At 47.3% G+C, this 69910-nt stretch overlaps 5 protein-coding genes across 7 annotated transcripts in view; 2 read left to right on the forward strand and 3 right to left on the reverse strand.

Moving 5' to 3' along the window:
• Nucleotides 1–2113: 2113 nt before the first annotated feature.
• On the reverse strand, nucleotides 2114–5052 carry JAGN1 (jagunal vesicle mediated transporter 1). Its single transcript, XM_024764708.1, has 2 exons — nucleotides 4815–5052; nucleotides 2114–3057 (listed from the first exon to the last, which is right to left on the reverse strand). Exons 1-2 carry the CDS (start codon nucleotides 4901–4903, stop codon nucleotides 2595–2597), a joined length of 552 nt encoding a protein of 183 aa, XP_024620476.1. The 5' UTR covers nucleotides 4904–5052; the 3' UTR covers nucleotides 2114–2594.
• A 5450-nt stretch (nucleotides 5053–10502) lies between these two features.
• On the forward strand, nucleotides 10503–19045 carry CIDEC (cell death inducing DFFA like effector c). Of its 2 annotated transcripts, none has more exons than XM_024764604.1 (6): nucleotides 10503–10767; nucleotides 11021–11098; nucleotides 12233–12386; nucleotides 15272–15430; nucleotides 15515–15702; nucleotides 18478–19045. In XM_024764604.1, the coding sequence occupies exons 1-6, from the start codon at nucleotides 10763–10765 to the stop codon at nucleotides 18638–18640; spliced, it is 747 nt and encodes a 248-aa protein (XP_024620372.1). In that variant the 5' UTR covers nucleotides 10503–10762; the 3' UTR covers nucleotides 18641–19045. The 2 variants fall into 2 exon arrangements, with proteins under 2 accessions (XP_024620372.1, XP_024620373.1); XM_024764605.1 differs by having other exon boundaries at nucleotides 10747–10767; nucleotides 11021–11175.
• A 5467-nt stretch (nucleotides 19046–24512) lies between these two features.
• Nucleotides 24513–31598, forward strand: RPUSD3 (RNA pseudouridine synthase D3). 2 transcript variants are annotated; one of them, XM_024764602.1, is made up of 9 exons: nucleotides 24516–24925; nucleotides 25236–25375; nucleotides 26249–26293; nucleotides 26426–26525; nucleotides 27376–27483; nucleotides 27567–27651; nucleotides 27872–27995; nucleotides 30095–30234; nucleotides 31002–31598. In XM_024764602.1, the coding sequence occupies exons 1-9, from the start codon at nucleotides 24801–24803 to the stop codon at nucleotides 31191–31193; spliced, it is 1059 nt and encodes a 352-aa protein (XP_024620370.1). In that variant the 5' UTR covers nucleotides 24516–24800; the 3' UTR covers nucleotides 31194–31598. The 2 variants fall into 2 exon arrangements, with proteins under 2 accessions (XP_024620371.1, XP_024620370.1); XM_024764603.1 differs by lacking the exon at nucleotides 30095–30234 and having other exon boundaries at nucleotides 24513–24925; nucleotides 31002–31140.
• A 1160-nt stretch (nucleotides 31599–32758) lies between these two features.
• Nucleotides 32759–59724, reverse strand: TTLL3 (tubulin tyrosine ligase like 3). The gene is given in 14 exon segments (XM_024764608.1): nucleotides 32759–33622; nucleotides 33625–33736; nucleotides 33918–34158; nucleotides 35118–35262; nucleotides 44179–44614; nucleotides 45623–45866; nucleotides 49010–49158; nucleotides 52314–52509; nucleotides 53739–53837; nucleotides 54671–54785; nucleotides 55847–55975; nucleotides 57035–57132; nucleotides 57268–57421; nucleotides 59242–59724. Coding segments are annotated over 14 exon segments (2808 nt in total). The 5' UTR covers nucleotides 59716–59724; the 3' UTR covers nucleotides 32759–33406.
• Nucleotides 59725–62847: 3123 nt separating this feature from the next.
• ARPC4 (actin related protein 2/3 complex subunit 4) overlaps nucleotides 62848–69910 on the reverse strand; it is a 10512-nt gene continuing 3449 nt past the window's right edge. Inside the window, exons 3-6 of the mRNA XM_024764606.1 lie at nucleotides 69599–69710; nucleotides 67051–67146; nucleotides 65889–66059; nucleotides 62848–63753 (exon numbers count right to left, since the gene is read on the reverse strand). Coding sequence (XP_024620374.1) covers nucleotides 63748–63753; nucleotides 65889–66059; nucleotides 67051–67146; nucleotides 69599–69710 — 385 coding nt within the window. The 3' untranslated portion in view covers nucleotides 62848–63747. The remainder of the gene's footprint in view (nucleotides 63754–65888; nucleotides 66060–67050; nucleotides 67147–69598; nucleotides 69711–69910) is intronic.

Here is a 69910-nt window from a genome sequence, read left to right on the forward strand (position 1 = left end):
ATAAAATTAAAATGCCACGTGAATTCAAAGAAAGAACCCTCACTCCTTGAAGTGAAGTAGCCAGAAGGCTCCAGAATTACCGTATAAAACTAGGTCTTGAAAGATAAGTAATAGGGGCTTCCCTGGTGGCGCAGTGGTTGAGAGTCCGCCTGCCGATGCAGGGGACACGGGTTCGTGCCCCAGTCCAGGAGGATCCCACATGCCGCGGAGCGGTTGGGCCCGTGAGCCATGGCTGCTGGGCCTGCGCATCCGGAGCCTGTGAGAGGCCACAACAGTGAGAGGCCCACGTACCGCCAAAAAAAAAGATAAGTAATAAAGAAGTATAAAAGCAGAAAAGGAAAATTTTTAAGGAAACTGGGAAAACATGGAACCAATATGGGGATTCATGAGGTTTTCCTGACTGAGACAGACAGTGTGTGAGTGACGGTGTCAGGAGATAAATCAAGAGTGATGCACTGGAACCACACTTTGGAAATGTCTGAAAAGAATTAAGGAATTTTGGTTGTTCAAAAAATAATGGCACATTGGGCTTCCCTGGTGGCACAGTGGTTAAGAATCCGCCTGCCAATGCAGGGAGCAGGGGTTTGAGCCCTGGTCCAGGAAGATTCCACATGCCAAGAAGCAACTAAGCCCATGCGCCACAACTACTGAGCCTGTGCTCTAAAGCCCACAAGCCGCAACTACTGAGCCCACATGCTACAACTACTGAAGCCGGCACACCTGCAGCCTGTGCTCCGCCAACAAGAGAAGCCACCGCAACGAGAAGCCCGTGCACCACAACAAAGAGCAGCCCCCGCTCGCCGCAACTAGAGAAAGCCTGCGCACAGCAACAAAGACCCAACGCAGCCAAAAATAAAGTAAGAAAAGAAAAAAATAATGGCACATAGTAGGGACTTGATGATCCAGAGCTGTATTCTTGGTATACTCACTTGCACACAGGGATGCAGGAAGAGGAATGAATATGAGGCAGAAGGCAAAGAGTTAAGTTTAGGACACACTGAGTTTGAAATGATAATCAGGACATCTAAAGGTTGTGTACCTAGAAGTACTGCCAGTACCTAATAGAGACTGAGTACACACCTAATGTTTTTGTTTTTATTTATTTTTGTTTGTGTTGGGTCTTCGTTGCTGCACACGGGCTTTTCTCTAGTTGCGGCAAGCGGGGGCTACTCTTTGTTGCGGTGTGCGGGCTTCTCATTGCAGTGGCTTCTCTTGTTGTGGAGCATGAGGTCTAGGCTCGCAGGCTTCAGTAGTTGTAGCGCACGCACTTAGTTGCTCCGTGGCATGTGGGATCTTCTCGGACCAGGGCTCCAATCCATGTCCCCTGCATTGGCAGGGGGATTCTTAACCACTGCGCCACCAGGGAAGCCCCACACTCATCTTTTTTACAATAAATATGTACCGTGTCAGACTTTTATGTGTGAAAGGGCCTTTAGTTCACAGATCTTTCCCTTTTTTTTTTTTTTTTTGCGGTATGCGGGTCTCTCACTGTTGTGGCCTCTCCCGTTGCGGAGCACAGGCTCCAGACGCACAGGCTCAGCGGCCATGGCTCACGGTCCCAGCCACTCCGCGGCATGTGGGATCTTCCCGGACATGGGCACGAACCCATGTCCCCTGCATTGGCAGGCGGACTCTCAACCACTGCGCCACCAGGGAAGCCCCCCACTTCTATTTTTAACTTCTCTGATCCACACCAGACATACCGTGTTCATTAGTTGTTTCACATGGATATTACGTTTCACCTAGATTGCAAATTTTTTATCTGCAGGATACTTTAAAATTATTTTGGATACCATAAAACAGTATTAGACACATAACACTGTTAACACTGAATGATAAACATGAATATCCAACCAAAAGACGAACCCATAACCCAAGCTGGATAAATGAGAACGGACCGTTTGAGAGGTGGAGGTTAAATGTATGGCCCACAGTAGTTCCTGCCAATCAGCTGCAGGGTTGCAACTATGACTTAAGTTCCCTATGTCCAGTTCACTTCCCCACCGCCACTGTCAGGTTTCTCGGGGAGCCTCTACGTACCTCCTAGTGACTAAGGCCACTCAAACAACACACTTTTCACACTCTATCAGATGCCGAACACAAAGCACAGGGGGGACAAGGCAGTTGTAACTTTATTGAGGTTCTTTTTAATTAAAACGCTTCACAGTAGAGACCACAGCCTGCAAGGGGAGCAGCCTCTCAAATGTTTCCTGCCCCATGACTCATAGATTGAAGGAGAATGTGATTTATTCCCTATCTCCTCCAGTCTCGGTGGCTAAGGGGTGATGGATGGAAGCGGAGAGAAAGAGGCAAGGATGAAAAACTCAGAAGGATCTGAACTTCAACCAGCTGAAATTTGTTTCACAGCTGCTGATCACCCAGTTCCACCAACCAAGAGTAAATTAAATATAGTTTTGCTACCAGCTGATGGCAACAGAAGGGGCTTTGCAGAACTTGGACCTAGTTTGCACTAGTTGCCAACATCGCAGCCGCCAAAATCACCGAAGGAGGTTTTAGAACAGCTCCTCTACCCTCTCACTCCACTGGATGGGAGGCCCAGGCTTCACCTCACACAGTAGTTCATCAAGCAGGCTTCATTTACGCTTCTTCTCCTGTGTGCTGGTGAACCAAGAGTCTAGGAGCTTCTTGCTGTAGTATAACTGCCAGGCGTGCACTTGGACCACCAGCACCAACACCAGATACATGACAGAGACGGCAGAAAAACCAAAGAGGAAGCGGTAGGCCTTGCCATGGCGGTAGAGCTGCTGTGCAGCAGGGAACATCTCCATGCTGCCATATATGAGGGGAGCGATGGAAAAGAGCCCCATGCTGATCATGGAGAGCACCAGGTAGCTAATGTTGTTGCGGGGGAAGGAGAGGAGGCCCAAGAGGGAGGGCACAATGCTCAGCAAATAGGGGTACTCCCACTGATAGGGCATGGCCACCTGATCATGCGACAAGAGCCTCAGGTGCCCCACGCTCATCTTGGCAACCAGCAGCAGCCATATGACCAGATGCACGTAGATCAGCTTCTTGATTTCATACTTGAGGGTCACGCTGTGGGGCAGAGCAGAGGGAGAAGTACCTTTCATTCAAAATTTTCTGACCACCAACTCTATGTCAGGCAACTATACGGGACACTGGGAAACAGACGTGAATAAGGTATAGTTCCTGCCTGGAGGCTGGGAACAAGGGACACAGGAAGAAAAAAGCAATTAGAAAACAAACTGGAAAAACTCTAGTAAATCTATGTTGCAAAATATATGGAATCACAGGAAGGAATAATGAATTCTGATTGAGATGAGTTGACTGAGAAGGCTGTCTGGACAAGGGTGTTATCTGAGCTAGGCTCTGAGACGTGGGTGGAGATGGACATTCCAAGCAGAGGTAACAGCATGCAGGCAAAAAGGCATAAGCATTTGTGTTCCAGGAGAGCAAATGGTTGGGTGTGGAAGGACGACAATGTGGTGGAGAGGGGAGTGGCAGGATATGAAGTTGCAAAGACTATCACTGAGTCACTTTAAAGACAGAAGAGTAACTCAGGGCTGTGTTTACAAAGAGAACTCTGGGGAATTCCCTGGCGGTCCAGTGGTTAGAAATCTGGCTTTTCACTGCCAAGGCCACAGGTTCAATCCCTGGTCGGGCAACTAAGGTCCTGCAAGCCCCATGGCATGGCCAAAAAAAAAAATGAAAGAGAACTCTGACTGTGGTATAGGAGGATCGCCTATGGAAGGAGGTATTGGCAGCAAGGAAACCAACGCAGGCTGCCCGTACTTCTCCAGCTAGAGTACATTTTTCATCTAAAGTAAGGATATTTTCTCCTATTCTTTGAATTCTCTCAGGTCCTAAATGTATCCCCTTCATACCTTCATAGAGCAGAGTTTCTGCTCTAGACAGGCATGAAAACACTGGCTTGAGTTGTGAGGTGCCCTTTAGACAAGGGTCTAAGGATAAGAATAAAGTGAGGTTTCAAAGAGCTTGTCATTCTTTAAAACTGTGGAGAAAAGGACGTGGAAAAGATTCAGGGAAACTTCAATGGATTTAAGTAAAGAAAATCTCTAAAAAATTTTTATTTTTAAAAATATTCATTATAGAAAGCGCAGAAAGGTGGGGCGGGAGGGGAATCAGTCATTTGTAGACTTCAAGCTCCATGAAGGCAGGGACCAGTTTTGTTTGTCGATAGACTTTTTTATTGAAGGTATAACATGAATACAAAGACCAGGGCTGCTTTCGCTATTCTATCCTCAGGGCCTAGCACAATGCCTGATGGGTAGAAGCTCAATAAATATTTGTTGAACGAATAAACGAATGTAGAAATATCCCTTACGTGGGGGGTTTCATAAAACTCATTTGAGGCAGAGTAAGTCCGGACTTCAAGGTCCAAATCCCCAAAACAACCCAGAATATAACAGCTACCGCGTACTGGACAGACTTATGTGCTAGATCTTATGCTACGCTCTTTATGCGATTATTGGCTCACTAATTCATCACCAAGACCGAAAAGGTAGATTAATTTTCCCTTGCCAGATAAGCACACTGAGGCTCAATTAGAAATCAGGTTCCCGAGATCAGACAGAGGGGCCAGCATCGCCGAGACACCGGAGCCCAAGCGGGGCCGGACCCCTCAAGGCACAGCGGGATCAATGGGTGGAACTCACAGGAGCGACAGGGCTTCCCGGGATTGGGGGCCGGCCCCGGGCCGTCGCAGGAGGAGGGGACTTGGCAGGTGCGCGTGAGCGGGCTGGGGAACAAGACCCTGAGGCCGGGCCGGCGTCGCGTCCCAGGCCCTGCGAGCTCCTCGCCTCACTTCATACCTCATCTGGTAGTGCGTGGCGACGCGCTCCCGGTGCTGAAAGTCGCTGCCGTCGGTGCCGGCCGCTCGCGGGCCTGCCCGAGACGCCATCTTCCCTGCCCAGAGCCCTGGAGCCCCTCACGCCGACCAGCTGCAGCGACTAGAGCGCCAACATGCCTGCCAACCCTAAGCGCGCCGCCTCAGCTCCGCCCACCCAACAGCCGAGCGGTTCTGTGAGGACAACTTCCGGCCTCTCTGTCTCCGGAGGACCGACTCTGTAGTCACGTCCCTGCGCACGCGCACACATACGCACACGCTTTTCTTCCAGGCCCCGCCCTGTCCCTCTCTCCCCAGCATTTGGAGCGCGCAGAAAATTAAACCCTAGCGCGTGTTTCTTTTTGCCAAGGTCGGGAGCTGATACTCCAGCCTCTCGAGCACTTACACTTTCTTTAACTCTAATTCGATTTTAAGACGTCTGTGTTCCCACTTCACAGATGGAGAAACTGATGCCTGGAAGGGATCTGTGACTTTCCCAAGAGCGTGCATCTTTCACACTCAAAGTCTCAAAATATCTCCCCACAGATTAATGTTTGCAAGAAGAAACGGTAACTTTACAGTGGAGAAACCTGGCACTCACCCCCTTAACTAAGTAATCAAGTTAACTTGCCCAGGAGTGAGACAAACTGACTCCTTATGCCTCCTGCTAATCTTGAGGACACAGCATCACTGAGGTGATATTCTTGCCCAAAATACTTAACCTGAATCTAATCATGAAGAGGTGACAAACTCAAATTGAGGGACAGTCTACAAAATAACTGGACTATACTTTTAAGAAATGTCAAGGCCATGAAAGAAAAAGAAATTAGGCAGAGGCAGAAAGCAGAGTAGTGGTTGCCAAGGAACGTGGTGATGATGGTTGTGCAACCGTATGAATATACTTCATGCCACTGAACTGTATACTTAAAAATCGTTAATTTTATGTTATGTACACTTTACCACAATAAAAAAATACATAAAACAAGAATTTCAAAGTTGTTATCTGAAAAAACTGAAGTATCTTTTTATGTTTGAGTCATTTGTATTTCATTTCCCTGAACTGTGTTCATATCCTTTGTCTATTTTTCTACTGCATTGTTGGTCTTGTTAATTTATATACACATGGCAGAGAGAGAGAGAGATGACCTCTTGTCTATAATTTTAGTTGCCATATATTTTTCCTATTTATTGTATGTCTTTTGACTTTACTCATGGTGTCACAATTTTAACATGCAGAATAGTTTTTTCATAAGGTTGAATATATAGTCTTTTCTTTTTTGGCTTCTCAATTTTGCTTCATAACTAGAGTCCTTCTCTATTCCAAGATGCTCAAATGATTTTATGCATTTCAGCCTTTGGGAACCACGCTGACATCTGCCTCCCAGACTAGAGGTGAGCGCCTCAAAGAGAGGGATAAGAACCGCGTCATCAGGACTTCTCTGGTGGCGCGGTGGTTAAGAATCCGCCTGCAGGTGACACGGGTTCGATCCCTGGTCCGGGAAGACCCCACATGCTGTGGAGCAAATAAGCGCGTGCGCCACAACTACGGAACCTGCGCTCTAGAGCCCGTGAGCCACAACTACTGAGTCTGTGTGCCACAACTACTAAGCCCGCGTGCCTAGAGCCCGTGCTCCGCAACATGAGAAGCCACCGCAATGAGAAGTCCGTGCACCGCAACGAAGAGTAGCCCCTGCTCGCCGCAACTAGAGAAAGCACGTGCACAGCAACGAAGACCCAACGCAGCCATAAATAAATAAATAAATAAGTAAGTAAAAAAGAAATGCTTGCTGAATACATAACTTATGAATGAGCCAAAACCATCCTCTTCTCCTAAGCACTGTGAAGAATCCTCAGGTTCACCAAGCATTCCTCCAACCCCACAGACACTCTCTGGCTTTAGCTTGTGCTTATCTTTTTCTTTTCTGTGTGTGATTTCCATGATGTTCATCAGGGCTTCTGAGTCAGACTACTTCTGAGTCATCCATTGGCTTATCATGAGACACTAGGCACATGTTGGATGTTCAATAAATATTTGAGGCATGAATGTCCAAGGGAGGGGGCCCAACCCTTTCCCAAGAATTTCCTCCCTGAAGTGTTGGTACTTCTCTTCTGGCCCTGGGTCTGTCTTGAAGTTTAGTGATTTGTGTTCCCGTCTCCTCACCCTGCTCATTCTCTTCTCAAATCCTTTGCACTGATGTTTCCTTTGCCTTGAATGCCCCCAGCCCACCTCCAGGACTTCAAAAGACGATTCCAGTCCCGGGTGGAACACTATAGACTGAATGTTTGTGTCCCCCACCCTTGCCTCCATTTGTATGTTGAAACCTAATCCCCAATGTGATGGTATTTGGAGGTGGAATTTGGGGGTGGTGGGATTAGTGTACTTATCAAAGAGACTCCCTTGCTCCTTCTACCAGGTGAGGACACAGAGAGAGGACAGCTCTCTGTGAACCAGGAAGACGGTCTTCACTAGAGACCAGAACTACCAGCACCTTGATCTTGGACTTCTCAGCCTCCAGAACTATGAGAAATAAGTTTCTTATTAGCCACCAGTTTATGGTATTCTGTATAGCAGCCCAAACAGATCAAGACACTCCAGGTCTTGAAAAGACTGACTTCTCATCAGTCAGGATTTAGCTGAAAGCTCACCTCTGAGGCCTTTCTTTCTTTTTTTAAGTTTATTTATTTATTTATTTATTTATGGCTGCTTTGGGTCTTTGTTGCTGCGTGCGGGCTTTCTCTAGTTGCGGTGAGCGGGGGCTACTCTTTGTTGCGGTGTGCAGGCTTCTCACTGCGCTGGCTTTTCTCGTTGCGGAGCATGGGCTCTAGGTGCGCAGGCTTCAGTAGTTGTGGCTCGCGGGCTTAGCTGCTCCGCGGCATGTGGGATCTTCCCGGACCAGGGCTCGAACCCGTGTCCCCTTCGCTGGCAGGCAGATTCTTAACCACTGCGCCACCAGGGAAGCCTTGAGGCCTTTCTTAAGCCTACAGGCCAATCTAGCTCTCCAGCCATTTGCTATCATATCACCTTGTGTTGTTTTCTTCCCAGAACATCATTATGTGAAATTATCTTGATTATTTGCCTATTTGTTCACGGTCTGAGTTCCCCCTTCCTCCAGGAATGTCAGCTCCTTGAAGTGTGGGACAAGGCTGTGTTGTTTCCTGCTGTATTCTCAGACCCTAGGAGGGCTGGCACAAGGTAAGTACCTGATAGGTATTTGTTGAGTGAGTGAATGATGGTTGCCTGAAAGCTTTTATGGGGAAGGATTTAGATATAAGTAATAGGATGATGATGATGATGATGATTATAGCTATTTATTGAGCCTGAAGGGTGCACTAAACTTTACATCAAGTACTTTTCACGATTATCTCATTTAATCTTCATGACAACCCAGTGGGGTAGGAACCATTTTTAATCCCCATTTGTTAGATCCAACTGAAGCTTAGATGAGTTACATCACACAGCTAGTGCTAGACTGCTGGTTTTCAAAATAGGGTCCCTACGTAACCACAGTGTCAGCATCACCTCGGAAACTCTTAGAAATACACTTTCTTAGGCCCCACCCCAGACATACTGAGTCAGAAACTCTGCGGTGGAGCCCAGCAATCACAAGTCTTCCATGTGATTCTGATGCACTAGTGTGAAAAACCCAACTCTAAAAGAAAGGTGAGGTTGAACTCTTTTTTTTAAAACAGCTTTATGGAGATCTAATCCATATACCATACACACTTAGGTGTACCATACACACTTAGGTTTTAGTATATTTGCAGGGTTGTACAACCTCCAAATAGATTTAGCACAATCATCAAAGTAGATTGTGTTCAGATTACTAGATTAGAACTTCTTTTTGGCTCCCCTGAAAGAAACCCCATGCCCACTAGCAGTTCCTATTCCCCTTCCACTCCCCAGCCCCTCTAAACAACCACTAATTAATTTTTTGTCTTTATAGTTTTGTCTATTCCGGACATTTCATACAAGTGGAATGATACAAGTATGTATGTGATCTCTTGTGACTGGCTTTGCATAATAAATCCCTTGTGATTTCACTTTGCATAATGTTTTCAGCGTTTGTCCATGTACTGTAGTAGCATATATCCTTTCGACTGACAAATAATATTCCATTTATGGATATACCACTGTTTTTTATCCATTCATCAATTGACGAACATTTGGGTTGTTTCTACATTTTGCCTGTTATGAATAACACTATGAACTTTCTCGTGTACGAGTTTTTGTGTGGGCATAGATTTTCATTTCCCTTGGAGATATATATATAACTCCAAATATTAGGTATATGTAGAACTTCTGGGTCATAGATCTTACACTCTTAACCACTACACATTTCAGCTAGTCTTTATTATTATTATTAAATTATCTGCTATTATTAAGTAATTATATTATCAATAACACCAATATTTGTTTCTATCTATTAAGTATCTCTGTTGCAAAGCCCTTTACTTTCATTATTACAAATCCTTACCTCGGTCAGGATCATTAAGACAGGAATCATTATCTCTGTTGAAGAGGTGAGCGAAACTGGGACTCAGGAGGTTAAGGGAACTTGTCTACACTCCAACAGCTAACATGGGTAGAGCTGGGACCACCATGCACACCTGCCTGTTTCCTGTGCCCTGTGTGCCCAATACCATGTCCTGGGCCATACCCTGCCCCAAATCTTTCGAAACATGCCTCCACCCCTCCTTTCTGGCTTTTTCTGGAAGTGAGGCTGGCTTGACATCCCAAGGGTGAGAGCTGCACACTCAGTGCCTGTGCTCTTTTCCAGCTGGGGCTGGAGGCCAGGGGAGGGGCTGCCCTGGGAGCTGGAAATAAAATGGAGGGAGGGCTGGGCTGAGAAGGGCAGTATTGGAAGGTTAGGAGGCTGGGAAGTGGGAGGTAAGGAGTTTCTTACTCTGGGTTTTTTGTTTTGGTTTGGTTCTGGCTCCTAGAGAACCGGTGAGGTGGGGCTGGGTAGAGTTTTGTGATTGGGAGTGAGGAGGGAGGCTGAAGCAAGCTGATGTGGGTAGTGCTAAGTGGGGGAGAGGGCTTTCTCAGACAGGCTGGCCTGGGGCGTCCCCTGCATTGTCAGAAGGAAAGACTGGGGAGGGGGCTGCATTCCATGCACTCCTTGAGCCCCTGGCTCTGAGGCAGGCCCTGTCTGCAGGGGGGCTGGGAAAGGGAGAACGTCTCAGGGCGAGGCACCCAAGGAGCGGGGCTGCTATGGCAGAAAGCAGACACTGAGGCCCACTTGGCTAGGAAGAACGAAGGGCAAGGATGAAGGGGAAATTCTGTGAGCCATCTAAGAAGGCTTTCCGAGAAATGGAAAACAGTGAAACTCAGGCTTCAGGGCTGCAAACGTTTAGCCCTGGGCCAAGGGAGGCATTACAGGTGGAGGAACTGCCTGCAGGAGGGCTTGGAGCCTGCAGGAGCTAGATCGAGCAGGCTCAGGAGAGAAGGGCTGGCAGGTCAGCCCAGGGCCGTCGGCTAGTGCCCAGAATGGCGGCCAGCAGCCTTGAGCCACAGTGGCTGTGTACATTTAAGTTAGTTAACATTCAATAAAAATAAAAATCCAGCTCCTCAGTTGTACGGCCACACTTCAACGGCTCAGTTGCCATGTGGGGCTAGCAGCTCCAGTATTGGAGAGAAAGGATGTAGAACAGTTCCATCGTGGTAGAAAGTCTCTGGCCAGCAGGAACCCTCAGGAGGGGTTCGGATTGCTCAAGGACCCACTGGAGAGAGCAGGCTTAGACTGGGTTGCCTGGCCTGGGAGGTCTCTGAACAACAGGTGAGGGAAGGTCCCCAGCAGTGCAAGGTGGTGTGACTCGCCTCCTGCCAGCGTAAAGTAGACTCTGCCCCCAGGGACAGGAACTAACCAGGCAGGGCCTCTTCAGTCCCGACTTGTGAACCCTGATCAGTGTGACCAGAGCCAGGGTCAGAGAAACATGGAGTGAGTGGTGCCGGGGAGGGAGGAGCGGCTGCTGAGGGGGGCTGAGCCTGGGCACTAAGGGGGTCTCCAGTTTGCTCACGGTGGCGTACATGGGTGGGACAGGGGAAGGGCTGGGGGAGGTGTGTGTGTGAGTTGCTAGGGGAGACCAGAGCAGAGGCTTGCTGGATGGAGGTGGGGTTGCTCTGTGTCAAAAGACAAGAGAGAGGGAACCCTCCCATCCCCACCTAAAGAGCTGTCTCTGCTTCCTTCCCAGGCCCAACACTGTCCAGCTGACGAGGATGGGATACGCCACGAAGTCCCTCAGCCTTCTCTACCCCAGGTCCCTCTCCAGGTGAGGAGAGCCAAGCATGGAAGGGAAGGGGAGCTACTGTGAGCTGTGGGCAGACCTTCTTGAACTTCGATGGGCACGTAAGTCACCTGGGTGTCTTATTCAAATGCAGGTGCTGATTCAGGAGGTCTGGAGTGGGACCCAAGATTTGCCCCTCCCACAAGCCCCCAGGAGACATTAATGCTGCTGTCTCTCCCCCCACAGTCCCCCATATCACACATTGAGTAGAAAGAGGTAGATACTGCTTGATGCTTTCATTATTGATCTCATTTAAACCTCACCACAACTTTGGGAAGTGGGGATTATTATGCCAAATTAACAGATGGGGAAACCGAGGCACAGGGTGGGCTCTCTCAGTCACCTAGCAAATGGGTAGTGGAGTCAGGATTCGAACTTGGGTCTGCCTGACTCCAAAATCTAGGTTCACTGCACACCTTTTGTTCTACATCGTGTATCTGAGTTCAAAACTGTCTTATATTGACCTCAGCTTTGCCACTTCGTCTCACATTACAGGTGAGAAGAATGAGGCTAAGAGAGGAAAGTGGTAATTGGGCAAATGTGGGGTAGTCTTCTATGACTGGCTACTTGTCATGGTCTGAAACCCAGCAGTGTCAATATCACTTGGGAACTCATTACATACATAAAATCTCAGAACCTACCCAGACCTACTGAATCAGAACCTGCATTTTAACAAGATCACCAGGGGAGTGACGTGTCCACTAAAGTTTAAGATGCACTGATCCAGGGACTTCCCTGGTGGCCCAGTGGGTAACACTCCGCACTCCCGATGCAGGGGGCACGGGTTCGATACCTGGTCGGGGAACTAGATGCCACATACATGCCCAAACTAAGAAGTCCGCATGCTGCAACTAAAGATCCCGCATGCCACTACGAAGATCCCGCGTGCCGCAACTAAGACCTGGCACAGCCAAAATAAATAAATAATTAAAAAAAAAAAAAAGATGCACCAATCCAGCAGGCTTTTGAGGAAGACTCTCTAGAGCAGGTTTGGTGGGTGGTAGGGGAGGAGGAATAGGATGAGCTCAGCCTAGAGGATTGGGAGGTAAGTTACCCTGCTGTGCGTTGAGGGCTGGGAGGCGTCAGACAGCTCATTCTGATGCTCCATATGGCCTCCAGGTACGTGGCAGTCAGCACCTCGGTGGTGACCCAGAAGCTGCTGTCACAGCCCAGCCCGGAGGCCCCCAGGGCCCGGCCCTGCAGAGTAAGCAATGCTGACCGGAGTGTGCGGAAGGGCATCATGACACACAGCCTTGAGGACCTCCGCCTCAAGGTAGGAATGGGCCTGCCTCTGCACAGCCCACCACGGGGACCTTGGCAGGGAGCTGGCCCCAACAGCTGCCTCCGTATCATGAGCTAGGAGTTCAGCAGGGATGGAGTTCATGGCTTAGATGGTGAAAAGATTTCCTTTCTAATGGCAGCTCCAGTGGGCTTGTAGTGCCCACCTGGAATCCTGTCTGTCTGTTGACAGGGGGAGGGCAGTACATTACCATCTGATACTAACAATAGGTCAGTGGTATTTTTGGAGTCTATTTTTCTTACTGGAGGGACACTTAGGTTCCCTTTTCCAGTAGTACTTAAACTTGTAGAATTGCCCAGAAGTTGGAGTATTGAGTAAGATTTTAGAGATTCCCTTCCCTATCTCCTTCCCTTACCTTCATGCAGGGCAAGTCTCCTTCAATCTGTCTCCTACATTGGCCTTCCATGCAAAGCTTTGTTAACAGCTGTGGAAGATTTTCTTCAAACTATTGATTAGATGGGACTTCCCTGGTGGTCCAGTGGTTAAGACTTCCTGCTCCAATGCAGGAGGCACAGGTTCAATCCCTGGTTAGGGAACTAAGGTCCCGCGTGTCCCTCGGCACAGTCAAAAAAAAAAAAAAGTAAAAACTATTGATCAGGTAAGCTTTCAGAGAAGAAACCAAGGACACGCAGCTCTTGTGGGTGGTAGTAACATTGGGCAAGAATGACACCCTTCCCCATTTCCATGCTCCCCCTACACTTCCTTGGGAGTAACTTGTCCTAATCCTTCCTTCTTATAAAGACACCTTTCCTTCTTACAAGTCATAGTGGATTATGGCCCACTCTAATGCCCTAATTTTAATGTAATTACTTTTTTAAAGACTCTATCTCCAAATATAGTCACACTCTGAGGTACTGGGATTAGGACTTCAACATATGAATTTGGGGGGGATACCATTCAGCCCATAATACATACAAATCAACTGAATAGAACTGAGAGTCCAAAAATAAATCCACGTATCTGTGGTCAATTGATTTTTAACAGGATGCCAAGACTATTCAATGGAGAAAGAATAGTCTTTTCAACAAATATTCCTGAGACAATGGGCTATCCAAATGCAAAAGAATGAAGTTGGATCACTCCCTCATACTACATATAAAATTAATTCAAAGTAGATCAAAGACCTAAATGTAGAGCTAAAACTATAAAACTCTTAGAAGAAAACAGAGGTATAAGTGTTTATAACCTTGGTTTCTTAGATATGGCACCACAGCACAAGTAACCAAAGGGAAAAAAGTTGGACTTTATCAACATTAAAAACTTCTGTGCATCAAGGGACACGATCAAAAAAAATGAAAAGATAACCCACAGAATGGGAGAAAATATTTGCAAGTCACATATCTGATAAGGGTCTAGTATCAAGAATATATAAAGAACTCTTAAAACTCAGTAAAAAGATGATCCTTTTGAAAATGGGCAAAGAATCTGAGTAGATATTTCTCCAAAGAAGACGTACAAATGGCTGATAACACATGAAAAGATGCTCACCACCCTTAGTCATTAGGGAAATGCAAATCAAAAACACTTCATACCGCTAGAATGGCTAAAATAAAAGACAGACTAAAACAAGTGTTGGTGAGGATGTGGAGAAATTGCTGTTGGGAATGTAAAATCATGCAACAGCTTCAGAAAACAGTTTGGTATTTCCTTAAGAAGAGTAAACAGCGTTATTATATGACTCAGCAATTCCAATCCTAGGTATATAGCCAGGAAAATTGAAAAGACATGTCACACAAAAATTTGTACATGAATGTGCATAGCAGCATTATTCATAATACTCAAAAAATAGAAACAACCCACATGTCCATCAATTGAAGAATGGATTTAAAATGTGGTATATCTATTTAGTAGAATATTATTCAGCCATAAAAAAGTAAAGAATCATGCTGCAACATAGAAGAACCTTGAAAACATGTTACGTGAAAGAAGCCAGTCTAAAAAGACCACACATTGTATGATTCCACTTATATGAAATGTCCAGCATAGACAGATCCACAGAGATGGACAGAAGAGGAGAGGTTGCCAAGGGCTAGGAAATGAGGAGTGACAGCTAATGGGGCTAGGTTTCTCTTTGGGGTAAAAATGGGGTTGAAAATGTTTTCAAATTATACAGTGGTGGTAGTTGCACAGCTTTGTGAATATGCTAAAAACCACTGGATTGTAGACTTTAAAAGAGTGAATTTTATGGCATGCAAATTATATCACAATTAAAAGTTACATGTGTGACTCCCGTTATAATTTTTTAAGATTTATTTATTTTTTATTTTTATTTATGCATTTATTTTGGCTGTGTCGGGTCTTAGTTGTGGCCCATGGGATCTTCGTTGAGGCATAAAGGATCTTTCGTCATGGTGCGTGGGCTTCTCTCTAGTTGTGGCATGCGGGTTTTCTCTTATCTAGTTGTGGCGTGCGGGCTCCAGGGTGTGTGGGCTCTACAGTATGCAGCACGCGGGCTCTAGTTGAGGTGCACAAGCTCAGTAGTTGTGGCACGCCGGCTTAGTTGCCCCGTGGCATGTGGGATCTTAGTTCCCTGACCAGGGATCGAACCTGCTTCCCCTGCATTGCAAGGCAGATTCTTTACCACTGGACCACCAGGGAAGTCCCTCCCATTATATTTTTACTGGACAGCACTATTCTAGAATATTAACCATGAAGTCAGATACCAAGGGATACCATAATATAGGTTCTTTGGATGGTGATCCCACAGCAAGAGCCCTGGGTTCCAGTCCCATCCTATAAGTCCCGGCCCACTCGCGTGTGTCTGAGGTGTGCCAGCTGAGGTGTGTGATGTGGGTCTTCCCCATACCAGCTCTGTGGCTACATGTGATGGCAGAAGCATCACTTACCTTATTCTCCAGGTCCAGGATACCCTGATGCTGGCAGACAAGCCTTTCTTCCTGGTGCTGGAGGAAGATGGCACAACTGTAGAGACAGAAGAGTATTTCCAATCCCTGACAGATGACACCGTGCTCATGGTCCTCCATAAGGGGCAGAAATGGCAGCCCCCATCAGAGCAGGTGACGTCCCACCTGTCAGGGAGAGTACTGGGAGCTTAGAAGAAATCCTTGAGGGGTGCCAACCACACGCTTGTCTTGATGCAGGGCACTAGGTACCAACTCTCCCTCTCCCGTAAGCCTGCCAAGAAGATTGATGTGGCCCAAGTAACCTTCGACCTGTACAAGGTGAACCCACAGGACTTCATTGGTTGCCTGAACGTGAAGGCGACTCTCTATGGCACATACTCCCTTTCCTATGATCTGCGCTGCTACGGCGCCAGGCGCGTCATGAAGTGAGTGAATTGGGGTTAGCTGGGGACAGGCTGGGTACACTGCAATGGGAGAGGCGCTATCTTCTCCCATGCACCTCAGGCTTCTCGGAGCCTGGGCCTGGTGTTGATGCTGACAAAGTATGACAATTAGCATTTGTCTAGGACTTTATGGCTGAATTCGTGTTTTAGTTTATTGTAGTATATGCCAAAGGGATACATATACTCCTGCTGGTGGAACCTGGATACATTTAGCTTTTCTAATTACCTTCCACTATAACAACAAATTATTTTTCACCTAAAGTAGTAAGTTTTCCTAAGTAGTCTTCTAATCTTTTGAAAAATGAACATGTGTCAGAAATTTTATTGAACTCAACTAGTGAGAGAACCAGCAAGAAGTTACAATCAGTTCAAAATCCCACCCATATATAGATCCAACAAGAATGCTGAGCTATTTATAAATACAAAATTGGATTTTTCCATGGGGGTGGGAGGGATGAAATAACTGTCCTTCCATAGAACGGAATTAATTTGTATGTCTGTGGACAATAGTCATTTGTATCATCTAATGAACTTTCAAAGAAACTTTTTACTTTACTTTTGAAAGTCTAATCAAGTAACACAGGAAGCATGGGAATATGTTTAATCATAAGACAAGTACTGTTATGGTAGTGGTTTCCAAATTCAGCTATTCCAGTGGTGCTCTAGAGAATTCTTACCTCATTAGGCAGATGTAGCCACTGAGGCAGAGACATCCAAGTAGTCGAAAACCACAAAGCTGACCTCTTGCCAGTTACTTCTGACAGATGCTACTCCTCCCCAGTTGCTTCATTTAGTGTTTTCTGAGCACTCTCTGTGTCCTGGCCCTATGCTATGAGCTAGAGACACAGAGATAAATAAGATGTCAGAACAAGCTCCATGAGGGCAAGAATTGCTGTTGCCTCCAATACCTTGGTGAATGCTGGTACATAGCAATAATTCAAATAATTGTACAATGAATGAAGATACATATGATCCTCATTCTCAGGGGTTTCTGAGACATTCTACTCCTTCCAGAGTTCTGCCAGAACGTATGTAGCTAGAGCATACCAGACCTTCTTGGCTTTCCGAGTTTATTCTCTGCATTCCCAGTCTGCAGATGAGGGACCTGAGGCCGCGTGGTTCTGCCTGCCACAGACAACACTCAGTGGCAGGCTTGAGCCTCGTTCTATGGCAAGAAGTTCCCTTTTCCTCTTATACCAGATCATATACCCCTCTTGATCTGGGCTTGCTGCCAGCAGTTTGCAGATTGCAAAATCTAGAGCAAGAAGTTTCAGCCTTTAAACTGAGTCCGTCTAGGGGGAGTGTGACCCTCAGACCTAAACACAGTAGGCATATTGGTCCCAAAAGAAAAACAAAAAACAACAGCAAGCTGGAATCAGTGGAATGACTTAGTGGCGTCAGCAAGTGTTTTTTCTTTAATGGTGGTAAAATACACATACCATAAAATTTACCATTTTAACCACTTTTTTTTAAAGTATAAAATTCAGTGACGTTAAGTACATTCACAGTGTTGTGCAACAGTTACTTGTGCATCTATTTCCAGAACTTTTTCATCATCCCAAACTGTAACTCTGTACCCATTAAACACTAACTCTCCACACCCCCTTCCCCCAGCCCTGCTAACCTCTGTCCTACTTCCTGTCTCCATTAATTTTCCTATTCTAGGTAACTCATGTAAGTATAATCATACAATACTTGCCCTTTTGTGTCTGGCTTATTTTACTTAGCAAAATGTTTTCAAAGTTCATCCATATTGTAGCATGTGTCAGAATTTCATTCCTATTTATGTCCAGACAGCTGGTTTGAAGCCTCAGTTCTCTAGTTTGAGAAATGGGTATACTTCTCAGGCTTCACCTTTAAATTTTTTAAGTATTTTCATGTATAGACGTTTATGATTCTAATTGTCTTCCTGTCCCCCTCCACCTCAGCCATAACATAAGTTCATTTACTGAATGAAGGTTAATAGAAGACAAGTTTTAATATCAGCCAGAAAGAATTGATTTTCCTTTTGTTTTCTTCTCCCCGATCCCTCCTAGGACTAGACACCCCTAGTGACCCTCACCTATCTTTTTCAAACAGATCTGGATAAGAATTTGGTTAAAGTAGTCAAACATTCAACCAGCTAGTCTTCACGCTACGTTTCCCCTTCTCTTCTATACATCAGGTCCTGTGTTAAGTGATTTATGTTATTTCATCCTCCTAACCCTGTGTGGGATCAAAATGGTATGATCTCACTTTACAGATGAGGGTGCCGAAGCTCAGAGCTATAGAAGTTTGCCAAGGTTGCCACAGCTAATGAAACTGAATTAGAACTCAGGCCTGTCTGACTGGAGTTCTGTCCTCAGTACACTGCAACACCAGACATGGAGATCTTCACGTCCAGCACTCTGAAAATTAGCTAGACTACAAATGACTTGGAAACACTTCTGTCTAGAACAGAGGTTGTGAAGGGCAGAGTCATGTGACAGAGATCAGCCTGGCTGGCCCAAAGTAGCATTAGAAAAATAAAAGGCCATGTTAAATGAGCTTGAATTTTGCACGAGAAGAGGGAGGTTGTGGACGTCTCAGTTAAGGTACGATTGCAGGTAACACTGTAGACCTTGTCCCATTTGCTGAGGGAGGGCAGCATCTGTTCTGTTTGCACATCACTCTACAGTTTATGAAGTTATGAACGCAGCATGGGGGAGCAGGCGTTTAGGGGGAGGAGGAAGGGGCTTTCTTTGTGTTTTGACCCTAGTGCCTTCTCATCCCACCCAGAGAAGCTCTCCGCTGGGCCCTCTTCAGCATGCAGGCCACAGGCCACGTGCTGCTCGGCACCTCCTCTTACCTGCAGCAGCTCCTGGATGCCACAGAGGGAGGGCAGCCCCCCAAGAGCAAAGCCCCATCCCTCATCCCGACCTGTCTGAAGATACTGCAATGAAAGCCCAGCCAAGGACTAGACCGGGGACCCCATGCTCAGCTGGTAGCACCCACAAGCCTGGCAGCTAGAGAGCTCCTTACCTTCCCAACACTTCCCTCAGCCCCACAGGAACATGAATGATGAAGCAGGGGGAAGGGCCGGAAACCTGGGCTGGGCTGGCCAAAGGAGAATTGAGGGCTCTTGGCCTGGCCCGGCTCCTTCCTGCCCCAGGTAGCTTAGCGGGCCAAGACTGGTCACCAGCAGGCTATGGCAGGAAGGCTGCCCGTCAGCAACCTGTCTTCACATGCTACACTTTCATTACACTGCCTACCTCCTGGCCTGCTGTCCCAAATGCTTCTGAGTGAATTGTCAACCCACTCGTGTATGATACTAGAGAGTTCGCAATAAATTATTTATGCTGATACATTTTCTTTGCTTCTGTTCTTTGCGAGTGAGGGTGGGGTTCTATCTGGAAAGTTGGTAAGGTCTAAGGGAAGAGAGAACTCTGTTGTCAAACCATTCTCCATAATGTGGGGTTATAGGAAACAGCACTTTTTCTACCAAAAAAACAAACAACAAAAAAAATTACAATTAATTCTGAAACTAATGTCTGCTTAATCTGAGGCTTGAGCAGATCATGTAATGAATATGGTAAATGACAATTTCCAAAATAAGTTTGCCTACCAGAAGGACTTTGGGAACACAAAAGACCCAGAATTGCCAAAGCAATCCTGAGGAAGAAGAACAAAGCTGGAGGCATAACCCTCCCAGACTTCAGACAATACTACAAAGCTACAGTAATCAAAACAGCATGGTATTGGCACAGAAATAGACATATGGATCAATGGAAGGAAATAGAGAGCCCAGAAATAAACCCATACCTACAGTCAATTAATCTTCGACAAAGCGGGTAAGAATATACAATGGAGAAAAGACAGTCTCTTCAATAAGTGGTGCTGGGAAAACTGGACAGCTCCATGTAAAAGAATGAAATTAGAACATTCTCTACTACCATATACGAAAGTAAACTCAAAATGAATTAAAGACCTAAATGTAAGACTGGATACTATAAAACTCCTAGAGGAGAACAGAGGCAGAACATTCTTTGACATAAATCGCAGCAATATTTATTTTGGATCTGTCTCCTAGAATAATGGAAATAAAAGCAAAAATAAACAAATGCAACCTAAATAAACTCAAAAGCTTTTGCACAGCAAAGGAAACCATAAACAAAATGAAAAGACAACCTCCAGAGTGGGAGAAAATATTTGCAAAAGATGCAACTGACAAGGGCTTAATTTCCAAAATATAAAAACAGCTTATATAGCTCAATATCAAAAAAAGCAAAGAACCCAATCAAAAAATGGGCAGAAGACCTAAATAGACATCTCTCCAAAGAAGACATATAGATGGCCAGTAGGCACATGAAAAGATGCTCAACATTGCTAATTATTAGAGAAGTGCAAATCAAAACTACAATGAGGTATCACGTCACACCAGTCAGAATGGCCATCATCAAAAAGTCTACAAATAATAAATGCTAGAGAGGGTGTGGAGAAAAAGGAACCCTCCTACACTGTTGGTGGGAATGGAAATTGTGCAGCCACTATGGAGAACAGTATGGGGGTCCCTAAAAAACTAAAAATAAAGCTGCTATATGATCCAGCAATCCCACTTCTGGCCATATATCTGGAAAAGACAAAAACTCTAATTCAAAAAGAAATGTGCCCCCCAATGCTCATAGCAGCACTACTTACAATAGCCAAGATATGGAAGCAACTTAAGTGTCCATCAACAGATGAATGGGTGAAGAAGATGTGGTACATATATACAATGGACTAGTACTCAGCCATAAAAAAGAATGAAATAATGCCATTTGCAGCAACATGGATGGACCTAGAGATGATCATAAAAAGTGAAGCAAGTCAGAGAAAAACAAATATCATATGATATCACTTCTATGTGGAATCTAAAAACATGATATAAATGAACTTATTTAGAAAACAGAAACAGACCCACAGACATAGAAAACAAACTTATGGTTACCGAAGGGGAAGGCGGAGAAGGGGACAAATTAGGAGCTTGGGATTAACAGATACACACTACTATATATAAAATAGGGGGGGGGCTTCCCTGGTGGCGCAGTGGTTGAGAGTCTGCCTGCCGATGCAGGGGACACGGGTTTGTGCCCCGGTCTGGGAGGATCCCACATGCCGTGGAGCGGCTGGGCCCGTGAGCCATGGCCGCTGGGCCTGCGCGTCCAGAGACTGTGCTCCGCAACGGGAGAGGCCACAGCAGTGAGAGGCCCGCGTACCGCAAAAAAAAAGTAAACAAGGTCCTACTGTATAGCGCAGGGAACTATATTCAATATCTTGTAATAACCTACAATGGAAAAGAATCTGAAAAAGAATATATATATATGTATAACTGAATCACTTTGCTGTACACCAGAAACTAACACAACACTGTAAATCAACTATACCTCAATTTAAAAGAAAAAAAAAGAAGGGCATTAATAGGGATTATGGGATTAAGGCACTCTTCCAGTTTCTCAATGTCACATTTTAGTACAACCTTTTAAGTGTGTAGGTGGGAAAGTACTAGTCAAGCTGTAATGCAACTCTCCTTCGAAGCCTTCCCTAGCTTGCTAGACAGCCCTCCTTTCGTGTTCAGAACTCTTAATCTTAGGATTTCGAAATGAGCCGTTAGGTAGCCACAAAGTATTAGTTCATCAGTGTGAGCTGGCATTTTTCAATATCAAGCAACTCAAACAAGACAAGCATGAAAGGCTAGGTTTGTAGGAGACTGTGCTTTGGTCTGTGCCTCTCAGATTCAAATATGTATCATTTCTGACTAATTATAAAGGCTACTTGGGTTTATTAAATACTAAGACAAAGGCCTATGTTACCAAAGTTAAAGTCTGGAGGGTTATTTCTGGCAGCTGACCCATACCCTGCAACCATGTGTGGAAGCAGCTGCCAGAGCTAGCAAGGAACATTTCCATTCTGGGCTTTCCTGCTCTTGCAGCTATGGTTGGAGGCCTGGCTCAGTGCTGTCCTGGGTCCATGGGGTAGGCCTTCTGGTATGAAGGCATGATGTTTACATCAGCACAGAAGCTATTCCCATTCAACTCTTGCTGAGGCTGTGGCCTACTTGCTCTTCTTGTGAAGTTAGTCATAAACTGAGTCGGGCTGGGGTGGTTGAAACTTGGAATTTGTCCCAACTTGCCTTCCTCCTGATATTCTGAGTTTCACATGTGAGTCTTGAGTGGCTGATCATTGTCTCTTGGCACCGAGCCCTCCCAGCCTAGGGATAATTAGGTTTCTTCCTTTTCTTCTGGAAGCCTGGAGATTAATGGAGTCACACCAGCTGTGGGCAGTGAACAGGAGAGGGCAGGCTTTGCTGAGGCTGGGGCGTGTGGAGGGAAAATTCCAAAGAGCAAGGGAGCTCAAGCCTTGGCAGGGCCAGGGGCCAGTCCAAGTGGGGGAATGGCCCTTCCTGGGGCCAAGCGTGGCCAGTGGTGAAGTCTGCTGTCGGTAAGGTAGGCTGTGTCCTGCTCCTCGGCCTCCGCCTTTCCGTCTTTGCTCAAGCTGCAAATTATGAACTCACCTTTCAGAAGAGGGGTTCCAAAATACCATGGGGCCTTAGGACACAGCACAGTAATGTCCAAGCCTAAAACAAGATGAAATTACTTGCATTCTTGCTAAATTTCTTGCCAGTCCTGTCTGAATTTGTGCACATTTAAAAATTGACTTTTGGGACTTCCCCGGTGGTCCAGTGGTTAAGACTCCGCGCTCCCAATGCAGGGGGCCCAGGTTAGATCCCTGGTCAGGGAACTGGATCCCACATGCTGCAACTAAAAGATCCTGCGTGCTGCAACTAAGACCCAGCACGACCAAATAAATAAATAAATAAATAAATAAATATCTTTTTAAATTGACTATTTAAATCTTTGAATTAAAACCAATTAAGTTTACTGAGGTATAATTTACATACAATAAAATCTACCCTTTTAAGGTATATAGTTCAATAAGGTTTGGCAAATTTATACAGATATGTAACCACTAGTTCCAGTACACCAAATATTTCCCTTCTTCCCCTTTCTAGTCAATTCTCATTCCCTCAACCACTCCAGCCCTTGTCAACCACCGACTTTTCTAAAATGTCATGTAACTAAAATCACAGTCTTTTAAAAATTTTATTTCTACTTATTTTCATTATTTTTAAAAAATTTTATGAACCATAGTCTTTTATATCTGGCTTAGTTTTTTTTTTTGGCCACGCCATGCAGCATGCAGGATCTTAGTTCCCCAACCAGGGATCGAACCCGCACCCCCTGCAGTAGAAGCACGAGTCTTTTTTTTTGATGAGTATTTTATTTTTTGTTTCTGCTTTATAACAAAGTGAATCAGTTATACATATACATATGTTCCCATATCTCTTCCCTCTTGCATCTCCCTCCCTCCCACCCTCCCTATCCCACCCCTCCAGGCGGTCACAAAGCACCGAGAAGCACGAGTCTTAACCACTGGACCACCAGGGAAATCCCTTTTTTTTGTTTTTTTTTTTTTGGGTCTGGCCTATATTTTTAAACTAGGGCTCCAGAAGTGTCCGAAGAAGAGATATATCAATGAGGTTAAAAAGTTAAGCAGTTCTAAAGGGTAAAAATAATTATTCACGTTCTCACTTCTGATTCCTTTTCTGGAAGCAACCAACATCTCATTTGTGTATGTCCTTTCAGAAATGCAGAAATATTTAAATATATTTATATTTACATATATTACATATAATATATGTAAATCACACGCATGCACGTATTCTAGTCACATATATTCTAGTCACACTGTTCTTCACTTTGTTGTTTTTCGATTTAATATATTCTGGAGATTGATTCACATTACCACATGTAGACCCCCACACATTCTTCAATTAATGGCTGCATGTGTATGTGCTACAATTAATTTAGCCATTCCTCTGTTGACAGATGTTGGTTTATCTGCAGTCTTTCACTAATGCAAACAATGAATTGAAAGTTATAGTGCTTTTAGTAAACAAAATAATACACAGGTTGCATGTAACTTTTCCACAGTTGTAATTACAGGATAGAGCCCATTTTGCTTTTTGCTTTTTTTGCACTTACCGTCTTCTTTTTCTGTTGCCCGCGCCCTCTCCTCCCACCCACACCTTTCCCTCCAGGTGAATTTCTGAAATCTTCCCAGTCTGTCAGTCACAACCCCTGCTGGGGAGCTTTCTCAGATTTCAGCGGGCTCCTGGGCTCCTCACTCTTCGCTCTCTCAGCATCTCCACAGCTTTTCGCCAAGGTGGGTTGTGCTGCTGTGATCTTAAAGGTGAACTTCTTGTGGTTGGGGCCGAGTCTTGTTAATGTTTGCAGTTCACAGATGCCAAGGCCTTGCGTAGAGTTAGCATTCAAAAAATGATGAATGGGTGATTAATAAGATTTATTTCCTTTATAGATCTAATCAAAGGACAATTTGTTTCCGGTTTTGAGATTTGTTTTGGTTTTACTTTTATAAATAGTGGTGCAGTGAACGTCTTTCTGCTTCTGGCCTTTTTTTCCTTTTGGATTTTGCACCAGGCTGTGTTCTTCAAAGCAAGTTCACTGTACCAACGAGTGTGGAATTTTTTTTTTTTCCAAGTTGCCTTACAAAATTGTGCGCAATGGCGGTTTTTTTTTTTTTTTTTTTTTTTTTTGCGGTACGCGGGCCTCTCACTGCTGTGGCCTCTCCCGTTGCGGAGCACAGGCTCCGGACGCGCAGGCTCAGCGGCCATGGCTCACGGGCCCAGCCGCTCCGCGGCATGTGGGATCTTCCCGGGGGGGCACGAACCCGTGTCCCCTGCATCGGCAGGCGGACTCTCAACCACTGCGCCACCAGGGAAGCCCTGGCGGGTTTTTTTTTTGAAGTCAGAAGACTCCTAAGAATTGCAATGATGATCAGAAAACCTGGCTTTGTCCTAAGACAGGTCCTCTGACCCCCAGTAAATTCCTCCTCTGCTCCATGCCTCGCTTTCCCCAAAAGCACAGACGACAATTTCTTCACCTCGTTCCTTGGCAAAGGCAAAGCTCCGCCTTCTCACAGATCTGAGCCTCGCTATTCCGATTGACAGTCAATCTGACCAATCAGCTTGCTGTGGGGCATCTCCGGGGAGCCCTTCCGGACACATGCGCACTGTCCTCGCTCCGGAGATGGGCGGCTGTCGTGTTTTGGGCCAGGTCTGGGGTGGCTGGCGGCGGGGTCCGGGGGTCCGCGCAGCGCGCACAGCCTCAAGTTTTGGCACCGAGGCCCGGTGATTAGAAACCCCCGCCCTCCTTTGTGTAGGAGGGAGGTTGGGGCCGGGGGAGGGTGTGTGCGGGATCTGGAGTTAGGCAGATATGGGTTCTAATCCAGCTCTGCTGTGTGACCCTAAACTGGTCAGTAGACCTCTCTGAGCCTCAGTTCTCTCTTCTGTACAGTGGGGCCAGTCGAACCTAACATTTCGGGGAACTCAACCCAGGCTTTCTGAAGCATTAGTAGGAAGCCACAGCATTTAGGAAGAGGTGTGTGGAGATAAGAACGGGCGGCAATGATTCTCCTGTTGCTTACCTAACATTTTCCAGGCATCAGCAGCAACGTCGAGGCTCCAGCAAACGGTCGGGGCCCCTGGATGACCAGCCTTTCTCGGGGCTGCTGCGGCCAGAGAACGTCAGTAGGGAGGAGCTGGTTGATGTGCTGAGGGCAGCTGTGGTGGATCAGAAAGGTGAGGGGTGGGAGGGACAGCTGCAGGGAGACCCAGAAGGGGAGGAGTCTTCACCTGAGCCTTCTGAGCATCTGGCTGGGTTCCCTACTAAAGCCTGTGGGATCAAATCCTGGTTCTGCCTCCCACTAGCCATAGGAGCTGGGACCAGACACATAATCTCTCTGTGCCTCAGCATCATGGGGATAGGGCTGTGGGGTGGGAAAGTGTAAATAACTAGAGAGCTTTGCACTAGTAGGCTCTTTGTAAAGGAAATTGCTGTAATAAAGTGTTTATTGAGGGGCAAAACACAGGCTTCGGAGCCATATGTGGGCTCTGTAATCAGCTTGCTGTGTGGCTTTGGAAGAATAATTTCTCTGAGCCTCAGTCTCCGGTGATTTTTAAATTTTCTCAGCTGTTTATTGAGCATAGGCTATGTTCCAGGCACTGTTCTAGACATGGCTATATAGTGCTGAACAAAATAAATATGGTTTCTGCCTTCAGGAAGCCAACATTTCAGCAGGAGAAATTGATTAACCAGAAAATAAATGAAAAAGGTACTTACTAGTGATCAGTGCTATGAATAAAACAGCGATGATGAGGAACTGCAGGAAGGGAGCAGACATTAGATTGGACACTCGGGCCTCTTTATGATGGTGACATTTGAGCCACGATGACATGAAGGAAGCAGCCACGTGAAAATCTGAGAGAGAGGAAACAGCAAGTGCAAAGGCCCTGACGTGGCAGGCAGCCAGCTTAGCATATGCAAGGTTCAGAAAGTTCAGGATGATAACTCATGTATGAGAGTTGTACTGGGACCACATGATTATATGAACTGAGAAAGTGCTTTGTAAACTGCATTTGCTGTTGATGATGTTTATGTATTATACGTTTCAGGACCTCTGGTGACATTGAACAAGCCACAGGGCCTGCCAGTGACAGGTATGGGCAGGGGAAAGAGATGCAATGAAAGTGGTTTTGATGTCTCTGAGGGGACGAAATAGTGAAGAGAAAGGAAAGGTGGGATAAAGTTGCCTCTGGGAGCAACTTGTACTCTTCCTTTTTTTCCCCCAGGAAAACCAGGAGAGCTGACGTTGCTCTCAGTGCTCCCGGAGCTGAGCCAGTCCCTGGGGCTCGGGGAGCGGGAGCTCCAGGTTGTCCGAGCATCTGAGAAGTAAGTGGTGGGGGTGAGAGGAAGGTAGAAGGACAGGCATCCATCTGCGGTGGGGGCATAACTACTTGGGAATAAACTGAGACATTTTCCTTGGGCTGGTTTGGGATTACAGAGGTAGGATACAAGGAAAAGGAGGAGGAAGTGGATAGATCTGGGTTCAAATCCTTATGCATAAACTGTGATCTTAGCTATCACTGAGCCTCAGTTTCTTTAATCATAAAATAGAGCTAATAATATCTATGCTCAGTGTGCAGTCACTTCTCTAATTCCGTATTCATGGCAGGTATTGTCAACTGATCTGTGATATTCTTTCCTCTAATTGCCATCTATTAGAGACGGTGCTTGAGATGAAATGTTTCTGCAGTTCCACAAACTCATGGGCTTGCTTGTGGGGAATTTAATTATTTAATGGCTAATATATATAAAGTTCCTAGTACAGTGCCTAGCACATGGTAGACACTCAACAGTTGGTGGTAATTGTTATGATGTTTGGCTCTGAGCTCCCTGGGAGCCAGAGCAAAATGAGGAACACATTTAAGCAATGTACTCTTATCAAACACAGGGAAGACTTACTTGTTTCTCAAGAGGAGGTCTGGGTTATAGTCCTGATGTTGCTGTTTGGTCTTAGGAAGGTCAGGTGTTCTTTTCTAGGGGTCTCTTTTTTTTTTTTTTTTTGGCTGTGCCAAGCGGCATACAGGATCTTAGTTCCCCAACCAGGTATTGAACCCGCACCTCCAGCACTGGAAGTGCAGAGTCTTAACCACTGAAACGCCATGAAAGTCCGGGGTCTCCTTTTTGTGTGGGTGAGCCCAGGGGATTTTAACTTTTGTGATTTGTCTCCTTCCTCCAGGGAAACCTCTGGGCTTGTACTCCTCTCCAGTTGTCCCCAGACAGCAAGCCGCCTCCAGAAGTTCTTCACTCACTCGCAGAGAGCCAGGAGACCCACAGTCACCTACTGGTGAGAGGGGCTGGGAGGCTCCCAGGGCAATGCACAGGTCCCAGCAAAAGCCACTGCGTGACTTCCTCTTGCCTCTGTCTCAGTGCTGTCACTGATGGGATCCCAGCTACTTCTGAGGGGAAGATCCAAGCAGCTCTGAAACTGGAACACATTGATGGGGTCAATCTTGTGAGTCAGGGTCTAGGTGGGGAAGAGGAGGGGTCCTTCCAGACATATTACCCCTACAGGGTATAGACGTGGGGTGACTGGCCCTCCAGACCCCTAATACAGGCGAGTGATGACTGCCTATACTGTGGCCCTGTCCTGAGTCTGTTGGGAGCAAGGAGAGTCTGCGGGTAGTTCCCAGGTGTGCGTGAGGCTTGTTCATTCTTGGGGGCTGCCACCACAGGTAGTTCCAGTGAAGTCCCCATCCCGAAAGGACATCTTGGAAGGTGTCAAGAGGACCCTCAGCTACTTCCGTGTGGTGGCCATGGGCTCTGGCTGTGCCCTGGTCCAGCTGCAGCCACTGACAGGTGGGTCTGGAGCCCCAGCCAGACTTGACAAATGGTATTTGGCTGGAGGAGGCAGGAGGTGGGAGGGTGGTGGTAGTTTTAGTGGCAGCCTGGGGAGCCTTTGATGGACTGTAAGGATGTTATGTGACCAGCTCCACCTGGAGGGGCAGTGCTTCTCCTATCAGTCTGATGGTCACCGCTCTGCAGCTCACCTGTTTTTTCTCTTCGTTATCGATCTCAACGTCTTCTCTTTACCTTTCATGTTCTGTAGTTTCACTATGGTGAATCCAGGTGTGTGGGTTTAGTTTTATTTATCTTGCTTGGGATTCACTGTGTTTCCTGAGTCTGAAGATTAATCTCTTTCATCCATCCTGGAAAGTTCCCTTTTCAAATGTGCCTCTTGCGTCCTTCCTTTTGAATGCCTGATAGACGTCTGACTTTCTCATTCTACTGCTGTGTCTCAACTTTTCTTTCACATTTTTCATGTCTTTATCTCTGCTGCTTTCTGGGTAATCTTTAGATCTACCTTCCAGTTGAGTAATTTTCTCTTCCACTGGATCTAACCTGCCAGTTTATCCTACCCATTGATTGTATTTTTCACTTCTAGAAGTTCTAGTTGGTTCTTTTACAAATACAAATGGCCTTCCAAAAAATAAGGTATCTGTTTTTTTCTCATATTACTTGTTCTTTTTTGTCTTTAGTCATTTAAAACATATTTATGTTGTGTTTCTATAATTCCATTGTCTGAGAGAATCTGAGGGTCTAATCCTGTTGTGTTTCCTGCAGACTCTCTCCCCTTGGTGCATTGTTTCCTTCTTGTTCTGTGATTCAGGATTGTGAATTCAGGTTAAGCTGGGCTTTTATCAGTGGAAATCCTTTATTGCCTCATTGGAGGTGGTGACTTCAGGAGAGGTTCTGCCTTTGCGTCTGCTGAGTGCCCCATGTCACTGCTTCAGGACCTAAATATTAATGTCTCAGTTGGAAGTTCACAGTTCATGCACGTGGTATTAGAGCCCCAAACCTGTGTGAGAGCAGCTCAATTCATAGCAGCAATTCACGGTTGTGAATTCTTTTTTCTTCCCCTCATCCAGACCTAAGGTTCTCATCTCCCTTCCTTGGCGGCTGGCTTTTTCTCCTCGTCCATCCTGTCAGTGAAGATGTAGCCTCTCTGATTTCATTTGGGCACCAAGACCTCACCCCTGGCCCCTTGTAGCTACTTAAACCCAAGCCCCCTGCATCCCAAGATTGGCAGTACCCTAGAATAGGTGAAATGTTGGCTTCACTGTGCTCTGGATTTGTTTTCCTTTTGTATCTTCGTCTGGGGGAACCTTACTTTCCTCTGTGCCCAGCTGTGTATTTAGAAGGATGATCATTAAAGTTTTCCAGTGTTTCTAAGTGGTTTATAAGAAGTGGATTTTTAGATTATCCAGTCCAGCATATTGCCAGACGTGAAAGCAGAGGACAGCTCCTGGGTTTGAATCCCAGCTTACGGTGGGCCAGTCACTTCTTTTTGAGCTTCGGTTTTCCTGTCTATAAGGTGGGCATGATGATAGAACCCACCTTATAGGGTTGTCAGGAGGATTAATAAGTTTACTTATGTGAACAATTTTGTACGATTTAAGTTTCCCCAAAACCAGTTCAAGTTGGTGTAATCTAAAAGGGGAAGTTATTGGCTCAGGTAACTCAAAGTTCAGGCCTGGCTGCATCCGGAGGCTCGGAGGACACATCAGGAAGCTGTTTCTCACTTTCTTTTCGCCTCCTGCCCGCTGGCTTCTTCCTCCCACAGGCTCCCCTGTGGGGGCAGAGATGGCAGGCGCTCCAGCAGCCCCAGCCTCACACCCCAGCGGGAAAGAGCGTTCTTCATTCCCAGTAGCATCACAGTAAATTCAGGGTTGCCCCTCTTCATGGACGAATCCCACAGGGCTGGTGGACTGACAGCTCTGACTGTCCCGACCTGGTCATGTGCCCCTCTCCACTGGCAGGGGTGATAGCATTCACCTCTCTGAAACCACACCATCTGAGAATGGGGGTGGCATCTCCCCAGAGGGAAGGGGAGGGGCAATACCGGTGGACAGAAAGAGCCGCTGCCTGCCATCTGTCCTGTCTCTCTTGTCTTCTAGCATTTCCCAGCCAGCTACAGGCGCACATGGCACTACAGCTCTGCCCTCTGCTCGGGGACCACATGTACTCTGCCCGTGTGGCCACTGTTCTGGGCCAGCGCTTTCTGCTGCCTGCTGAGAGCACCAGGCCCCAAAGACAGGTACCCAAGCCCACCTGCTGGCTACCTTTTGGGGTGGGCTGGGGGTGGGGGTGGAGAGCATCTCCAGACATTAGCTATGCAGCTTGGGCTTCCATAGCTCCCTGTAGCCCTGTCTTGCTCTGTGGCCCTGAGCAAATGAAACCCCCTCTCTTGGGTCTCTTTCTGCCCATCTGTTCAATAAGGAAGTCGAACTGGCTGATTTCTAAAGGCCCTTCTAAGTCTGCCATTCTTTTTGATATAAGGGGTAAAAGAGGTTGTGTGTGTCTATTTGGGTAACTCTGTCTGCTCTAACAATAACCTCAAGTACCAGAGCCTTAACACAATAACTTCCTTCCGTGTTAAGTCCAATTAATGGCGGTAGGGTAGAGATGGGCTTGCTCCAAGCATGGGTCACTCAGGGACCCAGGCTGCTGCTATCCAGCCAGCGGAGGAGGAGACAGGGCAGGTTCACGGGGGAGGTTCTCTCGGGCCAGATCCGGAAGCGGGATACATGCCCACACTCCTGTGGCATTCAGTGGGGCTCAATCACACGGCCTCACCGACCTGCAGGAGGGGCTGGGGAATGTAGTTTCGCTGAATGCCCAGGAAACTGATTCGGTGACCCCCTTGCTGGTCTCTGCCCGTAGTGTGTGTGTTTGAGTGTGTACGTGTGTACGTGTAGAGAGGTGTGCAGAACACGGACGCAGAGGGAGGAGGAAGTACTTGCCTCACTCCCATTTTGCTTAGAGCTCACCTGGCTGAATGCTGACATGTCTCTCCCACCCCAGGTCCTGGATGAAGCCCTCCTCCGCCGCCTCCACCTGACCCCCTCCCAGGCTGCCCAGCTGCCCCTGCACCTCCACCTGCATTGTCTCTACCTCCCAGGTGCCAGGCCCAGGGACCCACCCATCAAGCTTCTGGCACCTTTGCCCTCTTATTTCTCCAGGACCCTGCATTGCCTGGGGCTCCACTACCAATAGTCCTTCTGTTCCTGCTGGAAAGCAGTGGGGGTTGGAGGGCGGATGGGCTGCAGTCAGGCCCGAGGAGAGTGAGGTCAGTGCTCAACACGCAGAAGGCCACAGTGTAAGATCCTCTGTAGTTGGACAAACTTAAGATCACATCCCAAGGCCACTTGCTGTGTGGTGTTGGGCAAATGACTTCACCTCTCTGGACCTGAGATAATAAAAGTACCTACCCTCATAGTATCGTTTTCAGGATTTGCTGAGAAAGAAAATGTTTATCATGGACCGTGGTTTCTGCTGAGTTCAGTATGTGGTCTTTATATTTGGCTGTTTCTGGCCCAATTCTAGCTGAGAGAAAATGTTAGGTTTTAAAAAAAAAATTGTGGTAAAATACACCTAATAAAATTTACCATCTTAACCATTTTTAAGTGTACATTTCAGAGGCATTAAGGACATTCACAGTGTCGTGCAGCTGTCACCACCATCCACCTCCAGAACTTTCTCATCTTCCCAAACTGAAACTCTCCCCATTAAACACCCACTCCCCCTCCCCCACCCCTCCCAGCCCCAGTTGCCACCATTCTGTCATCTGTCTCTATGTATTTGACTACTCATTTAAGTGAAGATGTTAGATCTTTCACTTTAAAAAACCGTGAAATATATGAAACATATAGAGTGCATAAAACAACTCTGTGATTTAAAGAATAACTCTAAGATGACACCCACCTAACCACCACTCGGCACAAAACAGAAGCATCCCTTCTCCTATCCTAGACAACAGCAGCTCTCAACCCTGGCCTGACGTGAGAACCCCCTACGCTGCCCACTCATAAAGCTTAAAAAAAACACCCATGCCTCCCACAACTGCACCCCAAAGATGCTGGTTTCACCAGTCTGGGATGGAGACCCTGGCATCAGATCTTTTTTAAAAGCTCTGGAATGGGTACTGTTGTTCAGTCAAGGTTGGAAACCACTGCCCAGACTTGGGAGAATTCTTTGTTTTGTAGAGTTTTACCACATATACATGCAACCCTAAACAAAATATTTCATTTTGCCCTGCTTCCGAAGTTTCTGTTGGAATGGAATTGTGCTGCAGATATCCTTTTGAGACTTGCTCTCGCTCTACCCTGTGAAACGCATCCGTTGGGTGGCGCGGAGGTGGAATGTCAGAGCTTGCAGTCTACCCATCTGACTGTTAATGGACACTTAGGTCGTCAGCTGTTCCCACAGTGCTGCTGTGAGCCTGCTTGTACGCATCTCCTGGTTCAACTGTGCAAGAATGGATTCATAAATATACAGAATTTATGTATCTTCATTTGACTAGTGTGTTAGTTTCCTAGGGCTGCTGCTGCAACAAATTACCACAACCTGAGGGGCCTAAAACAACAGAAATGGATTCTCTCCTAGTTCTGGAGGCCGTAAGTCCAAAATCAAGGTGTCAGCAGGGCTGTGCTCTCCCTGAAGGTTCTAGGTGAGAATCCTTCCTTGCCTCTTCCTGGCTTGTGGCTGCATCACACCAGTCTCTGCCTCTGTCTCCACATGGCCTTCTCCTCGTTTGTCTTCTCTTGTCTCTTGTAAGGACACTTGTCATTGGATTTAGGCCCCATCTGGATAATCCAGGATGATCTCATCTAAAAATCTTTAACGTACTTACATCTACAAAGACCCTTTTTTCCAAATAAAGTCATATTGACAGGTTCCAGGAAGACATACCAATGTTCAACCCATTACAATTAAGAAATACCAAACTTTTTCAGATGGGTGTGGCTTATTGGATATTTCCTTTATAGGTGACCTTGGCCCTTTGCAGAGGACGGGAGAGACCCACTTCATCTGGAGAAGGGCTGGGTCCACGCTTCTGCTGTGTCTCCTGCTGTAAATCTTGTGCCCATTAGATGTCATTCTGCTGCCAGCCCAGCTCCTCCTCTGGGCTTGGGGACTGGGGAGACCCGCAGGGCTCAGCAGTCGTGGTAATGTGTCCCAGCCTTCTGCTCACTGCCACATGATCTTGGGCAAGCCATGTCTCCTCGTTCAGACTCAGTTTCCTCATCTGTAACATGAGACTTATCCTCCCACCCCGAGATCAGAGATGCCAGGGGAGTCCCTGGACAGGATGCCTCATGTCTGTCACTGGGTGGGAAGTTCTGGGCCTTGCTTTGTGGAGGAGTTGCTGATTGGCCTCTAGCTCTTGTTCTGGACCTTGGGGTACAGAGCCGCACCCTACTCTCTCTTCACCCTCTAAGAGAAAAGGAGCCAAGCCTCAAATACTTCATTTGCTTTTTTACTTGGTGCTGCGTCCAGGATAAGGGCAGTGACGATCGAAGCAAGGACTCCTGTAGCCACACGTCCCTCATGCCCCCCAGACCCTGCTGTGCACTGATAAGGGGCAGGGGTCCTGGAAGGCTCAGTGTCGCCATGAGGCATGTCTCTGCCTTGGGTTTGTCGCAGAGTCTGGCCTTGAAGTTGCCTTTGGCCTTGATCTTCCTACGGGTGCTAGGAAGATTTCCGACTTCAAAGGGTTGAGACCACAAGTTACTTCCAAGTGGGGGACCATGAATGCGCTGGGGAGCAAGAGCCTCGGTGTGAAAGGAGGAGAGAAGATCAGGAATCTGTTCAGGAAGGGGGTTCTGAAGGATACAAGCCCTTCCCTTGGGGCTCAGGCCAGCCTGGGAGCTACCCTCTACCTGTGCCTTTCCAGCCCTAACCCCAGTTCTCAGCATTGCCCACCAGGGTATGGGTCACCGTTCGAGGCCCACCTTTCTTGGTTTCAGGGCGTTGGGTGCCAGCTTGAGCTCAGGGTTAGGTGGGAGGGAAATCAAAACCTTGGCAGTAGGTAGAGTCATCAAGGCCTTGCCTGTGGTCGACAGGGCCTCAGAGCCCACCAGCCTGCTGTGCTGCAGTCTGAGGCCCCGCCCCTGGGGTCGGAGCACACGGAGAGAAGGCAGCTGGGCCGTGCTGTGGAGGGTGGGGAAGTGGTGATGGGCTGTGAGGGCCTGGGGAGCCCCAGGCTGACCAGCTGCCCCTCCAGGTGTGCATGGAGGGCGGGGAGGCAGGGGGAGCTGACAGCTGGGGTGTGTGAGGGCAGATGGGGCCCACCTGGTTCCTTCTCCAGAGGCTGTGGGAAGAACACAGGGTTTGGAGTCCAACAGACCTGGGTCTGCATCCCAGCTCTGCCCCTTCGGAGCTGTGCAACCTCGGGCAACTTCCTTAAACTTCCTGATACCTCAGTTGGAAAATGGGGATAATAGCACCTACCTCGCTAGGTTGTGAGGACTAAAGGAGCTGGGCAGGTATCAACACAGTGTAAACTGTGAAGTGCTGTACAAATATTAGTTCCTTTCCACAAGGTGACTTTGCATGGAGGCAAAGACAGAATACTGCAGCAGGAAAAGCTTGGGCTCTAGAGAGAGATCAACCTGGGACTGAGACCTGGCATCTTTGAAATGAGCACAACTGCCTGGCTGAGTGACTACTTTGGAGGGGACAATACTCATTTGGCTGTGTGTTTTTTAAAAATACTTTGTAAATGGTGGCTTTTACTTACTACCGGTGGCTCTTGGGTGGGGACAAATCCAGGTGGTTAGGTGGGGCTTGGAGAGCAGGAAGAAATTGCCTTGAGATCCTGGGGTGTTTTGGGGGAATGGTCTTACCCAGGGCCTGGGGGTTCTTCAGACTCAATGGCAATCTGTTCAAGGGGTGGGGATGCCTGTCCCCACTAGCAAAGGTCATGGTGAAAATGCAGCCCATCGTCGTGCTGCGGGGGGTCCCACTTCCGGAGACTGGGGCGGACCAGGACTGTGGCACTTTTCGCCTTGCCTTTCTTCCCCTTTCCAGGGGCCAAGGTGGTGGCAGTGGAGTCTGGCTTCTCAGTGTGCCCCAGGCTCCTGGCCCCAGCAACTTTCCTAGAAGCTGACCTGTGGGTAAGGGTTCCCGAGTCCTTGCCTTCCCCAGAGCCTCGCTGGGTCAGCAGGTGAGGGAGGGCTGGGCGGACTTCTATTTGCCGGTGACACATCGCCAGGGGCTTCTTGATGGTGGAGCCCTCTACTAGAAGCCGGATACCCACATACTGGGGCACCTCCACAGCAGGCTGTGGGGAAGAAGAGGAGACAAGGCCTGCTCAGACAGTGCTGCTGGAATCCTAGGCCTGGAAGGACTTGGAGCACAGGTAGATGGAATTAACTTCTGGGGCACCTGGTCAGGAGACATTTCTGGGCTGAGAAATGCAAAGCCCATCTCTGTCTCTTAAGGGGTCTGGGCCTGGAGGCCTGAATCAGTACCTAGAGGGTCACAGAGCCCCTGAGATGAGTAACCCAGAGGAGTGGGGAAGTCTTAGCCATGCCCCCACCTGCACCCCTCCAACCCCTTGCTTTCCTAAACTGCCCAGCCACCGCTGGAATGTGTGTTCTCCACAGGCTGCTGCCGATGGACAGCTTCCTGAGATGAGCGAGATTCTCTGCTGAGAGCATATGAGTTATGACACCCAGAGAGATAAGAGGCCTGGGGCCTGCCTAAATCCTTGTCTGAACCCAAGACATGGGGAAGCAGAGCCTCAAAGAAGGCATTCTGTGGAAAGCATGAAGTAGCAAATATGCAGACGGAGGCAGAGAAAACAGCCCAAGAAAGGAGCTCCTGTACCACTTTCAATTCCCATTAAGCCAAGCTGTACTTCCTGCAGCTGGACACAGGAGAGCCCCCTGTGTCTTGCCAGGAATCTCCTTTTATTTTTTATTTATTATTATTATTTTTGGCCGCACCACATGGCTGCGGGATCTTAGTTCCCCGACCGGGGAGCGAACCCATGCTCCTTGCCATGGAAGCACGGAGTCTTAACCACTGGACTGCCAGGGAAGTTCCTAGGAACCCTCCTTTTAATCTGGAGCTAGTATGAGGTGTTTTCTGCGTCATAAAAAGATCCCGATCAGAATCTATCTAAACAGTCACTTGGAGCTTCTTAAAAATACAGATATCAAGGTCCTACTGTATAGCACAGGGAACTACATTCAATATCCTGGAATAAACCATAAAGGAAAAGAATATGAAAAAGAATGTATGTATATGTATAACTGAATCACTTTGCTGTAGAGCAGAAGTTAACACAACATTGTAAATCAACTATACTTCAATAAAAAAAAAATACAGATATCAGAGCTCAAGGAAAGCCCAGTCGATGAGGCAAAGCTCAACTTTATGGAAAAATCTCAGCTAATAAACATAGAAGGAATGATAGAATTAGCAATTTACCATTTTGCAACTCTAATACAATAGGTAAGAATCAAAATTAGATATCAAAACAAGTAGGTGAAAAGGATAACAGGAAAATGTGTCATCTGCACATTGCCAAAGAATCACCCTACGAAGAAACTGATCATTGCCAAGGGGAGGATGCAACTTACAATGGAGAGATCTGGTAGCCAAGACCTTAAAGCCATGGTCAGACTTAGCATCACTAATCATGAGATACTCCGACAATGTGTGATGCTGTATGAGGTACCCAGCATCACCTCTCAAGTATACTTGCCAAAAATGTGTAATCTGAACTTCATCAAGCTGTGTGACCTAACTTCTACTTTATAGGACATTCAGATAACAGATGAACAAGTTAAATACCACCATGAGGAAACAATCAGATAAATCCAGAATGTGGGACAGTTCTGTAAAACAACCAGCCTGGTGCCTTCAAAAGATCCAAATATGGGGAAAAAAAGCAGTGGGGCTGTTCTAGATTATAAGAGATTAAAGAACACAAAAGAGAATAAAATACCCAGGAATAAATTTAACCAAGGAGGTGAAAGACCTGTACACTGAAAACTGTAAGACACTGAAGAAAGAAACTGAAGATGACACAAATAAATGGAAAGATATTCTATACTCAAGAATTGGAAGAATTAATATTATTAAAATGTGTATACCACCCAAAGGAATCTATAGGTTCAATGCAATCCCTATCAAAATTCCAATGATATTTTTCACAAAAAGAGAATAATCAATCCCCAAATATGTATGGAACCACATAAGACCCCAAATAGCCAAAGAAATCTTGAGAAAGCACAAAGCTGGAGGCATCACACTTTCTGACTTCAAACCATATTACAAAGCTATAGTGATCAAAATAGTATGATACTGGCATAAAAACAGACATGCAGATCAATGGAATAGAATTAAAAGCCCAGAAATAAAACCACACTTATGTGGTCAATTAATTCATGACAAAGGAGACAAGAATATACAGTCTCTTTAATAAACAGTGTCAGGAAAACTGGACAGCCACATGCAAAAGAATAAGACTGGACCACTATCTTACACCATACAGAAATATCAACTCAAATGGATTAAAGACTTGAACATAAGACCTTAAACCATAAAACTCCGAGAAGAAAACAGGCAGGAAGTTCCTTCACATCAATCTTGGCAATGATTTTTTGGATTTGACACCAAAAGCAAAGGCAACAAAAGCAAAAATAAACAAACTAAAAAGCTTCTGCACAGTGAAGGAAATCATCAACAAAATCAAAAGACAACCTACCAGATTGGTTCAAGATGGCAGAGTAGAAGGACGTGAGCTCACTCCCTCTTGCGAGAGCACCGGAATCATAACCAACTGCTGAACAATCATGGACAGGAAGACACTGGAACTCACCAAAGAAGACAACCCACATCCAAAGACAAAGGAGAAGCCGCAGGGAGACAGTAAGAGGGGCGCAGTCACAATACGATCAAATCCCGTAACTGCTGGGTGGGTGACTCACAAACTGGAGAACACTCACACCACAGAAGTCCACACAATGGAGTGAAGGTTCTGAGCCCCATGTCAGGCTTCCCAACCTGGGCGTCCGGCAACGGGAGGAGGAATTCCTAGAGAATCAGACTTTGAAGGCTAGTGGGATTTGATTGCAGGACTTCAACAGGACTGGGGGAAACAGAGACTCCACAATGGATGGCACACACAAAGTAATATGCACATCGGGACCCAGGGGAAGGAGCAGTGACCCCACAGGAGACTGAACCAGAGCTACCTGCTAGCATTGAACGGTTTCCTGCAGAGGTGGGGGGGGGGAGGGTGTGGCTCACCTTGAGGAAAAGGACACTGGCAGCAAAAGTTCTGGGAAGTACTCCTTGGCGTGACCCCTCCCTGAGTGTGCCATTAGCCCCACCAAAGAGCAGGGTAGGATCCAGTGCTGGGTCACATCAGGCCAAACAACCAACAGGGAGGGAACCCACCCCACCCATCAGCAGACAAGTAGATTAAAGTTTTACTGAGCTCTGCCCACCAGAGCAACAAACAATAACAGGAACATACATATCTATAATTACCTTAACCGAGAATGGATTAAATGCTCCAACCAAAAGACACAGGCTCGCTAATTGGATACAAAAAAAAGACCTATATATATGCTGTCTACAAGAGACCCACTTCAGACCTAGGGACATACACAGACTGAAAATGAGGGGATGGAAAAAGATATTCCATGCAAATGGAAATCAAAAGAAAGCTGGAGTAACAATACTCCTATCAGATAAAATAGACTTTAAAATAAAGACTGTTACAAGAGATAAAGAGGGACACTACCTAATGATCAAGAGATCAATCCAAGAAGAAGATAAACTCCTATCAGATAAAATAGACTTTAAAATAAAGAATGTTACAAGAGACAAGGAAGGACACTACATATTCAAGGGATCAATCGACGAAGAAGATATAACAATTCTAAATATATATGCACCCAACACATGAACACCTCGATACATAAAGCAAGTGCTAACAGCTATAAAAGAAGAAATCGACAGTAGCACAATAATAGTAGGGGGCTTTAACACCTCACTTACACCAATGGACAGATCATCCAAACAGAAAATTAATAAGGAAACACAAGCTTTAAACGACACAACAGACCAGACAGATTTAACAGATATTTATAGGACGTTCCATCCCAAAACAGCAGATTACACTTTCTTCTCAAGTGCACATGGAACATTCTCCAGGATAGATCACATCTTGGGTCACAAATCAAGCCTCGGTAAATTTAAGAAAATTGAAATCATATCAAGCATCTTTTCTGACCACAACGCTATGAGATTAGTAATCAATTACAGGGAGAAAAACATAAAAAACACAAACACATGGAGGCTAAAAAATACGTTACTAAATAACCAAGAGTTCACTGAAGAAATCAAAGAGGAAACCACAAAATACTTAGAGACAAATGACAATGAAAACGCAATGATCCAAAACCTATGGGATGCAGCAAATGCAGTTCTAAGAGGGAAGTTTATAGCAATACAAGATAATTGAAACTGTGATTGAAAATCTTCCAAGGGCTTCCCTGGTGGCGCAGCGGGTGACAGTCTGCCTGCCGATGCAGGAGACACGGGGTCATGCCCCGGTCCAGGGGGATCCCACATGCCGCGGAGTGGCGGGGCCCATGAGCCATGGCCGCTGAGCCTGCGCGTCTGGAGCCTGTGCTCCGTAACGGGAGAGGCCACAACAATGAGAGGCCCGCGTATCACAAAATAAATAAATAAATAAATAAAAATAAAAATCTTCCAACAAACAAAAGTCCAGGAGCAGATGGCTTCACAGGTGAATTCTATCAAACATTTAGAGAAGAGCTAACACCCATCGTTCTCAAACTCTTCCAAAAAATTGCAGAGGAAGGAACACTCCCAAACTCATTATATGAGACCACCATCACCCTGATACAAAAACATAGGAAGGACACTCTTTGACATAAATCACAGCAAGATCTTTTTTGATTCACCTCCTAGAGTAATGGAAATAAAAGCACAATTAAACAAATGGGACCTAATGAAACTTGAAAGCTTTTGCACAGCAAAGGAAACTACAAACAAGACGAAAAGACAACCCTCAGAATGGGAGAAAACATTTGCAAACAAATCAACGGACAAAGGATTAATCTCCAAAATATAAAAACAACTCATGCAGCTCAATATTAAAAAAATGAAAAACCCAATCCAAAAATGGGCCAAAGACCTAAATAGACATTTCTCTAAGGAAGACATACGGATGGCCAAGAAGCACGTGAAAACGTGCTCAACATCACTAATTATCAGAGAAATGCAAATCAAAACTACAATGAGGTTATCACCTCACACCAGTTAGAATGGGCATCATCAGGAAATCTACAAACAACAAAGGCTGGAGAGGGTGTGGAGAAAAGGGAACCCTCTTGCACTGTTGGTGGGAATGTAAATTGATACAGCCCCTATGGAGAACAGTATGGAGGTTCCTTAAAAAACTAAAAATAGAATTACCATATGACCCAGCAATCCCACTACTGTGCATATACCCAGAGAAAACCATAGCTCAAAAAGACACCTGCACCCCAGTGTTCATTGCAGCACTATTTACAACAGCCAGGTCATGGAAGCAACCTAAATGCCCACCGACAGACGAATGGTCTGTCGAAGATGTGGTACACATATACAATGGAATAGTACTCAGCCATAAAAAGGAATGAAATTGGGTCATTTGTAGAGACGTGGATGGATCCAGAGACTGTCATACAGAGTGAGATAAATCAGAAAGAGAAAAACAAATATCGCATATTAACACATATATGTGGAACCTAGAAAAATGGTACAGATGAACTGGTTTGCAGGGCAGAAATTGAGATGGAGATGTAGAGAACAAACGTATGGACACCAAGAGGGGGAAGCGGTGGCAGGGTGGTGGTGGTGGTGGGATGAACTGGGAGATTGGGATTGACATGTATACACTAATATGTATGAAATGGATGACTAATAAGAATCTGCTGTATAACAAAATAAATAAAAGAAAATAAAAGAAAAAACAAACACAACCTACCAAATGGGAGAAAATGTTTGTAAATCATTTGTAAGAGGTTTATATCTGAACATACAAACATAATCTTTTTTTTTTTTGGGCTGCACTGTGCGGCATGCAGGTTCTTAGTTCCCCGACCAGGCATCTAACCCACGCCCCCTGCGGTGGAAGCACGGAGTCTTATCCACTGGACCATAAGGGAAGTCCCCAGGGGCTTCCCTGGTGGCGCAGTGGTTGAGAGTCCGCCTGCCGATGCAGGGGAAAAAATATATGAAGACAATCTGAGTAGAAAATGGGCAGAGGATCTGAATAGACATTTTTTAGAAGAAGACATACAGATGGCCAACAGGTACATGAAAAGGTGCTCAACATTACTAATCCTCAGGGAAATGCAAATCAAAGCCACAGTGAGAGATCATCTGACACCTGTTAGAATGGCTATCATCCGAAAGACAAAAAATTACAAGTGTTGACGAGGATGTAAAGAAAAGGTTGTGCATGCTTGGTGGGAATGTAAATCGCTACAGGCACTATGGAAAACAGTATGGAGATTTCTCGAAAAGTTAAACATAAAACTACCATATGATCCAGAATTCCACTTCTGGGTGTTTACCTGAAGGAAATGAAAACACTAACTTGAAAAGGTATCTGCAAGCCCATGTTCATGGCAGCATTATTTACAATAACCAACACATGGAAGCAACGTAAGCATCCACTCATGGATGAGTAGACAAAGAAAATGTGGTATATATAAATATACAACGGAATATTACTCAGCCATTAAAAAGAAGAAAATCTCAGGACTTCCCTGGCGGTCCAGTGGTTTAAGGCTCTGTGCTACCACTGCAAGGGGCCATGGGTTCGATCCCTGGTCAGGGAACTAAGATCCCACATGCAGCATGGCGTGGCCAAAAAAAGTAAATAAATAAAAAGAAGAAAATCTTGCCATTTGTGGCAATGTGGATAGACCTTGAGGGCATTATGCTAAGTGAAATAAGTCAGACAGAGAAAGACAAACACCATATAATTTCAATTATATGTGGAATCTAAAATCAAAAACAAACTGAACTCACTGATACAGAGAACAGATAGTTGGTGGGTGGGCAAAGTGGGTGAAGGGGATAAAAAGTTACAAACTTTCAGTTACAAAATAAATAAGTCATGTAAGGTACAGAATGGTGACTATAGTTAATAATGCTGTATTGTATACTTGAAAGTTGCTGAGAAAGTAAATGCAAGGAAAAAAAATTTGTAACTGTGGTGATAGATGTTAACTAGGCTTACTGTGGTGATCATTTCACAATATATACAAATATTATGTTGTACATCTGAAACTAACCATGTTGTATGTCAATGATATCTAAAAACAAAACAAAACAAAACAAACTTCAGAGAAGTCTAAGCCATGCCTAATAGGTCCTTTAAAGCAGCTACAGGTCTTTTCAGCATCCCAAGTGTATACCTGTAGGTCTTATGATTAAGTCTTTAACACATTTTGAGTTAAAAGACAGGGGTGCAGGCCCTCTCTGATAACAGTAGGGCTTCTATAATTTTGAGGGCTGTTGTCCTGCATCAGCCTCATAGAAGAGAGAAGGGTTTATCTCTAAGATCTGTGGACATGGCCTTTGTGTAATAAAATGGGTTATAAATTGACATACAAGAAACCCACAAGGCTTTTACAAATATCAACTTGGACTGAAAGGGACAGATGCAATATGAAATGAAAGAGGCTTCTGTACCCCCAAAATTCTTTGAGCAGGTAACAGACTAAGAACTACCGAGCATGATCACAGAAGAGGGAGGATGACTCAAGGCTCAACTGACTTCCCAATGGATGGAAGCAAGAGACACAGGGAACTCCTAGAAAGTAATAATGGATCCTAAGAGCAAAAGAAGAATTAAGTGCCAGGGTGGGTTTCACAATTGCTATGGACTAATGATTCCTATGTACTTCCCACCCTGCCTCTCCTTTCTGAGTGGGAGTACCTATTAAAAAAAAAAAAAAAAAAGCAAAGAAAGGAAATGAAAGAGACAAAACAACCAATGCAAAGTGTGAATCTTGATCACATGTTGGTTTACAAAACCAAAACCAAAAGACTTGGCTATAAGAGATTTTGGGAATAACTAGGATATTTGAAAAGTACAGATGCATAGTCCCTAAACCAGTCATTTCGGGTCAACCTCTGGGGGTGGGGCTTCCTGACAACAGTATCTTTGGAAAACTTTCCAGGAGATTCTGGCCTGTGATCAGCATTTGGGAACCACTAAGTTAAAACTTTCCCTTCCCCTTTGCTTCATCTTATTTTCCTGCCCTTATGTTTCCTCATTTACATTTTTTGAAGCCAAAATGCCAATATATTAATTTAAGATACAATCAGTAACTGACAAAGACCAGGACACTTGGGTTATACGATCAGCACATTCTCTCCCTGTGGCCAAACTTTGATGGCAGCCTAACCCTAATCAGAAGGTTTAGGATACTTAATTTAATAACCACAGGAAATTACTTGCAGTGTTCAGAAACCCTTGAAGTCAGTTTTCTGACTTTTAAAAATCTTATTCCAATAAGTGGATTCAAACCTCTTTTTGGAACAAGGTAAAATAAATAATAATAAAAACAACAATAATAATATAATAATAATAGCAGCCTCCTCAAATTGGCTCTTACTATATGTGAGGCACTTTACAGTGATGGCATTTATCATAAAACACCTAACAACCTTACTAGGTACTAACAATAGCTAAAACCTCTGTAGCATTTACTATGTGCCAGGCACCTCTAAAATGCTTTACCTGTATCAGCTCATTTAAATTTCACAATCTTATGACGTAGGTACCATTTTCATTCCCGCTCTACAAATAAGGAAACTGAGACCCCTAGAGGTTAGGAATTTGAGCCAGGATTTGAACCCAGGGAGGTTTCAGAGTCTATGCTTTTAACACTATGCTACTGGCCTCTCTAGAAATATTATCCACACGTGAACTCATTTCATCTCCCAAACCCCAGGAGAAAGATGGTTATAGCATGTCCATCTTACAGATGGGGAAATGGAGGCTCAAGGGGGTGAAGTGGCTGTACCCAGTCACTGTGGCAGGACCAGGACTTGAGCCGGGTTTAGAGCCGGGTTTATGTGACCACAAAGCGGTACGTTCCACTATGGGAAGGCCTCCCTGGGTGCTGCCTGGGCCTGGCCACCTCACCTGTTTGTAGATGAGCTCGAAAGCCCCCGTGTCACAGCTGCGGTCCAGCCGCTGGTCGATGACCACGCGCAGGGTGTCGGCCTGTACGCCGGCACAGAGCCGGGCGGTGACAGCCGTGGAGGGTGCCATGGTGGGGCTGGCGTTGATCTCGATCAGCCAGGGCTGGAAGTCCTCACCGAACACAAAGTCAGCACCATAGAGCTCGAAGCTGGCCTTCCGACACTGCACAGTGTCCTGGGAGGTCTGCAGGGCGTGGATCACCGCAGCCTTCATGCCAGGCACGATGATGGTGGACCAGGCGTTCGGGGCCCCCATCTCCTGCAGGTGGGCCTGGAACTTCTGGCTTGACCACATGTTATCTGAGGGCAGCAGTGGGTGTCGGTGGCACGAATTCTCCAGGTGCTTCTGGATGGAGTTGTTGCACAGGTGCACAGAGCTGGGACAGAGAGCAGAAAGCTGAGGGCTGGCTCCCTGTGCCCCTCCCACCCAAACGTGGGGAGGGCAGGCAAACCCCAGAACCAGCCCGGCACACTCTGGACCATTCAGCTTGAGGTGACAAAGGCCTCATCACTTTCTTCTAGGGCCACTACCAGTCTTCACTCAGGACCTCTCTGAGGGCACTAACTACAGGGGCCACAGTGTTAAGTGCTTTGTGACAGTGTCAGTTAACCCTCCCAGTGCCTGGAAGATAAGAAGGTGGTTAAGAGTACGGGCCCCATGGTCACCAAGACACGTGTTCAAGTTCTGTCTTCATCGCTGACTGGTAAGACCTTACATAAGTCATTTAACCCATGGGCTCCTTTCAACATCTGTAAAATGGGGGTAAGTAACAGTACCACTTCACCGGGTTTTCATGGAGGACTGAGATAACATACATGAAGTGCTTAGCAATCATCACATACAGAGCACTCAGTAGCCGACAGCTGTGAGCTCCATATTACTTCCTCCATTCTTCAGATGTGGCAACGGAAGCTTAAATACTGATAGGTTTCCACCTGACCCAAGTCAGAGCTTGGAAGCTTCAGAGACGGAATTTGAACCGAGGGCTCAACAGGCTTCCTCTCCCCCGAAATGAACGCTGCAACCTGCCTCTCTCCTCTCGCATTTCTCCTGATCCCCCTTTACCCCGCTCTACATCCTTTCTTCCATTAACACATATCACTTTTAACCCATTAGATGATTTTACTGATTATGTTCATGGCTTGTCTGTTTCTCCCTGTTGGAATATGAACTCTTGAGGGCTGGGCTCGTTTCGTTCTCTGCTGTGTCCCACGTGTCTAGAACACTGAACGGCACAGGGTACACACAGGTGGTTGTATGGATAGAGGCCTGCCTGCCTGCAGAGTGTGTTTGGAGCCCCGCATTGCCTTGGAATCGCTGCTTCCTGCCAGCTCCCCAGCTAGACTGGGAGCTCATGGGAGTGAGGGTTCTGGGGGAGGCTCACTTGTCCAGGTTCTTCAAGGAGAAGGGCTGTGTAGAGAAGCGGATGTAGCTGTCGCGGTAGAACCACACAGTAAGCGGGTTCCAGTCGGTCACCAGGAACCACTGTCTCAGATCAAACTTAGTGCCAAAGATGAGCAGGGGCTGCTCGATATACTTCTGCACCACCCACTTGCCGTCCGTCATCATCACGGGATTGCCGTCCACCAGCTTCAGCATCTCCTCCAGGCGGTCCATGCACATGATGCCTTCAGGGGAAACAGGGTGGTCAGGGATCAGGCCAGGCTTGGGCTGGGAGATGGGTCAGGGGACCATGGACAGCTTATCATAAGCTCTCATCCCCAAAGGACTGATAGGCCCAAATGGGTGAGCCTGCCCCCTTCTCCCTGTTCCCTTTGGGAAAGCTGAGAATCTGCTAAGGATTTAAAGTTTAAAAAAAATTAACCAGTTTTATTTGATGAAAAAGAATATATGCATGGATAACAATTCAAACGGTATTGGGCTTTTTTAAAAACCATGTGCATAAATGACTTTGATTAGTTTTTCACAATAACTAATGGAATATAAAACAACAGAAGTGAAAAGTAGGCAGTACAAAAGGGTATACAATGAAAAAAAATACATCTCCTTCCCCAGAGGCAGCCAAGTGCTGCTTCCAGGTCCTATGGATAGGCTCCCAGAGGTTATGGAACCTCAGTTTCATAGGATTCTATGCACTTAAACATGCGAAGGAATTGGGACACTGCTTGGCACTTGGTGAGCATTCAGTAAATGTTAACTCGTATCATTATTACTAGTTACCTGTGGAAAACATCTCTAGGTATAGATTTGCTGGCTCAAAGGGTATGTGCATTTTTTCACTTTATAGAACAAAGATGTTCTACCAATCTGCACTCCCAGTAAGAGTGTATGAGACTGTGTGTTTGCCCACATTCTATCAACACTGTTGATGATTTATTTTTGCCATTCTCGTAGGTAGAATGATATTTTAATTTTATCTGTTTTTTTTAATTTTATCTGTTTTATAACGAGTGAAGTTAAGTATCTTATGCTAAAAAGGTATTATTTTAATGCTGATATATACAGTTGACCCTTGAACAACACGGCGATTAGGGAGCGCCAACCCTCCAAGCAGTCAAAAATTCTCATATAACTTTACAGTAGGTCCCCTGTATCTGTGGTTCCGCATCCACGGATTCAACCAACAACAGATCATGTAGTACTGAAGTATGTATACAGCAAAAGAAATCCGCATATATGTGGACCCACGCAGTTCAAACCCACGTTGTTCAAGGGTCTACAGTAAGAATCACAAGGCAAACAAACACACAGATCAATCTCATTTCCTCATTGTTTGGCCCCTCAAACAGTCTGATTGCCCGCCAATGGCACAGAATAACTTGTGCCGGGTTCCCAAGCCAGATCCTTTCTCAAATGGCCAGAATGATCACTAAGATTCCCAATAACGTGACGCCTTGTATAGCCAAAGATTGAGGCTGTTCATGACCTCTGACCCAGCAATTTCACTTTTAGGAATTTATCCTAAGGAAATAAATGGAAAGGCTACTAAGATATCTGCACAGGATATTCATCACAGTGTTGCTTGTTAATAGCAATTCATCAATCAATAATCAAATAAACAGAAAAAAAAATGGTGGCCATCTAAATATCCATCAGAAAAGGATTAGGTAAGACCACGAGAGTACATCTAAACAAGATTAGACGATGCAGCTGTAAAACAGAATGAGGTAAGAAAGCACCTACTGTACTTTTATATAAAATTCAAAAAAAGGCAACACTAATCTATGGTGTTGTAAGTCAGCACAGGGGTTCCCATTGCAGGGAGGTAGAGACCTGGAGATGGCATGGGAGGGGGCCCTCTAGAGTGCTGTATTTCATGATGTGGGTGCTGTTTCCACGAGTGTGTTCACTATGTGACAATTCACTGAGTTGTATATTCACAATACATACCCTTTTCAGTGAAGTATATTATATACATATTTCAATTAAGTTTTTCTAAAAATGGAGAGAAAATGTTGAAATACTTTGGGATTCACTGTATTATTCTCTCTGCTTTTGTGTATGTTTGAAAAGTGTCTATAATAATAAGCTAAAAACAGGCGGGGAAGAAAAGCAGATCTAGATGTACTAAAATGGAGTGATCTCCAAGATCTACTGTTAAGAAAAAAGAAAGGTGCAAAAAATAAATGAGTAATACTCACTGATATGGAAAGATATAATAAATGAAAAAAGGAAGCTACCAAATAGTATGCTCTTATTTAAAATAAAATAAAACATGCACACTCTCTCCAGATGCATAGAAGAAAGTATAGAAAGAAACACATCACAAGGTGAATTGTAGTTATCTCAGGGAAATCAAGGGTGCCTTTGCTTCCTTCCACTTTTCTGTACTGTCTGAGCTTTTTAAAAAAAATAACAAATACATATTTTCATACTTGGAAAAAACCAACAAAACTATTTCCAAGGTAGAAAAAGAAAAGACTATGATGCTGGTTTTGAAAAGACGTCCCAACAGGAGTGTCCCATAGTGTGTGGAGCTGCGACAGCTTCACTTGGACATGAACAAATTCACCCAAGGGCAGGCAGTACATGGAGCGATCTGCTGCCAGAAGTCTGTTTTTTACATCGTGGAAGTCCTTAACCATCTTTTAAAGGCTGGGCTAATGTACCACCCCAGCTTGCTGGCTGCCCTGTTCAAATTCCACTCATGCTGAGCAGTCAGAATAATAATAGCTGTTATTACATAGCAGGTACTCTGTAAAAGCGCAGGATCTAAGCACTTTCCATATATGATTCTCATGTAATCGTCTCAGGTAGGCATTATTGGCTTCATTTTAACAACGATGAAAATGAGGCACAGAAGAGGTTAACTAACCTGCCCAAGGTCTTATGGATATTAGGAGGCAGAGCTGGGGTTTGAATCCAGGAAGTCTCGCTCCCAGCATCCATACCCTTGACCCCTGTACTATACTCTCACAAGGATGCACTGGTCAAATATGAGAGCCCTTAGATGACAAGCAACTGCATGTGAGTATCACCAGACCTGCCTAAAGCATTAACCTAAACCCTCAGGGCAGGAGAGGAGGTGCTGGCACCATCATCACAGCAGCCAACACTGATGGGGTGGCTACTGTGCCAGGCACCATGCTAAGTGGTAGATGTACTACCTTGTTTAATCCTCAACAGACAAGGGAACTGAGGTTCAGAGAAGTGATATAACTTGCTCAAGGTCACAAAGCATGTAAGTAGCAGAGCTGGGATTCGAACCTAGGTAGTTTGGCTCCAACAGAACCTGTACTATTTAACTTCCCTGGCCTCTAGCTGGGGAGGGTGTAGGGTGCTGGTACAGGAAGCAGGGGCTGACCCCCACCTCGTCCACGGGACTTGGCTCCCGGCTTCACGATCCAGATGTTGCGATCTCCTTCCATGTCCATCTGGGGCACCACGGCCCGCAGCTGCTGCAGGATGTCCTCACAGCGCTGGACCTGAGTGTCGAGGTACCTGAGTTCTGCCCCCTCGCTGTGGGGAGATGATGGGACTTGGGCAGGGCTGGGCCTGGGGGCATCCTGGTGAACAAGGCAAGGGGAGACAAAAGCTCCCTGGCCATGGTCCAACCAGCTTTGGTCACGCCCTTCCCCTAGAGATCCAGATAGGTCTCTCCCAAACCTCCAGCCCCACGCTCAGGCTGTCCCCCAAATCCACCCTGCCCAGGGCACCGTCCCAGACTACTGGAATGGGAGAGGACTGGGACATTCTACCTACTGCATCCCCCTCACTCCAACACTCCACCTTCTGCCACCTCCCTTTCTATTACATTAAAACTGCCTTTGATAGAATTTAATCATACCAGCATCAAATATGAGGCACCGCTATGTGCCAGGCACTGTGCCAAGGGCTTTATCTATATTATCACTAATCCATCTCCAGGGAGATGTTACTGGTCCCATTTTAGAGAAGTATAAACTGAAGGTTGGAGAGTTGAGAGATTTGCCCAAGGCCACACACTGAGTTAAGTGGCAGGATGCAAACTCCACTCTTCCTGATTCTTCCATCCACAGGTGCTTTGGGGAGGTTCATTCCCCTCCTAATCAGAACCTAACACTGGTTAATAGGTGGGCCCCTTTCTAGTCTAATTCTTTTTTTTTTTTTTTTTGCGGTACGTGGGCCTCTCACTGCTGTGCCCTGTCCTGCTGCAGAGCACAAGTTCTGGACGCGCAGGCCCAGCGGCCATGGCTCACGGGCCTAGCCGCTCCACGCCATGTGGGATCTTCCCCAACCGGGGCATGAACCCGTGTCCCCTGCATCGGCAGGCGGACTCTCAACCACTGTGCCAACAGGGAAGCCCCTTAGTCTAATTCTTTTCTAGCACATCTGCATGACACATCTCCTTGATTTATTTCTCTTCCCATCACTTACCACCTGACACCCAGACCCATTTGGTTATTGCCTGTCTCCGCTCACTGGAATGTAAGCTTTATGAGGGCAGGAATATTTTTTGTAGTTGTTATTCTCTGCTGTAGTCCCAACCCCAAGCAGTACCCAGCACTTATTAGGCGCTCCCTGAAAGTTTGTTAACTGAATGACTGGTTGGATAAGTAAGTCCTCTGGCGGGAGCTGGCCTCAGCAACTGGGCTGTACTGATAAGGGTTCATGGACAAAGAGGGACCTGTTCCCTACAGGACGCAGAATGTCCTCAGCTAAACCAAGTCACAAAATACCCCAGATGGTAGCCTCATCCAAACTCTCCCATTTGTTTTCTTCTGAATGAATACGAAGGAAGCCTCCACTAGATGGTAACGTCTCTTTAACATCTTAGCCTCTTGAATGTCTCCAGCCACGGAAAACTTGTCTCTCTGTTGCTAAGGCAGGAGCAGCAGCAGCAGCTGGGCAGTGCCAGGAACGGGGACAGTCAGATGGAGGGGGCTTAGGAAGGCCTCTTACTCACACGTAAGTCCTGGCTCTTCTATTTCCACAAGGTTTGCTGGAAACTTTTCTGTGGCCATGGCATAAAGAATCTGCTGAGCAAATCTGTGATTTGGCCCTGCAAAGTGTCACGTGGTGGTGGCAGGGGCACGTGCAACTTGAAAAAGTGTATTCAACATGACAATATGATTTTATATTTAGCAAAAAAATAAACAGTGTTTCTGTGGAAAGTGAACCTTGATAAAAGCCTGGTTGGTGGCGGGAGCGGGGGGGAAAAAAAAGCCTGGCTGGTGCATCATGGATTTGTTTTTTAAAAAGTTGAGAAGCAGCGGTAAATACTGAATAAATTAATAAAAGCTAATGATCTGTACTGAACAATTCAAGGCAATGTTATATGATGTAATATTTTATGTAATCCTGACTTTTGAGAGGTTCCTCCAGCCCCCAACTTGCCCCGCATCCAGAAATGCAGAGGACTGACATTCTTTCCACCTACTGTTCTAACTCAGTCCTGATCATTCTTAATTTAAGAATGGTGGCTTCATGTTTTCTGGCAGGTGAGGGGAAAGTATGGGGTCACCTAGTTTTTGTTTCCCAATGTTTAAAAAAAGATACAAATGAATTATTCATCAGTGATGTGGGTTTCCTTGGTAAGTCATTCGTCCAAAGTTCATTTATTAGTTCTTCAGTCTCCCCTATCAATCATTAAATCTGTCTGTTCCTTTCTATTCTAACACCATGCCAGCTGAGGCCCCTGGCACTACCCCCCCCAGCTTACTGCTGTGTGCCCCTGAGGACAGGGACTTCGTTTCATTTCTGGAGCCTGGCACAACTCCTGGCACACAGGAGGGGCTTGGTAAATGCTGAGTGTGCTCCTGCCTTCAGGGTCCTCCTCCGCCCAGGCTCTCCCACACACTCTGTTGAACGGAGTCTCTCTACAACAGCTCCAGGTCCATCTCAATACTCCTTTGCTCTGCTCAAGAACCTTTTCCCGGAGTGTGTTCTGCAAACGCAACCGCTCAGGATGCTTGGGGCGGGGGGCTGGGGTCACCTAAGTACAGGATATACTGCACACGCTGTCTCTCTTGGAGGTTTACACCACCAATAGGTCCTGAAAAGTCCTGCATCAAGGAAACCTATTTTAACTAACTTTGTTTAACCCAATGTTTTCCAAATGTGATGGACCACAAAAGCCCCTTTTTCATAAACTCTATTTACAGCCTGTAGTACTAGCCTCCTGTGTAATACACTTTGGGAAACGTTGGCCTGCAGGATAAAATCTAAATGACTTAATAGAGTCTTACTTTGTGAGTGAAAACTAAGAGTCAGTGCTGAGAACATCATACAGATTATCCTGTCTAATCCTACCTTTCAGGCAGACATTATTTTTAAACCAATTTTACATTTGAGAAAAGCAAAGCTCATAAAGATTAGTGATGTTCCCAAGGTCACAGAGCTTGGAAGCGGCAAAGGCAGACTCAGGTCTGTCTGACAGCACAGCCATGATCTTGGTCACTATGCTATGTCAAGATCTGGGAAGAGTAGTTTGGACCCTATTATGAAGGCAGTGGGAGCTCTTGGGGGTTCTGAAGGAGAATAGTGGGGTGAACGAAACGGGGAGGTTTGGAGAGAGATGGGGGCAGCACTCGACAGAGAGGGTCTGTCCCTGAGCATCAGCTCAGAACACGGAAGCTGCCCGAGAGCAAGGAGCACCTGCCATGCCCCATGGCCAGGGCTGCAGAGGTACTCACTGGACCACTTGATAGTAGCGCTGGAGGAAGAGGGACCAGCCCTCAGGGCTCAGGTAGAGTGGAGCCTCCATGTCCTTGTCAATGTCCCCATGGGCCACGTTGTTAAGGTGCTCCTCGCAGGCACACAGAGCGTCATCCACAAACTCTGGGGACACCGTCACCGGCTTTTTCTCTTGTTTCTTGGGCTGCTTGTCTCCTGTAGAGACAGGGAGGGGGCTGTCACTATCCCATATGCCATGGCCCCCACTGCCCCGAGGCCTGTCACTTACCTGAGACTGCACCCTTAATACACCTGAGGCCTAGCACACACCTGCATCCCCTACTGCCCTGGGACCTATCACTCACCTGGGGCTTTTGTTCTAAATTCACCTGCGGCCCCAGTGCTCACCCTTGGCCCTCAGTGTCCCAGGACCTATCACTCATTTGAGGCTCCACCCTAAATGTCCCCGAAGCATCTCAGCACCTATAACCCCAGCACACACCTGCAGCCTCTCCGTGCTTGGGAGTTCTGACACGCCTGAGGCCCTTGTGCCCCTGATCCCGACACATGACCGTCTTCTTTGCACCTGACACACCCAAGAGACAGCAATTGGGCAGTCGGCCTCTGGAAGAGCCAGGGATTTTCCTCCTCCCAGTAGAGCTGCCCCTCACTTCTTCGAATCCCTGGCTGATTAGACCCTGGGTTACAGGGTGGAGGCTGTGAGGTAGGAGCTAAGTCCAGAGAGGGAAAAGGCAAGCAATGGGTTGAGCCAGCAGGCAGCGAGGGACTCTCTGTGTCCTCCTTCACAAGGCACAAGGAGTCCTCAGACCAAGTGAAACTACATGGTTGCACAGCTTCCTCTCCTCACAGACCTGAGCTCCCCAGAGGGCAGGGATGGACCACATCCTCTTAGTCTGTCCTCTCTAGAGTGCTTGGCCACATGCCAAGCCCATAGGAGGGCTGAATGAGGCAGTGGGTCAATTAACAAATGTATAGGAAGACACTTGGGTAGGTGGTTGGGACAGAAAAATGAGTGGATAGGCCGGAGGACACATAGGTGGTGGATGGCTGGATGGAAAAGAGGTAAATGGATGGGGAGACAAGGACAGATAGGTAGATAGGTAGGAAGGTGGAGTGGCTAGATGGATAGGGAGAGAGGAGCTGAGAGAAGTAGGTGAATGAACAGAACGACAGTGGGGGGGAAGAAGAATGGATGGATAAATGGGTAGGTGCATGAGTCGGGTGGGTGAGAAGGTAGGCAGATGGATGGACAAAGGGTGGACAGATGGGTGGATAACTGTACGGATGGGCTGGTAGAAAGGGGTGGTGGATGGGCAGATGGATGAGAAAAATACAAAGACAGATGCGTGGATGAACAGGTGGATGGGTGTGTGGCTGGGTGGGAGGATAAGCGACTGGGGGGTGGAGGTAACCACAGTGCTTACCTGGGGCCTCTGCCTCTTCTGCTTGGATAGAGTATGACTTCCATTCTGACTTTACCACCAGCTTGAGAACGTTGCGGGCAGCTGTCAGCCAGAAGTCCTCTGCTCCCGGGGCAGGGGATACCCTGCTCAGCCTCTAGGCTCCAGGCCTATTCTGGTTCCGGAAGCTGAGCATGACCTGCCCCATTTTGGATCCGGAACCTGACTACTGTTTCTGATTCTAGAACCCGGATTAGAACCTGGCTTCTGTTTCAACTGTAGAACCAGACCCAGAACATCACCTGACTTGGCTCATACTCTACCTTCAGAATCATGCCTGGATCTGCTGTCTGCTTTCTCTCTTCTGTTCCTGATCCACTTTTTTTTTTTGGTGATTTTTTTTAAATTTTATTTTTTAATTGATGTATAGTTGATTTACAATGTCCTAATCCACTTTTGATACTTATCTAGCCTGAGAACCAGACCTTGGCCCAGAATCTTTATCAGATTTGGAGACTAATTTAAACCTAGCATCTAATCTGGACCCAAATTCTGACCTGACTTTAGGGCATGTGCTGGAGTTGGAGCTTACTCTGCCTGAGAATCCCAAAGTCTAGAGCCTTTTCTAGGTCTGGAACCCAGTCTAGCCAGTGGAATCTGACACAAGGTTGGAACTTAATCTGGATTCCAAACTCAACCAAGCGACCAACTTTTAGAACCTGCTCTAGACAGAAAGCTAAGCTACATCAGCTCTTCTGGAGGTCTGCGTTGACCAAGGCAGGAGGCTCATTAAGGGAAGCACATTAGGGAAAGATAAGGATTGGGGATGGAGAAGGATATCTGCTGGGGTAGATGAGGGCATGAGGAGAGGGGCCCTTTGCTCTCCAAAACCAGCCAGGGCTTTAGCTCTCATCTTTCGGCTTGAGGGTCCAGGCATGGGGCTGGCATCTCCTTACCTATGAAGGCCTTTTTGTCATCCTCAGCCCCCAGGCGGTAGCAGCGCGGGAAGAAGGAGTCGGCATCGGCCTCGTCAAACCACGGCAAATTCCGGAGATTGAGACACAGACCCACCTGTGGAGTTAGCCGCTGAGGGGGCAGGGTGGGACTGGCCCAGAGGGCCTCCAAGGGCCCCCACACTTGGCACACACCCAGACAGCTCAAGGGGACCCTGCTTGGACGTGCTCAGAGCCTCTGCCCCACTTGCTAGGCTTGACCCACTCATGTCCACCTCCCCGTGTTGCCTGTGTGGTTCCTCCGCCGAGTATGCCCCACATCCTTCCCATCCACTCTTTCACACCCTTAAATACCTGCCTTCTCCAGGAATCCTCCCAGTCCACACTAATAATATACTAGCAGGTCTCAGTTATAAAGCCTATCATTCTTGCCATAACCCGAGAACATAGGTCTTACTGGTATTCTCATTTAAAGATGAGGAACCTGGGCTTCCCTGGTGGCACAGTGGTTAAGAATCCGCCTGCCAATGCAGGGGACACGGGTTCAATCTCTGGTCCAGGGAAGATCCCACATGCCGTGGGGCAACTAAGCCCATGTGCCACGACTCCTGGGCCTGCGCTCTAGAGCCCGCGAGCCACAACTACTGAAGCCCGCGCCCCTAGAGCCTGTGCTCCGCAATGAGAGAAGCCACCGCAATGAGAAGCCCGCTCACCGCAACAAAGAGTAGGTCCCACTCGCCGCAACTAGAGAAAGCCTCCGTGCAGCAACGAAGACCCAAAGCAGCCAAAAATAAATAAATTTAAAAAAAAAAGATGAGGGACCTGAGGCTCAGAGAGGTGAAGTCACTTGTTAATAAACCCAGCTAAGATATAATGGATCCATCAGCCAGATATGCTCTGCTTGGAGAGAAGGGTCCTGCTGTTCACTATCACCGGACATGCTGTTTGTTCTGTCTCCAGATCCCATTTGGATCCTGGAGTCTATGTTAGGCAACATGTCTACATGTGCCAGACATGCTGCAGGGGTTGGATTTGAACCCAGGCGTGTCCGAATCCCATTGAGTCATATACCTCCCCATCTCCTGAAAACTCTTACTGATGAGGAGAACAGGGAGTGGGGTTGCCGGCCCAAGGGTGGGGGGGTTAGAAGCTGCCATGCCCACACCCTGGAGAGCCCACCTTTGTGGTAAAGGAGCCCGCCCGGGCATAGTGGTTTATCATTTGATCCTTGGAGAGGAAGCGACAGTCCAGCATGTTCCGCCGAGTGGTCCAGATGAAGTAGGGGATCTCGTTCCGAACCATGCGCGACTGTGGGGAGGGGAGGAGACAGGGGGGGCTAATGTGGGCAGCACAAGGCCCGAGGAGGCTTCTCCCCGCCCTGCTGAGCAAGGTGGATGAATGGAAGGAAAGGTTGCTATCAAGGGGGCCTCTAGCCCACACGCCATCTTTGTGTACATTAAGAAAAGACATCTCTTCCTCCGGGGCACACACTGCGTGAGCAGAGAGCAGGTGAGCTCGCAGCTCCTTTGGCCAGGTGCCCCCAGGCAGTGACGAAGCCCCACACCTGAACGCCACACCTTGTTCTGGCTCTTGGCCATGAGTGACTTGCTCAGTGGCATGACTGTGCCTCCAAGCTGATGGGCACACCGCACGTGACAAAGGCTCTCTCGTGGGCTCCACCTCTCTCCGTCCTTCCTGCAACTCTGGGAGGTAGGATTATTGATAACCTGTAACACCGTGTGCCAGGCCCTGTTCTAAGCTTGCCATGTCATCTCATTTAATCCTCACCACGACCCTATGAGGTAGGTGCTACCATTATCCCCATTTCACAGATGAGGGAACTGAGGCACAGGGACTTGTCCAAGGGCTCACAAGGTTGGGCCATATGGAAGTGGCAGTCCTCAACCTCGCCTGACAGACGAAAACGGCAGTTTGGTCTAGTTCAGCTCAGTAAGTGGTGGTGCCAAGATTGAAAGCCAAGTGTCCCCATCTCAGCACACACACCCTCCTCAAGATCATATCAGCCTCTTTCAAAATGTTGTAAGCCCTTCCTGCTAGCCTTCCCTTGCTGGGGACGGGGGAAGATGAACTGTGGGGTTTTTATCTGGAAGGGGGAAATGACCAGGCGTGCAGGTTGTGCCGGCTCCTGATAACAACCTAGCAAACGGTTCTGAACCCAGGCCAGCCTTGTCTGTGTCCCTCACCACTCCGCTGGCCTACCTAGGCTTTAGAGAACCAATCCGTTTTTACCACAGATAGGGAAACTGAGGCCCAGAGAAGGAAAGGACTTGTCTGGGGTCACCCAGCTGGACTCTAGTGCTCTCCCTCAAACGAAGCAGACCCCTGTCCAGCCCCCTGGGCCCTCACCATCAGAGCATGCGTCCCATGCAGGTCATCAAATTCCAGTAAATCATCGAAGTCGAACAGCTGTGGTAGCCGGAATGCTTCATCCTCATCTTCGTCCTCTGTGGATGCAGAGACCAGGCCTGGTAAGGCCCCTGTCCCCACCCCACAGGCCCATATCACAGCCTCAACCCTGGGACAGCGGGAACCAAAGGGATGGGACTCAGGAAGTTTGGGGAAAGGGAGGGATTGCTCACCATCCTCAGTGGTGTCACTGTCACCCAGATCCTTGTGTGGTGGTGGCAGCGTGGTACCCAAGTGATGGACCAACTTCTTCTCCACCCAGCCCCTCTGGCGCAAAAGCCACCGGATCACAGGGTAGCAGCCTTGGATCATGAAAATCTTCTTCTGCTGCAAGGTGACAGAAGAATGCTTGTTCAGTAAGTATAGCCTAAGTGCCTGTCACAGGGGATATAATGGTGAACCAGACAGCTATGGCCTCTGCCTTCAGGAAATTTTTATATTCCAGTAGAAGAGACAGGCTATAAATAAATAGAAAAATAATCTACATAAATCATCACAAGAGTAACTATATTTATTTGCTAATATTTACTGAGCACCTTCTATGTGTTAATCACTTACATACATTACTATGATATGTATTTTTTTTTTTTTTTTTAAACGTGACTGTCTTTTATTCAGGCTGAGTTCTGAGAAATTATAGACATTTGTATCATTGAGGAAAGCTAGGAACCAAGACATTCTGAAGGAAACCCCCCAGAAAGGAATGAGTGCAGCACCTTTTGACTGGTCTGGTCCCACTGCAGAGGTGAGCACAGGGACTGGTGATTAAAAGCAAAGCAGCCCCTTTCATTTCATTTTCTGCTATGATATGTATTTTTAATAGATACTATTATCACCACTTAACTGGTTATGAAACAGAGACATAGGAGAGATTGAGTAGCTTGGCCACACAGTGGTTAAGTGAAAGAGCAGGAATTTACACCCAGGCTGGCGAGCTCGAGAAACTGGATCTTAATGGGGACCCAGAGAAACACAGTCAGGGGAGGCTGAGAAGGAGCCAGGAATGTGCAGAGCCCAGCAAATGGCAGTTCAGGCAGAGGGAAAAGCACGTGCAAAGGTCTTGAGGCTGGAGAGGTTGGGAGGAACTGGAAGGAAGCCAGGGTGAATGGAGTATGGAAAATGAGGGGGAGACCTCCTGAGAGGTAGGAGTAGACTGTGGAAGGTCCTGCAGGCCTTGGAATGAACTTGAACTTTATATTAAGAGTAGCATGAAGCAATAAAGTGAAGGGAGGGAGTGACATAGTTGGAGGCTGTAAGTGGGGCTTGCTGGCTTGCTGTCGTGCGGAAAACAGATGGAGGGGACAAGGATGGAAGCAGGGAGACGAGGCAGAAGGCTGTTGTGCTTTCTGCAGGTTCTTACAGTGGAGATGGATGGGAACAAGGCAATAGAGGCGAGATTCGTTTTGGAAATAGAGGCTAGTTTTGCTGATGGGATTAGATGTGTGGGTGAGGGAACAGAAAGATCAGATTTCTGGCTTGAACAACTGGGAGATGGAGGAGATCAGAGAGTAGGGAGGAGAACAGGTTTGGGCAGGAAAATCAAGAGTATGGTTTGGGACATGAGTCTGAAATGCTTTGATGTTCCCTGGGTGGAGATGTCAAGTGGGGGGTTGGATCTCTGGAGCGTGCAGTTAGAGGACAGGCTGGGCTGGAAAGGGCATGGAGGAGGCACAGCACACTGACTGGACTCACGGCCAAGGAGACAGGTGTGGAGAGGGACCCAGGGAACCAGGAGTGTCCCAAGAAGTCTTCAAAGGCAACTGAAAAGTAGCTGCCAGGGAGGGAGAAAGGAGAACTAGGAGTGTGCAGACAGCCAAAGAGGAAGGTAAGACAGAAGAGGGACTGACTGCTGGATCTGGCTCCTTGGAGGTCACCAGTGACCTTGACTAGAGTGGTTCCCGATGGGAGTGGGAAAGGGCAGGGAACCAGAGTGGTGGGAGCTGAGGAGTGAATCCCAGGTGGAGTAGACAATTCTGCCAAGAAGTCTGGCTGTGAAGGGGGTATTGAAAAATGGGGAAGTATTTGAAGATGGGTGTGGGATCAAGGATTTTTTTCTTGTATGTTTTCTAAGGATGGGAGAAAATAGTGCAGGGAGGCAGGATGAGCCACTCTCCAGGCCCTTTCTAGACCCCCAAGCTCCCTCCGACCTTGATAGCTCTCTCCACGTGGATCTTGGCGTTTCTGAGCCGGCCCATGTGTAGAGACGCCTTGGAGAATCCTCGCCAAAGGACAAGAGAACCTGCAGAAAGATGCGCAGTGGGGCTGGGGTAGGCACCCCTCCTCTCTCTCCACTCTTCATCCGGATGCTCATCCTCTACAGCTCTTCTCCGGATCCCCGCGTCCACCCCCAGTCTTCTGGTCCTGGCCCCAACTGACTCGGGCCAGGAGGGGCGGGCCGCAAAGGGCCTCACCGTCCTGCGGCGGGTCGTCCTCCTGGGCCGGGGTAGGCGAGGGCCCAGGGCGGGCAGGGATCCGCGGCTCCCTGGGCGTGGCTGCCGTAGGCCGAGGACTCGAGGTCGCAGCCTAGGCGGAGCGCCGAGGCTGGGCTGCCAGCGCAGCGTTGGCCGCCTGCCGGAGCCTCCTCTGGAAGCTGGAACTCGCAGTGGCGCGCCCAGGGCCATGGGGCGGGGGGACTGGTGCAGGGCTCGGGCGGCAGCGGCTTTCGCGGCCAGCTGCACACGGCACCCGCGTCCTGGCGGTACCAGACGGTGGAGCCGCGGGCTACAGCCCCCAGCTCCCTCGCCCTCAGGAGCAGCGCCGCGCCGGGCCGTGCGTGCGCCCCTCGCCGCGCGCGTTCCCAGGGCCCCAGAGCCCGCCTCCCCTCCGCGCGCAGCCGCGTCTCTCAGGAGGGCCCTTCGGTGCCCGAGCTGGGCCCTCCATTCTGAGGCCCCGCCCTCTGTTTTTTGTCGCCTTAGAAACCATTCACCCGGCACAATCAGGCCTCGGGTGGCTGGTTCAGTGGGACTACTTCCAGCAGGCCAAACTCCGAGCCTCACCTGCCCCAGACCCTTAATGAACAGGGCGCTGGAGTTGGAAGCGCAGAGCACTCATTGGTCCGCCAGTTTCTAACAGAGTCCTGAGTCTTTATCCAGCGCTTTCTGGGGCTTCAGTTATTCCGCAGTATTCATAGGGGACCACATGCTACGTGGTGAGCTAGGTGCTGGGGACCGGAAGAACAACCTAGAGATGGTCCCTGATTTCACGGAGCTTACAGCCAAGTGAAGGGGAAACAAACAAAAAGCAAGCAACACAGGAATAAAACAGGTGTAGGTATGATAAGGGCAATGAACAAGCAATGAACTGAAACTAGGAAGGGGGCACACTTTATATAAGGTAATCAAGGATGTCCTCTCTTAAGAAATGACATTTAAGCTGAAGCCTACAAAATGCAAAGGTGTTGAGGAGTTTGCCAGGGGAGGAATAGCATTCCAGGGAGAGGAAATTCTCAGCAACAGCCCTGAGAGAGTAAGAACCTTCCTGGGGAGCTAAGACGAAGCCAGTGTCCTGGTGAGACCTGCAGGACCTGGCAGATGGAGCTAGGGTAAGGTCTTTGGGGGTAGATTTGAAAGCCAGGGCAGTATTATGGGGAAAATAATGAAGTGCAGAACACACCCCGCCCCCCCCCAAAAAAAAACCCCTCGGAAATAAAGTATCATTGTTTGAGTCGACTGCGGAAAAAAACAAGTTATGCAACAGCCCGCAAGACAAGACTGTAAGCAACCTTTTTGGAAGTAGCAGGAAAGTGTTAACCTCAAATGTCACAGGTGAGATAAATGAGGCTCCAAGACGTCAAATAATTTGCCTTAAATCGCACAGCAGAGGCAGCATTGGAACCCAGATCTGACTCCAGAGCCCCACTCTGAAACAGAAATGCTATTAGGGCTTCCCTGGTGGCGCAGTGGTTGAGAGTCTGCCTACCGATGCAGGAGACACGGGTTCGTTCCCCGGTCCGGGAAGATCCCACATGCCGCAGAGCGGCTGGGCCCCTGAGCCATGGCTGCTGAGCCTGCGCGTCCGGAGACTGTGCTCCGCAACGAGAGAGGCCACAACAGTGAGAGGCCCGCGTACCACACACACACACACACACACAAAGAAATGCTATTAAACACAAGTCCATGTCATCACTCAGAGGGTTGCCTATCAGTAATGCAAGTACCAAATGGACAGTCTGCGAGGCAAACTCTAGCAATGCCCACTCAAGCAAAGTCCACGAACCCAGCTTTTTTATTCACTGGTAGATCTGCTCATACAGTGACGGTGGGTCCTCCACAAAGCTGTCCAGCCAACCCTAACCACTGAAATCACCCTTCCCAACCCTGTGGCTGGTGACTGGGCTTCCCAAAAGGCATGCCGTCAGGAGAGGACTGGCTGATTGGCAACCATCCAGTCTGTACTCACCAGCCAGCAAATTTGGTTTTAGGGGCTCTGAACCCTGGGAGATGGATCTGTGACAAATGAGAGCTCTGGTTGGCTCACCCAGGCAATGCTGTCCTGTGAGGGCTGAGTGAGCAGCTACCATACTCTATTGGACATCCACCTTCACTGTGAGCACCTTCTTGAGAGCAACATTCACTGCAAAGCTAGGATACAGCCATATGCCCCAGAGAAGGGCACACCTAATTCTGCAAGGCAGGAGGGGGAGAGTCACAGAGGTAATGTCATAAAGGGGATGACAGCTGTCCAAGCTGCCCCCACCCCCAGCCCCTCCATCCTTTCTTTAACAGTACCTTGTCCTGTTTCAAGAGACCCCCTTTTGGCCACATGGAAGAAACTCTTGAAAACTCAGCTCAAAGGCCAACCCTTCTGAAACTTTTCCTGACATCCTCTTCCATAAAAACACCCCCTGTGGGCCCCCCCCAGACCTCCAGTAGTGAATCTGATAATGCTTCATTCAACGCACCTATTTACACACCCAGGCATTTTACTGGCCCCCAAGTCTCCCTGAGACAGGGATGATGTCATCCCCCACATCCAGCACAATGGAAGTTACCAAACAGCTTGGATGCTGGGCTGGTGGAAAGATCAGTTACTATTTATTCAGTACCTGTACGGCAGGTACTGTATCAGATTTACATTATCTCCACTTTAAGAAACTGAGGCACAGACTATAAATAACTTGCTCAAATTCATCAGTAAGAATCAGGACTCAAGACATTTTTTTTTAACTTCAAGGTGTCACTAAGGTTTAGTGCTATCCAAGAGAACTTTCTGCAATGATGGAAATGTTCTATTTACATACCCTGTGACACGGCAGGCATCAGCAACTTGTAGCTATTGAGCACTGGTAGGACTGAGACAGTAGATTTTTAACTTTTTTAACTGTAACAATTAGACACACGTGGCTAGCGATTACTGTCAGCACAGGTAAAGGCAGAAATCTTGGATTTGAACTCTACCCTCTTGCTCACTAGCTGGGAATTTCGGGGCAGACTGCTGCATCTCATGGAACCTCAGTTTCCTTAGCCATGAAATGGGATCATTATTTCTCTGAGGTTACCTTCTAGCCCAAATGAGCTCACTACATGAAAAGGACCAAAGCTCTATATAGGCAGAGAGAGCAGTTTCAGAAATGGGTGGAGCCTGGACTGCAATACAGGTCTCTTGGGTTAGGGCCCTGGGCAAGACTAACGCCAGGGGCCAATCGCGAAACTGTCTCTGGTGGGGACCCCCAGGCCCAAGTGCCAGCCAGATGGTTTTAGGGAAGAAAAAGCCTCACCTCCCAGCTTTTCAGGTATACACAGAGAGCACAGACCTCATGCACCCCCAGAGGGGCAAAAAGAGACTTTAATTAGGGGAGGGAGGATCCACCCGAATAAGAAAAGGTACAGCGAGCGTGGGAGCAGAGGAGCCAGAGCAGGCAGGAGGCCCCAGCCGGGAAGCTCTGGAGGACTCACCTCTCCACCTCTAGCACAGGCACTGCACTGAAAGACAAGGCGAAACAGCGGCCCCTCTCAGCTGGGAGGGCACGAAGAGGCCCCTGCGGCCAGAGGTTGCCTAGCTTTCAGGCCCCAGCTCCTAGGCGTGGCTGGTGGCCACCAGTTCAGCCCTTGTCCCCAACCAGTGCTGGGTGGCCATCTTCAGGCAGAGCTCAGGAAGCTGGCAGAGGGTCTCCACCGCTTCTACTGGCCCAAGGAAATAAGAGAACGAGGGAGAGGACCTGGAGTCTGAAACCTCCCTCCCTCCCCACCTGTGGTGGCTCCAGGGAGGAACAGTAGTCGCCTTCTGGCTCCAGGCCCGCCCAGACCCACAGCGACCAATAAGGTACAATCACTGGGACCAGTCACAGCCACTGGAGGTGGAGGTTGTTTGTTTAAAAAAAAAAAAAAAAAAAAGACAAAAAGGTTACAGTCTCCTACAAGCACAGAGTTTTAAGTTTCAAGACGTTAAAAAAAATCTGTCCCGGCCCAGGGGACTGAACATCAGAAGCCAGCCTGACCAGGCACATGTGGCCTTGGGGCAGGTCCACTGCTGCTTTGCTGCCCAGCTAGCAAGCACACCCCCCCCTCCCACATGTAATGCCCACCCCGACACCCAGCTCCCCTCCGCTGCTGCTGCCGCCGTCGCCACCGCTGCTCTGGGGAGTAACTCCAGGACGCCTTCGCAGAGACACGGGGGAGTCTGAGGGGGAAGGCCACGAGATCCAGCCAGATGCTTTAAAACTGTCAAGAGAACCAAGAGGCGGTGAATGATGGTTATTACTGTATCCTCGCAGGCCTGCTCTGGGGAGGTGGGCTGATTTGAGAGCTGCAGCTGTACTCAGCTCTCTGCAGGGCAGGGTTCGGTCTCAGGACACCCTGTGGGCACACTCTAATTTAGCCAGCATTCAGCAGTGACCTTTGGGGCACTGGCCCTAAAACCTAGCACTGGACAAGGCAGAAAATTTAAGGGTGACATGGGTTTTTCCACAGCTCCCCTTGGTCATGCCACAAGGGCTGCCAAAAAGCCCTGTCACTGTGCCTTGCTTACTGAACTGAGGTTGCCTTCTTTAGAAATGGGGGCTCACATGCAAATGCTTGGGGATTCAGAGAGGGACCCAGGATCTGGTACTCTGTGTCAAGCTCTGGGTGGTCCTCCCAAGTAAGACAGGCCCTTGAAAAGCTTTCTAACCTCAAGTAACTCCCGTGGTGCCTAGAACAGCCCTGGACATTTTATAGACCAGAGGTTGTGGACCAATGGCCACGAGCTGAACTCAGCCCAAAGACGAGCGCTGTTCGGCCCGCGGTTTAAAAGAACGTGCATCAGTCGCTATGAATATGAATCAGCCAACCTTGAAGATACAGTGCACTGCACGAAGATCCAGAGTTTGAGATTCTCCTGATGAAGCCACGGAGGGCCAGAGCTGTGCGGTGGTGATCCTCTTCAGGTGAGGCACGTGCTCACCAGATCCCCACATGGCCCGCCTCACTCGTGTACATTACCGGCCCAACCCTTACATGCACCTGAGGCCATTATACCATCTTAGATCTTGAGTCTGAAAACTCCAATTCCTGGTTCCTTCACTTACTGGCTGACATGTGACTTAACTTCCAGAGCCCAGATAACTCATCTATGAAATGGGGATGCCACCTGATTCAAAGATTGTTTTAGGTATTAAATGAGATACGTGAATGTACATTTTTAGCTGTATTACCACAGAAATGTAATTACTGTAACAACTAAATGACTGTTGAATGAATGACCCAAATACTAAATTGGGACAAGGACTATTTTTCTTCAGTTGAGTTTAGAGGCCTCGCAGTGCCCTGGCCATATAACCTTGTGCTACAATACAGGGAAAGCTTACTATGCACAGGTGATATGCTTCATACACATTTCTTCATTAATGCTCAACCACACTGAAAGGTACATATTAATTAACAGTCTCACTTCACAGCCGAGGAAACTGAGGCTTAGTCGAGAGGTTCTGTAACATGCCCAAGGAAGCAGTGGAGCCGGACTCACACATAGGTGGCCTGACTCCACGGCCTGTGTGACCTGAACAAGCGTGTTCCCCTGGTTGCTACTTTGTACACTGGCTGTCCTCAGTATAATTAAAGCCCAGGGGAAGCGGGTGTAATATCCATTTTCAGGAATCTGAGCTCCTCCTGGGCTGGATCTGTATGCACTGGTAGGAGTAAACACTAATTCTACCATCTAGGGATCATAGTCGACTCTGAGGGGAACATAACAACAAACCAAGGACTGTTTGGAAAAAGAAAAAAAAAAAAGAAGGCACGTCGTGAATGACTAAAAAAGAACAACTTCATCAGTGTAAACAATTCGTCCTCCTCAAAGGGCTGTAGTCCTTTCCGTCACGAAGGCACAAACAACTAAAGAGGGATCTGTAAGACTTAAGCCGTGAAAATGATGGAAAACAGGCTGAAGAAATCATAACTTTAAGCCTGAGAAGCAGATGCTAAAGGAAACTATTCCAGTCTGTTTGAAAAGTGGAATTATACTCTGATTAACTGCCCTATACTCCTAGAAAATTCACATGTGGATTTAACTTGCCTCACTCGGGGATTGAACTAGATACAGGGAAGGACTGTGTACACTTTGAGATGTAGAAATGAGCGACTAAGAGAGGCATCCCCCAGGCCCCCGGAGATGAAAATGCCCTGCAGCTCTCCAACATGAAGCACGGGCCCACCCGCCCCAAGGAATCGGGCTGACCTGCAGCCCACCAGAGTTCCTAGAGGCCTCAGGAAATATTCACCCTCAGTTGGCACCACTTTCCCACCAGATGCTAAATTCTCAGCACGACCCATAGGTCTTTCTACTTCTGGAAACAAACCAGGAAGGCCCCTACACTTACATTCTTGAGGAACTCCTCGGCCACAATGCGCGCACGGGCATTGACCGACAGCTTCATCTCACTGATCTCCTTGTCGATTTCTTCCATGAAGTGGATCACAAAGTCCACCAACTTGTGTTTATACATCTGCTCTGTGTGGAAGTTGGTGATCAGAAAACTGATGTCATACCCCTAGGGAAGGAAGACAGTGGGGAGAAGGGAGAGAAGAAACAGGAGAGAATCAGCATCCTGGGGGCGCTGAGATGGCCATGCCCTCTACGTCCACTTAGCCACATGCTTCCAGCTGCTTGTGACCCTATCCCAAGCTACATGCCCTTCAGGCAGCAGCCCACCTGCTTTGGTGGGGTGTGTATGTTGGATCCAAGGAACCAACAGCTGGATCAACTAAACCCAGTTGAGAATTTTGTGTCTATCAGACATCTCTGGCAGACTATCTGTGGCACAGACAGTTGCATTCAGAATGAGTCAAGGGAGAGTGAAGGGACTGGAAATCTTGTCAAAGAAGAATCTCATCAAACAAAAGGAACATCTAGTCCAGAGAGAAGCGAAGATGCTGTGGGAGAAGGATGGGACTGAGGTCTTTAACTATCAGATGGGCTGTGTGTAGAAGGGCAATTTTATTTATTCTGGGTGGCCCTGGAGGTTAGATCTAGGACCAGGAGAAATTTTAGCTCAGGATGAGGACGAGCTTGGCCAACATGTCTAATGCGTCTGACGATGGTGTTTGCTGCTCTCTGTGGTAGTTGCTTAGTCACTGGCAGAGAGTCGATCTGGCAGGGAGTCTGTAGAGAGGACTCAGGTACAAAGTCAGACAACAGTGACCCAATGTCAACTGTGGCCTTGAGACTATGATTCAGTTGGTGGCAGAGTTTAGATTTCTGATTCATCATGCCCTTTCTGCCGCTAGACTATAGGCTCTGGGAAGCTGCACAATGCATCTCATTTTTTTGCCTTTTCCATGGTTGAGGTAGACCCAGCCTCCGAAGCTGATTCCCCTTATTCCCACAACAGCCGAAATGAAGGCCAACTCTCAACTAAGGCTGTGGGTGCCCTACAGCTGGGGGAGCAGCAATCCCAGTTCTAGAAACAATCCCAGGCCAGTAACAGTTGATGCGGCAGTGGAATTCTGGGTATTACAAACATATGGATCACACAGTCTCACCTCCACTGGTTTCCTTCGGAGGATAAAGAAGTTCTCTGCTCTCATCATCATGAAGCGCATGAACTTGTGACATAAAATCTTCTCGATCTCATCAGCCTGGTGAGAGCAAAGGAGAAATGTGTTTCCCTAAAGCTGACACTCTAGGCCAACAGAAATCTGGAGCCTGGTCTTCTGACTGCAATTTCTCCCAGGTTCGCTGGAGGTAGTGGGATTGGGTATCGGAACACCACCACCTGAACTCTGAATCGTGGGGTAACTGGTTGCCAACTGAAAAGAGGGTCTACTACATTAGGGCCCTCCAACTTAATGGGACGTTATCATGATCTTGCCTTCACCCATTCCAGAAAAGTAATTCTGGCAAGCCCACATCTTTTTTTAATTTTAATTTTTTGGCCACGTCGCATGGCATGCAGAGTTCCCCGACCAGGGATAGAACCTGTGCCCCCTGCAGTAGAAGTGCATAGTATTAACCACTGGACCGTCAGGTAAGTCCTGGCAAACCCAAACCTTTTATCTGTTCTTTCCAGAGTCCACATCTATATTCAAAACTACCCTTTCCTTTCTTATTTCACTAGTGCTACATTTTCTAGTCTGTGATACATACTGTGAAGAATATCAGAGATAACCTTAGGTGGTCTCCACTTTAGTAACAATGAACATCAAACAAACCCCAAAGTCTCTCCCTGATGAACTCTCAACATTTCTGAAGGAAGAATTTTGCTGCACAGGGCAGACACACCCTTAACAGCCCCCAACACTTGTTAATCTCCCCTTTCAACAAAGAGAGCAGGCCCTTGGCTTAGAGCTTTCTATAGGCAAAAGTGTCTAGTCTGAACTTAATAACCTCGTTGTTTTCAACGTGCTTGTTTTTTAGACTTGCCCTCAATTTGGCAAGTGGTATTGTTTTTCCATTTGTGGCACAGTTTCTTTTTCAAACAAATTTAAGTAGGAGAAAATAAGTTGGGCTTCCGTGGTGGCGCAGTGGTTAATAATCTGCCTGTCAATGCAGGGGACACGGGTTCGAGCCCTGGTCCGGGAAGATCCCACATGCCACGGAGGAACTAAGCCCGTGCGCCACAACTACTGAGCCTGCACTCTAGAGCCCATGAGCCACAACTACTAAGCCCACGTGCCACAACTACTGAAGCCCACACGCCACAACTACTGAAGCCCACGCGCCTAGAGCCCACATACTGCAATGAAGAGTAGCCCCCACTTGTGGCAACCAAACAAGGCCCACGTGCAGCAGCAAAGACCCAACATAGCCAAGAAGAAATAAATAAATAATAAGTTAATAAGTTAATTGAAAGAAATCTATTAAGTAAAGAAGTGTCCAAGTAGTCGATAAATATGGCAGAAATTATGGTGGTAGTGGGAGTGTCAGACATTTGTGAAACACAGAGGAAAGATAAGAAATTACACTTCCTGAGACTCCTCTGGTGGCGCAGTGGTTAAGAATCCGCCTGCAAACGCAGGGGACATGGGTTCGAGCCCTAGTCTGGGAAGATCACGCCGCGGAGCTACTATGTCCGTGCGCCACAACTACTGGGCCCACACGCCACAACTACTGAAGCCTGTGTGCCTAGAGCCTGTGCTCCGCAACAAGAGGAACCACCACAATGAGAAGCCCGCACACTGCAAGGAAGAGTAGCCCCTGCTCGCCGCAACTAGAGAAGGCCTGTGCATGGCAACGAAGACCCAGCAGAGTGAAAAATAAATAAATAAACTATCAGGTAACTAAATTCTTAGTCTACTCCTTAAACTGCCAGAGGGCTCACTAACTCCATGGGAGATAATTCCCAAATGGCCCTACGCTGAGAAGTCACACCTTGTGTCAAGCAATCTTGACTCCAGAGCAGCTTCTCCCCTGAGTTTTGTCCTGCCAACCCACTGACCCTATTCTCTGAACTTCAAATTGGGAACCATTGTTCATCTGGCAGCAAGACAAAAAATGTGAACTGTAGTTGTACTGACAACTCCAGGATGGAAGTTATTCATGGCACACAGTCATCTCTGGGTGCTGCACCCATCAACCCCACCCCTTTTCCTTCCCTACCTGACTTCCACTTCGGGCTTGTTGTGTCGTTCTACCACCTGGGAGGAGAAATTCTCCAGGCATGGCAACGAAGACCCAGCAGAGTGAAAAATAAATAAATAAACTAAATTTATTTTAAAAAAAAGAAAAAGAAAAAGAAATTACACTTCATATTTTTACCCTAAATCTCCCTTTCGGAGTTTATGGCTATCAAATTGATACTGTTACTGCTTATTTTTCTGAACTGGACTTATCCTTCATTCCTTAGGAAAAGTTTTGTGACCTGACACCAAACTGGCCTGTAGCCTTGGCTGCTACATTTCCTGCCTTCTAATGCAGAGCAAGGCCTAGAAGATGGGGCTGATCTCTCTTTATCTACCGAGCTGATGAGTTTGGCAAATCATTTCCTAGTAATAGAACCTGGGTTTCTTTGCACCCTGAATCTGGCATGCTGATCTCTCACATGGGGGCCCCTGGCCTCCCGGTGAGGCAGGGGATCTGTGGTGAGCTCACCTGTTTCACAGCAATGCTGACCCGGACAGAGTTGATGGAGCCTTCAATCAGAACTTTTTCCTTCTCATTCCTGCTGATGGTCACAGGCTGTAGCAGGAGCTCTTTGCTACTCCTGAAAACACAAAATCACAGAGGCCTCTGTACTATAAAAGAACAGAATGCTCAAGGAGACCCCACAGCAGATCCTAGAATCACTATCTGGGACCACAGAGTCCAAGGAATAGGAGACTCACAAGCAGGGGTGCTCCAAGATGGGGGCAGCAAGCGTGTTCTCCAGCAGAAAGAGCACAGGCTCTGGAGTCAGGGCGAAAA

The sequence above is a fragment of the Neophocaena asiaeorientalis genome, unplaced genomic scaffold (genome assembly GCF_003031525.2).
Source record: "Neophocaena asiaeorientalis asiaeorientalis breed wild unplaced genomic scaffold, Neophocaena_asiaeorientalis_V1.1 scaffold230, whole genome shotgun sequence".
Taxonomy (NCBI): Eukaryota; Metazoa; Chordata; class Mammalia; order Artiodactyla; family Phocoenidae; genus Neophocaena; species Neophocaena asiaeorientalis.

What these genes read in the sequence shown, in the direction of transcription:
- JAGN1 (XM_024764708.1), bottom strand. Translation starts at nt 4,903, where the DNA reads ATGGCGTCTCGGGCAGGCCCGCGAGCGGCCGGCACCGACGGCAGCGAC. An exon ending in GCCACGCACTACCAGATGAG is followed by an intron (nt 3,058 to 4,814) that starts GTATGAAGTGAG and finishes TCTGCCCCACAG; the next exon opens with CGTGACCCTCAAGTATGAAA.
- CIDEC (XM_024764604.1), top strand. An exon ending in TACCCCAGGTCCCTCTCCAG is followed by an intron (nt 11,099 to 12,232) that starts GTGAGGAGAGCC and finishes TATGGCCTCCAG; the next exon opens with GTACGTGGCAGTCAGCACCT. An exon ending in GGCGCCAGGCGCGTCATGAA is followed by an intron (nt 15,703 to 18,477) that starts GTGAGTGAATTG and finishes CATCCCACCCAG; the next exon opens with AGAAGCTCTCCGCTGGGCCC.
- RPUSD3 (XM_024764602.1), top strand. Translation starts at nt 24,801, where the DNA reads ATGCGCACTGTCCTCGCTCCGGAGATGGGCGGCTGTCGTGTTTTGGGC. An exon ending in AGCTGTGGTGGATCAGAAAG is followed by an intron (nt 25,376 to 26,248) that starts GTGAGGGGTGGG and finishes TATACGTTTCAG; the next exon opens with GACCTCTGGTGACATTGAAC. An exon ending in GCACCAGGCCCCAAAGACAG is followed by an intron (nt 30,235 to 31,001) that starts GTACCCAAGCCC and finishes CTCCCACCCCAG; the next exon opens with GTCCTGGATGAAGCCCTCCT.